Source organism: Pelodiscus sinensis, chromosome 23 (assembly GCF_052426305.1).
Source record: "Pelodiscus sinensis isolate ZL-2025 chromosome 23, ASM5242630v1, whole genome shotgun sequence".
Classification (NCBI taxonomy): Eukaryota; Metazoa; Chordata; order Testudines; family Trionychidae; genus Pelodiscus; species Pelodiscus sinensis.
Window position 1 is genome coordinate 1,866,616 of NC_143074.1, and position 67,185 is coordinate 1,933,800.

The 67,185-nt window shown below is 54.1% G+C and overlaps 5 protein-coding genes across 10 annotated transcripts in view; 4 read left to right on the plus strand and 1 right to left on the minus strand.

Annotated features, from left to right (window-relative positions):
• Window positions 1-4,009, minus strand: part of LOC149521733 (ficolin-2-like) — an 11,353-nt gene extending 7,344 nt beyond the window's left edge. The window contains exons 1-5 of the mRNA XM_089772843.1: window positions 3,816-4,009; window positions 2,142-2,255; window positions 1,224-1,277; window positions 926-961; window positions 4-48 (exon numbers count right to left, since the gene is read on the minus strand). Of these exons, the coding sequence (XP_089628969.1) occupies window positions 4-48; window positions 926-961; window positions 1,224-1,277; window positions 2,142-2,255; window positions 3,816-3,897 (331 nt within the window). The 5' untranslated portion in view covers window positions 3,898-4,009. The remainder of the gene's footprint in view (window positions 1-3; window positions 49-925; window positions 962-1,223; window positions 1,278-2,141; window positions 2,256-3,815) is intronic.
• A 9,689-nt stretch (window positions 4,010-13,698) lies between these two features.
• LOC102447803 (ficolin-2-like) lies at window positions 13,699-25,594 on the plus strand. 3 transcript variants are annotated; one of them, XM_075905976.2, is made up of 11 exons: window positions 13,877-13,985; window positions 14,717-14,876; window positions 15,414-15,527; window positions 15,751-15,804; window positions 16,188-16,223; window positions 17,367-17,393; window positions 19,388-19,423; window positions 21,453-21,580; window positions 22,609-22,738; window positions 23,181-23,315; window positions 24,757-25,594. In XM_075905976.2, the coding sequence occupies exons 2-11, from the start codon at window positions 14,741-14,743 to the stop codon at window positions 25,038-25,040; spliced, it is 1,080 nt and encodes a 359-aa protein (XP_075762091.1). In that variant the 5' UTR covers window positions 13,877-13,985; window positions 14,717-14,740; the 3' UTR covers window positions 25,041-25,594. The 3 variants fall into 3 exon arrangements, with proteins under 3 accessions (XP_075762090.1, XP_075762089.1, XP_075762091.1); XM_075905974.2 differs by lacking the exon at window positions 14,717-14,876 and having other exon boundaries at window positions 13,701-13,985; XM_075905975.2 differs by lacking the exons at window positions 14,717-14,876; window positions 17,367-17,393 and having other exon boundaries at window positions 13,699-13,985.
• Window positions 25,595-28,120: 2,526 nt separating this feature from the next.
• On the plus strand, window positions 28,121-40,991 carry LOC102447557 (ficolin-2-like). 2 transcript variants are annotated; one of them, XM_075905977.2, is made up of 10 exons: window positions 28,123-28,330; window positions 29,707-29,820; window positions 32,025-32,078; window positions 32,915-32,950; window positions 33,224-33,259; window positions 35,843-35,878; window positions 36,778-36,905; window positions 37,742-37,871; window positions 38,211-38,345; window positions 39,299-40,991. In XM_075905977.2, exons 1-10 carry the CDS (start codon window positions 28,249-28,251, stop codon window positions 39,550-39,552), a joined length of 1,005 nt encoding a protein of 334 aa, XP_075762092.2. In that variant the 5' UTR covers window positions 28,123-28,248; the 3' UTR covers window positions 39,553-40,991. The 2 variants fall into 2 exon arrangements, with proteins under 2 accessions (XP_089628970.1, XP_075762092.2); XM_089772844.1 differs by lacking the exon at window positions 29,707-29,820 and having other exon boundaries at window positions 28,121-28,330.
• A 1,394-nt stretch (window positions 40,992-42,385) lies between these two features.
• Window positions 42,386-52,850, plus strand: LOC102447312 (ficolin-2-like). Of its 3 annotated transcripts, XM_075905175.2 has the most exons (8): window positions 42,386-42,895; window positions 43,650-43,763; window positions 44,369-44,413; window positions 45,528-45,563; window positions 46,857-46,984; window positions 48,040-48,169; window positions 50,316-50,450; window positions 51,116-52,850. In XM_075905175.2, exons 1-8 carry the CDS (start codon window positions 42,781-42,783, stop codon window positions 51,361-51,363), a joined length of 951 nt encoding a protein of 316 aa, XP_075761290.2. In that variant the 5' UTR covers window positions 42,386-42,780; the 3' UTR covers window positions 51,364-52,850. The 3 variants fall into 3 exon arrangements, with proteins under 3 accessions (XP_075761290.2, XP_075761291.2, XP_075761294.2); XM_075905176.2 differs by lacking the exon at window positions 44,369-44,413; XM_075905179.2 differs by lacking the exons at window positions 43,650-43,763; window positions 44,369-44,413.
• A 377-nt stretch (window positions 52,851-53,227) lies between these two features.
• LOC102446664 (uncharacterized) lies at window positions 53,228-60,674 on the plus strand. Its single transcript, XM_014569878.4, has 3 exons — window positions 53,228-56,175; window positions 58,437-58,540; window positions 58,914-60,674. Exons 2-3 carry the CDS (start codon window positions 58,501-58,503, stop codon window positions 59,846-59,848), a joined length of 975 nt encoding a protein of 324 aa, XP_014425364.2. The 5' UTR covers window positions 53,228-56,175; window positions 58,437-58,500; the 3' UTR covers window positions 59,849-60,674.
• Window positions 60,675-67,185: the final 6,511 nt, after the last annotated feature.

A 67,185-nucleotide genomic window follows, 5' to 3' on the forward strand; every position in this document is an offset into this window, starting at 1 on the left:
CACCAAAATTTCCAGGGGGTCCCTGAGGTCCAACGGCTCCTTTACTTCCTAAAAAAAAGAACTCAGTGTAAAACCCTTGATTTGCCTAGAGGTGACTCGTTACTACAGTCACGTGGGTGTAATCATGTGGTGGGCTAATTGAAGCTTGCATTTTGTGGGACTCAAGTGTTGCATTAACAGAGCTGCCACCTCTCATGGTTTTCTCATGAGTTTAAAACTACTGCTTTCCGTAAAGCCCAAACTCCTGGGGTGCAGTGACAAATGATTTCAGCCTTCATTCTTAAAGAAAAAGGAAGTTTCTAGCTAGCCCTTGAGGTTCCGGGGAAAGCTTCTACATGTGACACCAGTACATCCTAACAACGCAAAAAGGAGAAAGCAAATTGAAAGAACACTGGATCTATTATTTTTTACAAATCTTGTAATTCTAAAACCAGTCTCTTGAATTTTTCCTGAACTGGACTCAAGCTATTCATTTAAGGTTGGCAGTACTGCATTTTTTTATTTGTCTTCTGCACTGGCTGAACTGAAATCAGCTTAGACTATGTCCACACTGCTGGTAGAACCCATTTCCTGACACTGCATGGGACCTTGTGACGTGACATAGACATCATAATTGGAGCTGGGGGAAAAATGTCCAGCAACTATTCCAGCTTTTATTCACAATTTAGAAATGTTTCAGCTTGCTATCTCAGAACACTAGGTTTTTTGTGTGGTTGGTTTTGTCACTTGACTGTTAGACAAAAACAAGGGGACACGTCTTGTTCAACTGGCACCAATTACATTTCAGCTCTTTTTTGAAGCTGGAAGGAAAAATTGTACAAGGAAACAGTGCAGGGGAATTGCTGATCCCAATCCCTCTGTCACCGTGACCAGCACCGTAACGTGCCCAGCTCCACAGTGAGAAGAACCATCGCAGGACTCTCACCTGGCAGTCCAGGGGGGCCAGCAGCACCTCTTTCTCCTGGTTGAACAAAAGATAAAACAGGAAAGGCTGGTCAGAGATTCCCCGATCTCGGCTGTGGAGCAGAACAGAAGTTGTGGTGGAATAATAAACCCTTTGATGTCAAATAGAGGGAAGGGAAGCCAGGGTGGCTTTGGAGCTCAGATATTATAGGAACCAGTGTTAGATAAAAAGCTCTACTTAAATATTTGATTCAAAACAAATTTCCTCTTTTTAAGTCACCTAATAGGAAAACAAAGCTCTTTTGCCCTTTTTACTTTACCTTTTGGCCCAACTGGTCCTGCCTTTCCAGGGATCCCCTGATGTCCTTGTTCTCCTGAAAACACAGAAAATCAACTGAATATTTTTCAAGGTATTGTAAATACTGAGTATGTGAAACTCCCTCTCCCCCCAGCCTCGAATCACAATAACCCATCTGTGTCGAAATTCACATAATGTAACTACCTCTGGCTCCTAGTCCCTGATCTCACATCAGGATGCCCTATCAAGGACTTTTGCAGGAGGCCCATTGAAATCAATGGGACAAGCACATCTTGCTATAAGATGGGAATCAAAGCTGGTAAACAACCATGTTTACATGCAACCATTAAACATGCCATGGCTTGGGATACTAATCAGGATTTACTCTTCTCTTGTCTCTGTCATCCAAAGTTTTCAGAGTCTCAGATGACCTCTGAGAAGTAAAGGGCCAAAGGCTCAAATACAGTGACTTGACAAAGGACACACGGTGAGCCAGTGACAGAGGCCTGGTCCACAGTAGGGGCACAGTTGAACTAAGGTACATAACATGAGCTACATGAATAGCGTAGCTGGAGTCAGTGTCCCATAGTCTCATTTGCGGCAGCATCCCCACTGCGGTGGAACACAGAAGTTGATAGGAGAACAATCAGCAGTTGATTTAGTGCCTTCGCCTAACTCGATCGCCAGGAGATCCATCTCTGCAACATCCATCTCCCAGTAAGTGTAGACAAAGTCAGAGATGGGGAAAGAACCAGGGGGCTTGGTTGCCAGTCAGACCCTCCGAAGGGAATGGAGAATCTTTCAGAACCTGGTTATTCTGAAACGCCGATCGCCCACCACAGCATGTGAGCGCCTTGCCATGTCTGTACACAACGCAACAATAATTCCCATTTACATCAGCACCATCCACGACTTACTCCCTTCAGTGCCGGGAACACACCTTTTACTCCTGGAGCTCCTGGGTCTCCTCTGGGCCCCACCGCGCCTGGAATTCCTCTGCAGCCTTGGAGAAAGGAGGCTTTCTCGGTACTGTTGAGACTCACTAAGCTCACCTCTGGGGAAAGAAACGAACCTGTAATCAGCGCTTGTTCGGCTCCCCAGATCAGAAACGTTCTGCAGAAACCCAGAGGGAGAAACCTAGCAAACAAAAGCCTGGATAGTTGCTGCCTTTTCTTTCCTCCACGAGCAATAAACCCACCATTCCCGCCAGTTATGCATTTGTGTCAATGCTCTGATACCGCACGTTGGCTCATTCCTGCTAATCTTGGTTTTACGTTACAGTAAAAGCCAAAGTTCAAAAGCAGTTATTCAGAACTTGTGTTTGAAAGAAATCACTTCAGAGTTAATTTTGATGTCCACAAGCCTGGGCAGTGTTTGCAACCCAGCCGATGCGGCATTGGACTAGTTCATGAGACTCTTCTAACAAAATTAACTGCAGACACACAAAAGCAGAATGAACCACAGAGAAAAACAAGGAGCTGCCGTTCAGGGAAGAAAATGTCCAAAGGTAAATTAATTTGAAAATCGCTATGAGCTCAGATAAGACATTTTTAAGAATTGAATATAATTTAATCCAACAGAGCCCTCCCTATATTATACACCTGGTGAAATATAAAATTATCTATGGAGACATCAGTGGAGAAAAACGGGGACACTGGAAATACTTGAGGTAAGAAAATGTGGAGAGGATTAATATTTTCTGTGATATAGAAACTGCCTCCTAACCTAGCGCATTCTGCCATAGATTGTACATAGCAAATGATTTTCCAAATGACCATGAGTTGCAGGAAATGAAATGAGAAAGCAGGAGCAGAGATTGCAACACCTGAATTCAACCCTAATTCAGCAGGGCTCCCTTTCCCTTCAAAGAGAGTTTGCCTGGATGAGGTCTGCACACATTCGACTAAATCCTCCATAAAGTCATAGGATTACAGAGTGAACTACATTCGACTAAATCCTCCATAAGGTCATAGGATTACAGAGTGAACTAACTTAAACCCTCCAATCCTCAAGCCCAAGAGCAGAAAAGAATGTAGCACAATAGTAGATTTATGGTGTTAAGTGTAACAGAAGCGATTTTGCAAAGGATCATCCTAATTTGGGAAAAGGGAAATGTAGAAAGCAGGTTGATCTGAAATCATAGAATCCCTCTAAGATTTAAGGACTGACATTTCATTTTCTAGCCTTTGGCTTAGCAGACTGCATGGGGCTGTCAGTCACTATGTTCAAATGATTTAGGTCCAAGATACAAAGGAGCTGGGAGCTTTAGACAGACAGCCCAGCTACAACACAGAGAGGCTAGAATTTTGGAAATGAAGATGAGGTACAGGAGGTGCAATCCAATTTTGAGGACTCTTACCGGAGAAGAAGAGATTTGCACCAAATAATCTGCAAAAACCGCGCCTGTTTTTTGCACCCCTCCAGTCTGTGCTGTGCATTTCTGCCACACAGGTTAGATTGTACCAAGTAGTTTTGTACAAAGAAGCTGTTACATGGCACCGCGAGCAGGCAAAGCACCACAGAACTGCTGCCCAGTTCCCAGTTCTGCAGGGCCCAGCTGGGCAGGGAGCAGAGGCTGAAATGCAGCTGTGAACAGGGATTGTCTGTCCCTCACCTGGGCAGGTGTCCTGAGCCTGACAGACCGTTACTGCTAGACAGAGCAGCGGGACGAGCCATTTCCGGGCAGCTCTCCCCATGGCTGGGGCTGGTCTCTGCAGTGGCCGCTGCACTCGCCTTCTTCCCACCTTCTCCTCTCCCTGCTAGCCAGGAGCCTTTTATGTGCAGGGAGGAGGGAGCCTGGGGCCAGGGAAGAGCTGCCTGGCCCATCCCAGCGCCTCCTTCCCACGCCCCACATTCCAGCCGGTCCCACTGAGCGCTTGCAGCTCCAGCGGTCACAGCGGCAGCTGACGCCGTGGCCTGGCAGGACGTGGCCGGGACGGGAGCAGCAGCCACTGCTGCCCCAGGGACGTTACTGGACGGAGCCGGGCGGAATCGTTGCTCCCAGTGTTGGTGCAGGGGACTGTGTCTGCTGACAGACTGAAAGAGGGCGCCCAGGAAGGAGCCCGGTCTGACCCACTGCGCCCAGCCCAAGCCCCCCGCTGACCTCCCGGGGAGCAGGGTTGGGCGCATTGACTAGCCACCTGCTCGATTCTTAGTGGTGGGGCAGTAGCCACGGGAGGCCTCGTGTCACACGGGCCCCGCTGTGCTCCGTGCGGTGCTCGCCCCCAGGCGCCGACAGCAGCGGGTGGATGGGCTCCAAGACCAAGGGACCACTGTGCCCCTCTGGTCTGCCCCCCTGTGCCTCACAGGCCCCAGCGCGCCCCAGAATGACCCCAGAGCAGATCTTGCCGAGGAGCAGCCAGTCGTCGCGGTACCACAGTCGGTGGCGGGGAGTCGGCCCCTCCCTTGGCCAATGGCTCCGGGGCTGACCCCGCTCACCGTTCACAACGTGCGCCTGATTTCCCATCCGCATGGGTCTGGCTCCAGCCTCCAGCCCTCGCTGCCCCCAGCCCTTACAGCCTGGCCGGCCACGAGAAATGGAGAGGGGAGGGGAGGAAGGAGCTGGTGTCCCAGTGCCGGCAGTGCTACGTGTGCCCGTGTCAGAGAAACAGTCAAGGCCAATGGCGCATGCCCAGGCTGTATCTGCCGATATTGCACAGCTGCTTTTTCCATACGCACGTGGGGCATTCAGGGACTGCAGCCTGGCGGAGGCTCCAGACGGCAGATCACTGCCGTGGTGCCTTTGCTTCGGTGCAGGCGTGTCTGCGGGATTCCAGTCTGCGCAGCGGGAGGCAGCTGCTGGTCTGATGGTTCCTCTCTTTGTGCTGGGGAAGCGCGAGGACACTTCCCAGTGGGCTGTTGTGGTTTGTACGTGGCACCAGCGCTCCAAAGCCGCCCAGGGGCTATGGGAAGACATGGCTCTCAGTCTGGCTACCGCCGTGAGACTGGGCCTGGCAGCAGAAATCACACAACCCCGTGGAAACGGTGGAAGCAAAGGGGATCCTGCCACACTGGGCGGTGGCACAAACCTGGCAAGCAGCCAGTCCGTTCTGAATGAAAAGGAGAAAGCAGCAAAATGAAAACCATGATTGGAGTTTGCAAGGAAAAGTTTCAAGGATTTCCCAGTTTGGGGACAAAACTCCAGCTCGATCATGGCCAGCTTTCGCCAAGCACTGCAGCATTTGTACGAAATGCAACCCTGCCAGGTCTGCAACCAGAATCAGCCACTGTGGGGGAGGAAGGCAAAGCTGCAGGCTTCTGCAGCTCAGGAGCTCTGTCCAGGGGCTGTATCTGAAGAGGAAGGAGCAGAGAAACAGACAAAGTCCTTCCCATGGGACTCTATTGCCTACAAACTGGACACTGGTGCTTGGGCAAATGTTGTTTCTGGTATAAGTGGAATAATAATATTGACCATGGTGAGGAAAAAGGGGAACCAGAAAGCTGAGGACGGGGGTACCCGGGGACTTGTGTACTAGCGGTGTGAGTAAAAGAAAAGAGAATTGTTGATCTGTCAGGTGATGAAAGGGAATGAAGCACCGATCTTGGATTTAAAACACGCCAAGCCCCGGGGCTGATACAAGGAGTCCAGATAGGAGAGGGGGAAAGGGCACATTGTCCAGAACATTGGAGACAACTGCAGTAGGAGCAGGGGCGGATTCAGACATTTCCCACTGATTTTAAAAAAAGAATTGTCCAGCCTCAGACAGGAAGTGGAGAGCATTTGCTGAGGCTGCAACTAACGATGAGACTTCACAGAGGAGACCCCAGAACTCTCTGTTGCTGATGGCACGTTGTTTAGGAACCAGGAGAGCCGTGCCTGAGATGCTACAAGCTGACGTGCTCCATGGGCTGCAGGAAGGGCACTCGGGCTAGCAAAATGTAAATGCAGCAGACAAGAGAGAGACTATTGACAGCAAAAGAACAACGACAGAAAGATTTGAAAATGTGTGAATTATGTCAAAAATACCAGCCTAAGGAGGGGAGAAGAACCTAGGGCGATAAACTCTGGGGGTGGTAATAGATCACACGCTAAATATGAATCAACAGTGGAACACTGTTGCAAAAAAAGCAGACATTCTGGGATGTGTTAGTAGGAGCATTGGAAGCAAGACACAAGGGCTGTGTCTAGACTGGCAAGTTTTTCCGCAAAAGCAGCTGCTTTTGCAGAAAAACTTGCCAGCTGTCTATACTGGCCGCTTGAATTTCCGCAAGATCACTGACTTCCTACTGTCTGAAATCAGTGCTTCTTGAAGAAATACTATGCTGCTCCCATTCGGGCAAAAGTCGCTTTTGCGCAAAAGTCCCAGTGTAGACAGCTCAGATTTGTTTTGTGCAAAAAAGCCCCAATCGTGAAAATGGAGATCGGGGCTTTTTTGCGGAAAAGCGTCCATGCCAATCTAGACGCTCTTTTCCACAAATGCTTTTAACGGAAAACTTTTCCGTTAAAACCATTTGCGGGAAATCATGCCAGTCTAGACGTAGCCAAAAAGTCCTCCTTCCGCTCTACTCTGTGCTGATGAGGCCTCACCCAGCATACTGTGTCCAGTTCTGGGGGTCACTTTTCAGGAAAGATGTGGACAAATTGGAGAAAGTCCAGGGAGAAACAACAAAATGATGAAAAGGCTCGAAAATATGACCAGTGAGATACGATTGAAAGAACTGGGCTTGTGTAGTCTGGAGAAGAGAAGACAGTGGGTGGGGGGCATGACAACAGTTTTCATGTATATAAAAGATTGTTCCAGGGAGAGAAATATTCTCCTTATCTTCTGAGGACAGGACAAGAAGCAATGGGCTTAAACTGCAGCAAGGGAGGTTTAGGTGGGACATTAGGAAAAACTTCCTGCCTGTCAGGGTGGTGAAGCACTGGAAATAATTGCCTAAGGGGTTGTGGAATCTCCAGCGTTGGAGATGTAAGAGCAGGGATAATCTAGTCCTGCCATATGTGCAGGGTCTGGAGTAGATGATCTCTCAATGTCCCTTCCAGTTCTGCAATGCTTTGATACTATGAAAGAACAACTCAAGGGTGGCGGTCAACAGAAATTGAATACAGGTGAGCACCCTGCTAAGGCAAAGATCTTTTAGCGAGGGAGAAAAGGGAAACCCACCTTTTTTACTTCTGATGGGGAGAGGGGAGTCAGCCGTGGCTGGGAAGAGGAAAGATGGTGAGAAACCATCTTGAACAGAGCTTGTATCATGCTAGATTCAGTTTGAGACGTTTAGATCTGTTTCATTTTGCTTTGCCTGTACCTGTTTCTAATGGGTCCGTTTTACCTGCCATCACTTAACCGATGCTCAGTGTTCCCTGGGAGATGGGCACGTGTGAGGCGGTTCAGGCGAGATTCCAGTGCCACCCAGCTGATTAGCAGAGTGCCCGCAGTGAGGCTTTTTGTTTCCTCTGCTGGTGCGCACTCTCCAGGCCTTGGTGCACATAAACATTTATTCCACACATGGATGGAAAAAATCTGCACACAGGTGGAAAAGACTAGAAGGAACTTTGTCCCTGTGTCCTCCCGTTCATGTGTTTGTCTGGCAACATGCCAATTCCACCTCCCAGGGCGGGGCATTACCCCGGGCTCCTGGCTAGGTGCTGAGCGGGAGATGTTGTTGCTCACACCTACAGAAGGTTGGCCTGCCCCTTTCGCCAGATGCCCATTTGGGGCCAGTCAAACAGCACAGAGGTCGCCTTTGGCCTCAGTGGGCGCCCCCAGGGCCTGTCCGGCCTTTGTGACGTGCCGCGCCCCTCAAATCGGTCCAGCGGCTGGCACGGCCCAGTGTGAATGGGCAGAGCGCCACCACGAGGCGGCCGCACGGAGCAGCGGGCATGTCCGGCGCCAGCGTGCTCCTGTGTGCACCACCCCGCTGTTGAGAGCCACAGCCCCGCTGGGGAAGCAGCTGTTCCCTCCCGTGTCTCCACGTAACCGGAAAATCCTGCCCCCTCCCGCAGGTGCACCTCTGTCTTCCACCCCTTCCCAGGCAGGAGGGCAGGCCCACGCACTCCCGTGGCTCCTAATGGGCTTGTGAAGGGGGCACCCCCAGCTCTGGGCTTGGTTTAGTCCCAGAGGGGCGTGTTCTCCAGGGGCGATGCTGCTCCAGTCAGTCTTCGTTGCAGGGACTCGGCACAGCTGTGGGAGGAGGGCGAGGGGGGGATTGTCTCTGACGCTGGGAGCAGAGGAGGGCAGAGCCGGGTCAGGGCTGTGGGAGGAGGGCGAGGGGGGGACTGTCTCTGACGCTGGGAGCAGAGGAGGGCAGAGCCGGGTCAGGGCGGCGGCAGGAACCAGGCAGACAACTGACATTTTCCACATTAAGAGCTTTTCAGTGCACAGCACTTCTCAGCAGCCAATGTTTGCTGTGAATCAGCAGCAATGCTGGACCATTGCCAGCAAAGAAAAATTCACCACATTTTCTCAAAAAAAAAATCACCTTTCTTATCAACAATGTTACTTCAGCCGAGCAAAATAAAAAGACTATTCTGCAAAATGTCAACACACCCTTTGCAATTACAGTCAGGTGAGGCCCCACTCTTCTGAGACGCCCCGGGATCCTCTAGTTCGACCTCCTCCGCAAAACACATGCGAGAGAATTTTACTCAGATATTCCTGCATCAAGCCACATCTCTCAAGTCTCCTTCAGCTTCTGAGGACACTTGTCCACAGAGGGTCCTGCCACGCCGTGTGAGCGCTGGCCTGCATGGTAAGTGGAGCTCAGCCCCTCACCGCCGACACCCTCTCGCCTGGGGCCTCTCCTGTCTGTTGAACAGGCCCGTCGAGTCCAGGCGCAGACTCTTACTGTGGGTTTGTACAGGGCCCAGCACAACACGGCCCTGATCTTGACAATACGATACGTTGGAAGGGTTACACGTCAGGTATATCCGGGTTCAAACACTCTGTCTCCTCCACGGCTCTCTCCGCTCAGGACTACACCTCTATGGACAGACAGATGTAGATTTAAATATCCTGCACTTCATTAGCATAAACATGGCCGCTGCTTTTTTTCAAAAGGGAGCTTTTTAAAAAAAAAAAACACAACAAAGGAAATCTAGACGCGGATCTTTCTAAAAATAAAGCCTCTAATGTCTTCCTGTTCCATCGTCGTGACAACTTGACTAGTGGCATCCAGGGTTCAGCCTCTGGCCCCATGCACAGAGCTAAAGGCGAGTGCTTAGCCGAGCGCTAGCCGGCCCTGGGGGCGCCCAGCGCGGTTAGTGGTGCAAGGAAAGGCCAAGCTGACAGACCTTTTCAGGAAGTGCAGCAGCATTTGCAGACTGGCCATCAACTGTCTATTTGAGAGAGTTTGTGCATCTGGCCGCCCCTCCCTCCGCCGGGCCCCTGCACATCCCCCGAGCCTCTGGGCTGAGTCCCGCACTCCCACCCCCAAGCCCTCCACCCCTGCCAACCCTTGCCCTGACTTCTGCACCTCACCCCCTTTCCTGACCCCCAGCCCTGCTCTGCCTCCTGAACACCCCACTCCCTGCCCTCAGACCCCCAACTCTTACTCCTGCACCCCCACATGCCCAACCCCCTGCCCTGAGTCCTCACATACTCAAGCCCCTGCCCTTACTCCTGTACCCCCACACCATCAGCCCCCTGCCCTGAGCCCCCACATACTCAAGCCCCTGCCCTTACTCCTGTACCCCCACACCTCCAGCCCCCTGCCCCAAAGGACCCTGGCAATTCCGGGTAAGTCTTCCAGTTGCTTTGGAAAAGCGAAGTGATTTCACAGCTTTCAAAGTGAAAGGAGGAGGGAGCGCCCATGCTCCGAGTTATAAGGACTCTGACAGATTGAAAAACAACCAATAGTCCTGCAGCACCTTAAAGACGAACCAAACATGTCGATGGGATCACGAGCTTTCGTGGGCGCAGCCGACTTCTTCAGATGACCGGAGTATTAGAAGTCCGGATCCAAGAATAAATAAGGGAAGGGGGAGGGGTGGAGGGAGAGGAAAAAAAAGAGAACGAGAGAAAAGGAAGGGAGGGATAAAAGAGAGAGACAGTGAGTAGATGTTTCAAGTGGTTACAAGGCAATGCGGTCAGTTCCTACTGCCAACCTCGTGCGTTAAAAGAATTATGAATCAAGCCCCCATAACCCAGGAGAATTTTTGAGTAAATCATTCAAATTGCTTTAAAACGAATACATTTGGGAGGCTTTTTCGTTGCCTTTTGTGTTCTGAGATTTTAGGGTTCACACTTTTGAGCTTTTCTCTGCAAATGTGGGGGCCAGAAGTTTACCCTTTTATACAAATTAACGCTGACATCTCATGTGGCAGGAGGACACCAGAAGCTGAGGCTGGAAGAGAAACCCCAGATACCAGAAGACTCGTGATAAAATTGAGAGAATCGGCAGCACTGCAAATTAAAAAACAACTAGATGTAGGTGGTATCAGCCCAGATGACCACGCAGGAATCCCTTTGGGATTTTGTGTAATTTGACAGTTGTTCTTAGTTTTTAAATTCTCCTTCATCTCACCCCAGTTCCTGTGTGGCAGACTCACAGACAACAAGGACATTGGTTAACATGGGAAAACAAAGACACTGTATGTCGAATGCAGTCAAATCCACACAGTAAAAAACCAGAAGATACAGGAAAGAAACATTTCTTGTCTTTTAAGCCTTGCAGCTGAAGCAGAGGATAAACATGTGAAAGACTGCGAGGTACTCAGATTTAAAACTTTATTGAAGCAAATGTTTTTATAACATTTATAATGTTGGTATATATGGTTGTGACAATTTTCTTCCACTATTTGATCTGAGCAAGTAGGTCTGGCCCACAAAAGCTCATCACCTAATAAACCATCTTGTTAGTCTTTAAAGTGCTACACAGTCCTGTTTTTTTTTTATAACAAGTACATCATACACAGCTTGAGACAGAGACCGTACATCTGGGTGCCATGCCTGGATTATCTATAAATACAAGTTTTCCTTAAGGGCCACATACTACATATAGTCTATAACCAGCAGTAACCAAGATTTAGGTGTTAAAGTTTAACAAAACTATTTGGATATAAGCAATTGAGTATTCAGGCACCTCACACATGGAAAGTTTTTCAGAGAGCTGGCATATCAATGAGTGGAGATTGTCCCCTCTGCATGTCAGAATTTAGGGTGGGCCTTCCATTGGAAATATAATCCACCAAGGAGTATCCTCGAAGATCATCAATGGAGAGGCCATGGGGGAAGATCATCAATGGAGGCCATGGAAGTATCGAAGGCAGGTAGAAGGTGGGACTGGAACTGGATCCTTTTGGAGACCTGGATTTCAAAGGGCCCTGTACTGAACTCTGTGCAGAGCTTGCCCTAACCCAGAACACCCGAGTGAGACCAGATCACCGTTGGCCCAGCACCCAACATGCCCCACGCTCATTTGGCCCAGCCCCGGCCGTGCTCCACTGCTCTGTCCATGCCCCGCTAGCACCCGGGCTACTGGAGCAGTCATGCGCGAGGGGCAGCATCAACTGGGTGTATAGGTGCACCCCCTGCACTGGGGATAGTTCAAAGGGGGTGCCTTTCGTCACCCCCAGCCCAGCCCAGCTGACAGAGGAGCTGCAGGGGAGTGATGGCGCAAGCCCTGGACCTTTGCCAACCGAACTGACGTAGAACCCTTCCAGCAACGGACAAGCTGCTAGCAAACAGGAAACAAAAGCAGCAGCTCATTAAACTGCACCTGCTTTTCCTGAATCCAACGGCCTTGGCAAAGAAACGCAGCCCTGCGCCAGCTCCCCAGCTCAGTGACGCCGCAGTGCAGCCGCCGCAAAGACAAACGCAGGGGGCTGCAGGCCAACGTTTCCACCTGCTCCCCAAGCCCCGTGCAAACAGCCCACTCCTCCAGCTCCACTCCCACGCTATGGGTCGGCAACCCCACGCCCAGGCTTGTCGGCTGCACTTGCCGGGCTCCCGCCAGTGGAGGGCAGTGGGGAGAGACGTGGAGACCAGCCCCGAGCGGAGCAGGGCAGACAGATGGGGTCGGTTCCCTGGCCATATCAGCATGAGCACCGATGTTATGCTAGATCCTTTGCGGCGCATTTGCGGGGGAGGAGACAGGGTCGAGCACCCTCATGCACTTGTTTTGTATCAGGCCAAGGCCCTGCCCTGCCCCTCAGGACTTGCACGGCCTTCTGTTCGCTTGGTTATTCATTGCTGTAGTACTTCTCAGCTCCCCTCTTCCCAAAATATACTGCCAAGCCCTCACGTGGCTCTGGGGACTTCACATTTACCAGACACCCAGCTTGCACTAAACAGGGAAAAACCACTATGACCCAACCTTTCACTAAAATGCTGCGGGGAAAGTTTCTTGCCAAAAGAAACATTAAACCACATCCTTATTCTTGCAAAACGTTCCTTTTCATTCCGACGATGGGGTGCCAAAGAGACTAATGCAGTGTCCCTCCCCTTGTAATCTTTTCTGTAGGAGCCGATCCCATGCCCGGATTTCACATCCTACTGTGATGTCTTTTGTCTTCATGAAATTCTGCTTTACACCTGCCATGATACAAAGAATTCTCTCCTACCTCCAGCTTTCTGATGCCTGTGCATTTAATGCTGCTGCTTCTAGACCCCTCGGTGACCCTGGTTTGAGAACCTCTCATTTTAGTTCCCAGCCTAATGCCTGATTCATGTTGACAGTTTGGTCAGTTTCCATGCAGCACTTGCAACTCAGTCGTCTTCCTTTCCCTCTTGTTTGGATGGAGCCCTCTGGATTGATCGAGCATCTGAGGGACCCGTGAGATCCACTTGCTTCCCGAGGTCAGCGCAGCTGCATTTCAGTGCTGCCCATTCTCCCTTTCCCAAGATCCAGCCACTTTTCCTTCTTGACGAGGCCAATTTCCCAAGGTAACTAAGTGGATCAGGGATTCAAATATACCTGGCAGTTGTACCAACGTTGTCTACATACGTTAGGAGCTTAACTCTAGATCATCCGCTGCCACGGCCTCTAACTCAGTTAACATTCTCAGTCTCCAGTTTAAGAGTGACTTCATGGCCCCTTGGTTTGTACCAGGGTGGGCAATAAAATGGCAGCAGTTCCCAGAGCTGGCCCCTGGTGGGCCACCGCTATATTACCTGCATCTCTGCAGGTACCGGTGAGTGCTGCTCCTGTTGGTGCGGACTGGGACACCACTTCCCGCAGCTCCCATTGGCCAGGAATGGTGATCCGCAACCAATGGGAGCTGCAACCCCCGTACCTGTGGAGGCCTAGGCAAGTATAGCAGCTGCGGCATGCCAGGGGCCAACCAGATCCGGCCTGTGGGCCGGGATTTGCCCATTCCTGGTTTACACCAAACTGGGCTTGAATCGTTTGCTTAATTTTCCCAGCAATTCTTGCTGGGCTGCAGGAGTCTGTGTCCGTAGCTGTTCTCATTGCCACTCTCTTATCTGGGACGCAGTACGATTTTACTACTTCCCTTTAGGCTTCCGTCCAAACCAAATCCAATGCTCTTGTGAAGCTGATGACAACAGCAAACATCTTTAATCTCCATTCATGCTGTTCATCTGACATCTGATCGGGTCACATCAGATCACTGAACGAGTTATGGGCTGGGAAATCTGCAACACGAGAATCTCAGGGGGAACTGCTGGAATGCAGCGAAGAGGAGAGTGGCAGCGAGACGTGGAGGCGGAGGCTAGGTCTGTATGTTCATTGCGTATAAAAGGCTCACGGAGCATAAACCACGAATGCAGAGGAGAGGGCAGTGAGGCAGAGAGCAGCACCACCATGGGGAGAGCCGCAAAACCAACCCTCATCACTTTCCTCTGTCTCGCAGCAGCTATTTGCTCGGCTGAGGACACCTGCCCAGGTGAGCGAGACACAAACCTGTTGGCAACAGCACTGCCCATTTCGCAGAATCACCTGGAGTGGATTTGCTGTTTAGAGCAGGGACCGTGTGCCCTACAATTCTGGAAGGTGCTTTGCTTACTGGTGCAAACACCAATAACTGCTCCTTGAAAGTATTTTTAAACTAGATTTACCGGGTGTTGCTCAGGTCCTTAACTCAGATACGTTTTTGTCTTTCTTCATTTGAACCATTGCTCTAGGGTGGGGCTGGGGAGGAGGGAGTCAGTATGCAGTGGGGAGAGGGGCCTCTCTCACCTTTGGAGCCAGGTGAGAAGCGCCTTTCCTTGGCTACTACAGTGGGCATAGCAAAGGCAGGGGTGCACATCCTCCAGCTGGAGGACAGACAGATTCACAGACAAACAGACCTAGACAATCTCTCTGACCGATACGGTAGACAGCTGTCCCTTTCTCCACCCCTGCTCCCGACGGGCCCAACGGGATTATAGTTGCCCTACTTCCCATCTCTGGCCCCTTGCTGCCCCCTGTGGTCATTTGGCAGGATAACTGTCCCCCCTGTCAGACCCCTCCCTTTCCATGCTATGAAAAACAATCAAATTCCAGGTCCATCCCAGTGTCCTGGCACAACCAAACCCTGACCTTGGTTTAAGTTAGGATAAGAGGAAGCTGCCTCCCAAATGTGGAGATCCTAGCTCTTACCGTTTAGCAAGAGTTCTTGAACTAACGGACTCGCAGGTGGATGGGCAGACAGAGAGAGAGATGCACACGTCTACACTACATAGTAAGATAAACAGAGCGAGCTGGAAGAGCAATGCAGACCGGACTTGCTTCCTAACTTCTAGCCTGGCCACAGTTCTGCTGGAATCGCTCACACACCCGTCTCCACAAGGCTGTGGTAAGAAAATATTTCACTTTGGAAAAGTACCAGACCCGCAGTCTGTGTAGGTTCAGGTATTAGCCCAGTCTGGAAAATCTAATTTTACTCTTTGAAGCTCATTGGTGCCCAATTCAGAATACTCTCTCCTTCACGTCCAAAGAGAAAAAGCCATTTCCACTTTTTAAAAAGTTTTGTGCAGAAGGCTAAGAAATCACCCTTGCAAATTGTATGCATCAGCCATGGGATGATGCCTTTTTCATTTGTAAAAGTGAAGGCACTCGCACTTTCTTTAGACTGCGAGCTCTTTGGGGCAGGGACCATCTCAGTGTTCAGTATTTGTACCTAGCACAGTACAGTGGGCTCTGGGGTCAGGACCAGGGCTCCTGGTTATTATCTCATCAGACACAACTCACTACTAAAGTCGATGCAAACAAAGCGAAGGGAATATCGAGGTTCTTATCTGGGGATTTCATTTCCCTCCTGGTTATGGCTGAATGTGTCCGAGCCTAGGGCCCTAAGTCACAGATTTGTTTATTGATTCATTTCTTTCCCCAGAGGTGAGGATCGTGGGTCTCAGCGGTTCTGATAAACTCGCCGTTCTCCAGGGCTGCCCCGGAACAGCTGGAGCTGCAGGCCCCAAAGGAGAACCCGGAGCTGCAGGAATGCCAGGTATGCCCCAAGGAACTGAGTGGGAACGTGGGAAACCTGCTGCCACCACGGATCATGCGTCAAAGCTCTCAGCTGACAGCAGCTCTGAATTTCAGGCCAGGGCCTTTGGGTAGATGCATTCTTTGGTTTAAGGCAGAGGAGAGTAATTTTATTTCCAAGATGGGGGGATTCAGAATTTGTGATCTTTTGTAAAATATTCATTCCCAGTTTCCTATGCTTCTAGGAGAACGGGGAGCTCCAGGGAGCCCTGGAAAAGCGGGACCAGCTGGGGAGAAAGGTAAAGTAACAGTGAGCAGAGAGTCTGTCCCCTCGGTAGGTGACAGCAGCAGCAGGACATACACACCAGATGACTGTTTCGTTGGGGTTGGTCCTGTTGGAGCAGGGGTTGGATGGGTGACCTCCTGAGGTCTCTTCCAACCCCCATCGTCTATGATCCTACACAGGGGTTATTATGAGTAGAGGTGACCAACCAACCTCCCAACACCAAGCACCAAAACGACCATAATTGCCCGTCATTGCATATTTGCCAATAAGAGGGTAACATTCCCCCTCGGTTTCACCAGTGCTGCCTGTTAATAGTCACAAGAGAACTTGACTGCCCCTCCCCCCGCGATTACTGCTTCTCTGATTTTCCCGTCCCTGGATTTTGTCTTTAATTAGGCGAGAAAGGAGTCGCTGGCCTGCATGGACCGAAAGGTGAGGGCTCTCTAGTGCTTTCCTCCCTGGGGACCCGGGCGCTGCTCTCTGTGGTTCTGTGGACGGGAGCAATGGGGCTTTGCTCTGCGACCTGCTGAGGGGGTGGAGGGGCATGGCGGGCTCTAATGAAACCGGCCATTTTATATTGTCTGAATTTTCACAAGCTCCCAGCCAGGAAGCAATTCCAGAAGCCGGGTCAGGCTAGACTCAACTGGCTGTTTACTGGATAGGGCCTAATTCTATGCTGATGCAGTCTGAGAACCCTTCACGCTGTCAGAATGGTGTGAACTGGCCTTAGCGCAACTGAGAGTTGGGCAAACCAGGTATTTGGGCCTGTCCATTAACAGCAGATCTAATCTGCAGAGTGTGTCTGCTTTGCCATAGCACTGCCACCTGGAATTGGGAATGTGTTGCCAATGGGGTGAGGCGTTTAATGGGAACCGGGAAATTCACCTGCCGCAGAGGGCAAGAGATGCTCAATTCATCACTGAAGCTGCACCTTTGGATTCAGTGGGTACTAGGGTTGCCAGGTGTCCGGTATTGACCCCAACCGTCCGGTATTTTCGCTTCCTGTACGGTAAAAAAAAAAATCAGAAAATACCAGACACCTAAAATGTCCGGTATTTTCTGATTGTTTTTTCCCTGCCAGGAGGTGAAAATACCAGACACCTGGCAACCCTATGACACTCAGCAACTGGGCCCAGCTCCCGGGCCCCTCCCGGACCTGCCCCCCCAGATCTCCCCTCCCCTCCACTTAGCTTCCCTGCAGAACCTGATATCTTCTGGCATGGAGGAAGAAAACAAGCTAGCTGCTGGCAAAAAAAAAGCCCCAAAGGCCTTAAAGGGGCCATGGGGGTGGGGGGGGGTTGTATTTTTTAATGTTTAATTTTTTTTTCGCTTAATAATTGTCAGGGTCTTTTTTTTTTTTTTTTTTTGCTCAACAACTTTGGTCTCTCTCTTTTTTTTCTAAAGTGTTTTTTTTGGGGGGGAGGGTGTTTGGTATTTTTGGTTAAACCATCTGGCAACCCTAGTGGGTACATGGAGCTTGTGCTGTCCCCGGCAGGGAAGGGAAAGCCACACGAGGCAGCTCATTGTGTCCTCTAAGCAATACAAGAACGTGAACCTCTGATCTCTTCTTTTCAGGTGAAACGGGAGCCCCTGGCACACTAGGTGAGAAGTTCTCTGCTCTCTTTTATCCGGGGGGGGGGGGCAGTTTCAATTTGATTGCTGACGATCTAAAACATAAATGACTCAGGGAAATCCAGTCATGCCATTGCCACTTGAAGGACTTTTCCATAGGTTCAGTGTCTGCTAATAGCGTGGGCAGGTTTGTCCACTCCTACGTTCACTAGATCCTCTCGGGAGGAAGCAGAGCCACAGAACAAGGATAGGAAGAGGCAGGTGGGTGGATGGACATTAAGACCCAGCGGTGCCCCACGTTTTCAGGTACCCCGATGCAGCTGCGTATTCTGCCTGTGAGTAAGGACGGCCTCTTACACCCGTTCCATGCACATGGCAGGGAGATCACTGGGATGCCTCTGGGTGATGTGACGCCTCAAGAGCAAAATGACCTGAGCTGCAACAACAGGGCGCAAGGGTGGCCACCTGAACATTGCAACATCTGCAGTGACTGCAGGAGATTTCCCCACCCTCGGCTGGTTCCGTTTAGCACGTCTGACTGGCCTGCGCGGATGCCAGCACAGGCAACTCTCCCACCTTTCTGCTTAGCTCCCAAATGTCGGCGCCAGAATCCAGAGCAACGGATGCTGTTTGCGCTGAATTCTGCTAGTCCTCTTTACGCAGCATTTCACCTGGCAGGTGACTGCCCTCTCCTTTTCACTCACTGTTTAATATAATGGTTCCAAACGGGGCACATTTAGCCCTGGAGCTACACAGAGTCTTCCAGAGGGCACATCATCTCAGCTAGATATTTGCCTAGTTTTACGACAGGCTACATCAGCATCACCCATGACGTCAGTCAAACAAATTTCATACAATGGCTTGTCCATACTGCTCTGTAAGCTACACGCGGAACGGTAAGTAACTATGGATATTTCAGCAATGTTTCAGTCACTGTGTGGCTGATGCTGTACTTGAGGTCTGATTTTCTAAGTGAGCAGTCTTCAAGTGAGGTGAATCTTGAGGATTACCCAAGACAAACCAGAGTCCTGAAAGGAGCGCGGTGACCTGGAAAGGTTGAGAACCACTGGGCTAATATACGGCGCCAGATTTACACCTTCTGCCCCTTAGACACGGCTTCTTCAGCATCCCTCCTCCCGGCCAACAGCTGATCTTCCTTTTGCAGTTTGAGAGACGGAAGGCACCCCTAGCATGCTGCTGCCCCGGGCATGGGCCTGCCGTACCTAACAGCAAATCTGGCCCTGCCACCCTACCAGGTCAAATTCAGAGCTGGGAGTGAGCAGCTACAAAAGCACTTACATCACCTCCAGCCCAAGAGCGACACAATCTTAGCCGGTCAGACCCAGCAGAATGGCGCAGTCCGTGATCCAGGGATTGGTCACAGTAGCCACCTGCGGTTGTTAGGTTGGCTCAGGCCAGAGCAGCCAGCAGTGGGGAGCGGGCGCCCACTTCAGAGCCAGATGCATGCTGGGAAATGGGGACCTTCATCCTGAGGTCACTCAATGCTCCTCTTACTCAAGTTTCTCCATTCTCCTCCTGCCCCCCCCCCCCCCCCCCACCTCTCAGCCAACACTTCCACACAGGCGGGTTTGTCCCCGGAGAGATGGAATGAAGGACCATCCTGGTTTTAGAACCGAGGGGATACAGCGCATTCAAGTAATCAGGCTAATTCCATCCCTTCTGCAACGGCATGAAAGCCAGGGGTTTGCACCAAGGATGAAGTTAGATCCTCTCTTCCTGATATTCCCAGTCAATACTTGCAAAGTGTTGTCCTCAAGGTGGACTAGTTACAGTGAGACAGTGCCCTGGCCTCATGCAGTACAACCTCACAAAGCTCTCACTCCCAGCAAGAATGTTACAGCCACGGCATTCAAAAACAACTGGAACCAGATTGTGACGATGGGGCCTCTTGCTGTCTGCTTACAGCTGTCAGTGGGAGCCTAGGGAGTATGTCAGAGACTAACAGCATCTTCTGGCTCCATTTCATTTCCACTGAGGTTTTTTTTTTTTTCTGTCCTGCCCAGGGGAGGAAGATCTAGACAACATGCAGTGCAAGAAAGGTGAGTGAATCCTGTGTCTACTCCACTGCCATCTCAGCCCATTCTGGGACCACAGATCTAACCCGAAGTTCCTACATAGGATGGGTTGGGAGGCTGGGAGGCTGTTCAGTTTTTAAGGAAGTTGTTTTAATATATAGTTCCCTTGAAAAAATTATTTTCAAGTTTTATATTAATTTAGTACGAGTGACGATTGCTTTGTTTTGCTAGAGGTGTGTTTTTGAAATCATGTGCTGTCCTGTGTGTGAAAGAGGTATGTGTGGCGTTTAAGTAGATGAAAGCCCCCCCCCCCCCTGCAAATTACAAAAAACAAAGGATTTTGATCAGCCTGGTGGGTGAACAGTGCAGATTAACAGCCCTAAAGTGCAAAAGGCATTCACCCTGCATCAAGAACAAAATATAAAACAAGGTGATGGAAGAGACAGCGAGCTGTGAAAACAACCAGTTTATCCAACACTAATGATGAGAGAGAACTGCAGAAACAACCAGCTGTAATTAACAACCAAGGCCTGACCCAGCAAATTCCTTACATGAGGCTCTGTTACTATACAAATGGATGAGGGGCACTTTGGGTTTGTTCTGCAACAACAACGGAGCCTCGTCACACATCCAACAGAGGCCCGGCTCCCACTCGTCTTCAGTCTAGCTGGCCACTAGGCTGGCTCAAGCAACAGTAAGGACAGGTAACTAAAACACCAGTTGCAGAACCTTTTGTGTGTGGGGGGGGAGGTGCATATATGTGCATATTCTGATCAACACTTGTTTAGCATTTGAAATAAGCGCAATCCATTGCTTTGGCCTCTGAAAAACTATTCGGTGAGCTTTTATGAGCACAACAGCCAGGCTGTGTCTACATTGGCATCCCTTTCCGGAAAAGGGATGCTAATGAGACACTTCGGAATTGCAAGTAGGAATAAGGGATCTTCCGGAAAAGGGCTTATTTTCCGGAAAATCGCGTCTACACTGGCACTTTTCTTCGGCAAAAACCCCAAGCCAGAAAAAAGCGGCAGCCATGTAAATGCAAATGCCGCGGGGGATATTTAAATTCCCCGCGGATTTGCAATTCCGAAGTGTCTCATTAGCATCCCTTTTCTGGAAAGGGATGCCAATGTAGACACAGCCCCAGAGTAGAGCTGGACAGACTGACCATTTGCAGTTCAGCAGACTTTGCCGTTTTCTCGTCATTGAATTCTCTCCAGGCAGACTGGGGGCTTCTTTGATTTCTTTAAAAAAAAAGATACAATGTGAAACTGGGGCTGATTGTTCATCAAGTCTTCTTGGGCCACAAATTTCAGCCAATAGGGTTACTCAAAAGCCATTGCTGTTGTACTCAAAATTGCTTGTAACTGATCTCCTGTCTCCTGCTCTGTCAAGGTCCACCGCACTGGCCTTCCAGCTGCCCGGATTTGAAGACGGCGGCATGAACCTGTCAGTGGGAATTGTTGTGCAAATGCCTGGCATGCTCCGAACGCAAACGCACATCCTCCCCATCCAAACTTGCTCCCGTGACTGCTTCTGACACACAAAAAAGGGGCCACAAATCATGGTGGAGCAGTTGCCGGGGTGTTATGCTCTAAGATTTCTGCTGAGGTCTTTTCCTTTGTTTTCCATATTTAGTACCAAAGAGTCTGGAAGAGTCTATCTTCTCTAAGTGCCCATTTCAAGGGGTGGCTGTGGCCCCAGCATTGTGAAGGCCGAGTTAACTTTCCAAATGTCACGATTGATCGGGGGTTGCCTGAATGCGATTGTCATTAACGCTCCAGCTGACATGGGCTGAGGTTGGCTGGCTGGGACGTGTGTGGCTGTCTGGTGTCTGTTGGAGGCGGGCATGAAAGGGCTGTATGGAGTATGTTTGAGAGCTCCAGGGACTTGTGAAAGTAACAAGAAATGCTGAAGACACGTCCCCTGCTGGATTTCCCCACATTTTGGTTTGGGGGCACAAGACGTGCCAAGATGCAGCCTCGTTATCAAGAAATGACTCTTTGATTGTGTAAGTGGTTAACTTCCATGTTAATATCCCTGTTCCGGCCAGGAGTGAAGAACTGCCAGGAGCTGCTAGCCAGAGGGAACCTCCTGAGCGGCTGGTACACCATCTACCCCCACGACTGCAACGCCCTGACCGTGCTGTGTGACATGGACACGGACGGCGGAGGGTGGATTGTAAGTAAGAACGGAACATGGTGGACAGTGGCTCTCGCCTGACATGTTCTCGCACCGTTGGCTTTTGTGCGGCAAGGGGAGGGGGCCCAAGCAGCACAGAGCTGTTTGAGAAGAAGCGTGGCAACAAAATGAAAAAAAAAAGCCATTCGCTCAGCACGGCAGCCAGAGTCAGTGAGGCAAAAGACCATTACTTTGGGATGCCCTCTGATGCTGCCCTGTGTGACCACGTACATTGGGTATAAACACAACAGGCTCTAGCTCCAGATTCCAAGCATGTCCCCCTCCCCTCTCCTCCCCTTCCCTTCCCCAGAGCCAAACCCCTCCCCTCCCTGCTGTCACCCAGTCCCCTTTCTTCCCCAACCTTATGTCCCAATCCCAACAAACACCCCCGCTTGAAACGCAACCCCCACCTTTTCCATTATTTTCAATGGGAAAATTGACCCCACATAACACGTTTTCACTTAACACGATCATTTTCTGAAACATCTCTATAGTGTCAAATGAGGAATTACTGTACACACAGGAATGTCCATTTCAGGGGCTACTTGTCACCAGCCTGGCCAGGTTTCCCTTCTCCACCGTATTCTCTCAAGCCTTCTACCCCCATCACTTCCCGGCATGCCAGCTACCAGGCACGCTCTAGCAGCCTTTGTGCTGGGCGTGATGGACAGGGATGGCACAAAGCTTTCTGGGAGGAAGCATGGAAGCTGGCTGGCCTGACAGGAACAACTCCCCAACCCTGGAACTAGAAATCCTGGAGGAAAAGAGCGGAGAGGGATTCCTAGAGGGAGGCCTGGTGGCTCTCTGGAGTTATGCGGGGCCCAGCGTGTATTTCACCTGGGAATTGGCCTCACATTCTCACTGTAAACACACCCCACTGTCACTGACGTGAACCCTACAGCAGCTGAGCTGGAATGGACCACCTCCGATCCAAGCTGCTGATTTCTAGTCTGAGTGACCTGTGTCCTAGCCTACCAAGGATCGAACCTAGTGAGGAATTTTCCCACCTTTGTCCCATTCCCCTGCAGGTTTTCCAGAGACGGGCAGACGGCTCCGTGGATTTTTTCCGTGACTGGAATTCGTACAAGAAAGGGTTTGGTAGCCGGCTCTCAGAATTCTGGCTGGGGAACGACAACATCCACCTGCTGACGTCCTTTGGTAAGAAATCACTGGAGCCGTTTTCCCTACAGTGACCTTCTCCACCAAAACTCTTCTCCCAAACCCTTCCCTTGCTCAGTCCCCTCGGTAAGGGTGACACTGCTAAAATCAGCACGGCCTGTCCTTTCTGATGCAGCCCGTGAGACACATCATGCTGTGGCGGCAGACCTAGCGCCTGTAAGGTACAAAGCTGGAACTGTCCCTGAAGTGCAAATATTCTGAGCCTTGCAGCTATAAAGTCATGGCTTCCAGGAGAACTGCACCATGAGTGGGCAATTCCAAACAGAGCAGGGAGGGCAACAGGCCTGATTCTGATCGTCTCACTGACAGCCACCATCTGGCGTATGGAAAGTGGCCAAACCTACCAACCCAAGGACTTTGGTGGGTTCCACTGGCATTTTGCACCTTCTCTGAACGTGTTATTTTCAACATGTTTCCCAAGGAACCAATGAGCTTCGCATCGACCTCACTGATTTTAACAACATAAAATACTCCGCCAAGTACACGGCCTTCAGACTTGCAGGAGAGACTGAGAAATACAAGCTGATTCTTGGAGGCTTTGTTGATGGCACTGCAGGTAGGTTCTGGGCACATCCTATAGCTTCTGTGGCAGGGTTATGCTATGGAAAGCCAAGGAGATGCAAAATACCTCATGGCAGAAAAAATCCCTGCCCGGGAACATGAGCCCTGTCACTTTCACACAGCAGGGTCTCAAGAGGAAATGCTGTAAAATATCTGTTCTAGGGCCGTGTCTCCATGCCCACAGCTATATGAATAGTTCAAAGGAGATGATATTCCCAGGAGCGCTGTCAAAGTACCAGATTTTATGGTGCACCATCATTATTGCAAGATTCTTCGATTTAAGAACACCCTAAAATACCCCAAATCAAGATTCAACATGCAAACATGTTAGAGATGTTGCATCAGAAAGGTCTTTCCACCACCGCTAGAATAGCATTGACCTCCCCTTTCTATGCCCCCCAAAACTCTAGAATCAAAACAACCATCTCCAAATAGACATTTTACCCCCAGAAGAGCCAGGGGCTGCCTGAAATGCATCACTGCTACAGATTTAACAGGGAGGAGACACAGACCAATATCTACACGGGTATTAGGTGACTACCTACCACTGAAATCAATGAGCCAGATGCTTGATTCGGATTCCCCTTTATTCGGTTCTGGTGAGGCCACATCTGGAGTATTGTGTCCAGTTCTAGGCCCCCCACTACAAAAAGGATGTGGACGCATTGGAGAGGGTCCAGTAGAGGGGGCTGGAGCATATGACCTATGAGGAGAGGCTGAGATACTTGGGTCTGTTTAGTCTGCAGAAGCGAAGAGTGAGGGGGGATTTGAGAGCAGCCTTCAACTTCCTGAAGGGAGGTTCCAAAGAGGCTGGAGAGAGGCTGTTCTCAGTGGTGACAGATGGCAGAACAAGGAGCAATGGGCTCAAGTTGTGGTGGGAGAGGTCCAGATTGGATATTAGGAAAAACTATTTCCCTAGGAGGGTGGTGAAGCACTGGGATGGGTTCCCTAGGGAAGTAGTGGAGTCTCCATCCTTAGAGGTGTTTAAGTCTCGGCTTGACAAAGCCCTGGCTGGGTTGATCTAGCTGGGATTGGTCCTGCCTAGAGCAGGGGGCTGGACTTGATGACCTTCTGAGGTCTCTTCCAGCTCGATGGTTCTATGATTCTATGAATTTGGGCCTCAGCTATGAGAGAGATGGTTGGCAGTTTAAAATCCCAAAATAGATTAGACTGTATCTCTCGGGGTTCTGTTACTCTGTATCTGATGGAATCCTGTTGGCTTCACTGGCTTCCCCCAAACTTGCACCATGACAGCTGTGCTCAGAAGCTTCCTTCCACTAGTGAAGCTGAGCACAACCATCATGTTTCCTGTTCCCCTCGGGGTTCCTGGGGCTCAGTGGAAGGGGAAGCGAGCAGCCCCACCGTAGAACGGATCTGCCGGGTGCAGGGAGCCGAATGCCAAGACTTGTACTAAGTGAAGAGCTTTGTTTTCCCAGGGGATTCGTTATCCTATCACAAGGACATGCCATTTTCAACCAGAGACCGGGACAACGACCAGCATTCCAGTAACTGTGCCGAAATGTTTAAAGGTGCCTGGTGGTACAACAGCTGCCACAATGCCAATCTGAATGGGATGTACTGGCTCGGTTCCCACACCAGCTACGCAGATGGGGTGAACTGGGAGACCGGCAAGGGGGACTATTATTCCTATAAAGTATCAGAAATGAAATTTAGGCCTGTTGAGCCGAGCACTTGGCCAACAGCAGCGAGCAGCGTGTAGGGGGATTGGTTTCTTTTTAGCTCAGACAGTTGCTTATCCCGTTCTGTTGGCCCCCTGCGACGTAAGCCCATGTTAGTGAGGGCACAACTGGCCCATCTGAGGAGGTGGGGTTGTTGTGCTAGCGCACGTTTCATAAATGGATCAGTGGCTAGATCCCTGGGCAGCATGGAGCGCAGCGAAGAACCCGGATCTGTTACCAAAGCACAAGCATCTCCCTTTCCCTGCATAGAATTGGTTGGGGACCGGGGCGTGGGCTAGGACATGGCAAAGTTTGACATTCGTTGGCCAAAACCCTAGAGGATTCCCAGTTTCCCGGGGCAAGCAGGGATGACGGGTACCCACGGGGACGCATCACCCCTGGGACACCATGGCGAGATTTGTACCATCCACAGCAGTGGCTCTACCCCCTCTGTCAATGCCCCTTCCCAGCGTGGGGGGCGAGGAGGCAGCATGACAGTGCAGGGAGCTATCGGACCTGGGTTCGCCCACCCCGATCATTCAGCCACCCCCAATCTCATGAAATGGGCTTTAAAAATAAACTACAGTCAGCCTGATGGTTGTTTGCATTCCTGAACCTTTCTGGTGCTCACAGGCGCAGGCGGGGGCCAAGCACGTCTCTGCAACAAGGGCTGGCTCCCCCACTGGCGAAGATTAGAGCTACCCCCAGCTCTTTCACTCACTGCGAGGTTGGGCCTGGCTCAGCACAGCCCACAGGATCAGAGCTGGAACGGACGGGCTCCGGGAGGGTCTGTGCCCTGGAGGCAGCTCCTTGTGTGACTGACAGGGGCGTTCGGGGTAGTCTGCTGGCTTTAGCTCTGTGTGGGGCTCTACAGGGCCTACTGGGCACTGCTGCCCCACGGAGGGATCGCGGCGCATTAGGGATGATTCACTCTTGTGTTAGTTCTTTATGATCATGATGTAACAGGCGCCTTCCCCGGAGGATGGCCATTGTTGACCCCCCCACTTATCACCTTGCTACACACTTGCCTCCCAGCTCAGCAGAGAGGATGCAGCTGCCCATGCAGGGAGCGCAGCCAGTGCTGCTGCCTTCCTAGCCAATGCGCAGAACCCAGTTTAATGCACAGGCCCGTGTGTACCGGGAACACCCCTCCGACTGCGCTGCGCTTTCCCAACACTTCTCCGCATGGCCGAGCCGCCGGGGGCCCGGGAGCGCAACGCTGAGCGTATAAACACGCCTCTGTCCAACCAGCCAGGCGTCACAAGAGCAGGGCTAGAACTCGCTGGCCAGCCTCAGCACTTGTGGTATTTTAACCTGAGCAGTCAGATCTGAGCCAGGACTGTGTGCGTCTTTCAGTGGTTTCCATTTACATGAAAAGGCAGCGATGGATTAGCCTGCCTGGAGGCTGCCTGGCCTAAGGTATTCAGTGACTTCACTCTCACAAGTGTCATGTGTATGGAGGTGGTCCAGCAACCCCGTGAGACAGGACTGAGCAGACACAGAACAAAGGCATCTCTGCCCGGAAGAGCTGACTACGGTCCCACGCCCAACGGCCTGGGACATGCCAGCACTGGTGAAACACTGCCCAAGGCTCCGAGCCTCACCTTGCTCGAGAGTGGGATTGCTCCCCTTCTTGTCCTGAGCAGCTGGGCTCCCTGTAAGCCGCACACCTGCACGGCCACCCCGCTGCGATTCCAATGCCACTCAGCTGATTGCTGGCGGCCTATGTTTGGACAGAGAGCGGAGGGAAAGAGGCAGGCATGGCCTGTGAGAGCCACTTACGTAAACCCAAAGCAGCTCGAAGCTTGGAAATAAAACACCCACCACAAATGATAGGAAATCACAAGTTACTCACCAACCTTCAGTTTCAACAACAAGGAGTTTGCCAAGTACAAATAACTCAGCACTTCCCAGAGTGAGAAATTCAAGCTGATTCCTGGAGATTCTGCTCAGGGGTGTTAGGTACGTCCTGGGCACATTCCGATCCTAGCACAAGGGAGGGAAAAGCCATCAGTGATGCAAGTCATCCTGCTAAGGGGGAAAGTTCTTCCTCTTCTAAGAACCGTGACTAGCTCAGCACAAACATGAGAATTAGGCAACTGGATAAAGTTCCTTTCCCGTAACCATCTGGGGCAGAGTTTCCAGGGAACTGGGCAAAAAGCAATCAAGAATTTTTGACAATGAAGCAAATGTTTCCCCTTTGTACCCAGCGTGATCCCACTGGCGGGGCTGTGGCAGAAATTAGCCCTCTGCTTTATCGATTCCCCATCTCGTTCCACCAAATCCCCACGAGACGGACCCCCGGGTCCGTGCTACAGCCCCGCTTTGGAGCAGGCCCTGAGAAGCCCCTTCAGGGTGCCAGAGCCACAAGGGATCCCGTTCCCCTGCCAGACCGACCCTCCGGAGCGCAGAACTCCTGCTTCCCACCACGAGCACCGCCCAAAGAGCCCAGTGGAGACAGGCCCCGGTGAGAGGGCGATCGCCCTGCCCAGAGTCTTTCTAAACAGGAAGGAGGGACGCCCCCAGCACAGAGGACGGAGGGAAACTCTGCCCAAGGGCAAAGAGACTAAGAAGCCTGCACATCCCAAGGGGCTTGGGACCAGGAGTAGGGGAGGGTCTCCAGGCACTGGTGGAGCCCAAGGGAGGGGGTGGCACCCTGATACACCTCGCCAGGAGAAGCATGGGACTCCCCACAACTGTGGTGACCAGGGATGTAGTGTGGTGTAAACTAATCCCCCCCAAATTCACACCTGGAGTTCATTCAGAGTGCGTTCTGTGACAAGCCCCGAGCAGACAAGCCCTCGCGGACATTCTGTCTTTTTAATCTCAAGAGCCATGGGGAGGGTGCGTGGTCTGAAGCAGAGGCTCCAGATTGAGCTTTGGGGTGTTTACTCACAACCCAGTTCACCAAGTGCAGCACATCCCGTCAGACCAGACAAGCCCCGAGGAATCTCCAGGCTTAACATCAGACACCTCCGACCCAGCACGCCCAGAGCCGGGGACAGGAACATCAGCGGGGCTGAGTTTTCAAATTACGTCATCACGGCTATTGAGTGTCTACATCTGCATCCTTTTCCCCTCAACAATCTCACGGGCAGCTGAGTGTGGCGAGTGGGAAGGGTGAGGAGCAGGGGGTGGAGTCTGCTATTTTATGTATTGCCTTCATAAGGCTTGCACTGCCCTGGAGCACTGAGGCAGAGCCACTAGGACAAGGACACAACTGGAGCTGCCATTGCAGAAGCCCCTGCCATGGGGACAACTACACCCCGAACCCTCATCACTTTACTCTCCATAGCAGCAGCGATTGCCGTGGCAGAAGACACCTGCCCAGGTGAGACACACAAATCTGCTACTTTTAGATACAGTGTAATCTGCTACTTCTTCCTTTGCACTCGTAAGAGCAGAGTGGATTCTTTAGAAACTCATTTTACCTCTAAATGATTCTTAACCTCTCTCCTTTTTGACCGGCCTCTCCTTATGTGAGAGACACCCCTGAATACGCAGAATTAATAATGATCTGATTTTCTAGGGCAAAAATAAATTCAGAAGAGAATAGAGTTTGTGGTTGTAATATAACTGCAGGATTCTGTTGTCTAACCCTCTCTAATCAACAATGCAGCTTGACACATATTGCTGGCACGCTGTGCTGGAGAACAGATCCGCGGTACCCTACACAAGATTTTGATGTCTTTCTGGAACATACTATCCACAGAAGAGTGCTGGAATTTAGATAAGTTTAGTCTCACAAGAGTATTACAAATTGCACATGGCCCTTCCATTTAAATCTCATGACAATATCTGAATTGTTACCACAGAGAAACACAGAATGAAATTTCATCCTTTGTAAGCACTCTTGTTGCAAGTTAGGGAAAGTCAACATAGGCTGGGATAAATGAGTCAGCCTGACCTTCTCTCTCTCTCTCTCTCTCTCTCTCTCTCTCTCACACACACACACACACACACACACACACACACACACACACACACTGCATGCCTTCAACCAATCTAGCTTCTCTAAGGTTTGAAGTGTTCACTTAACTGATTTTGTGTCAATTTCCTGGTTTCATTGAGGACCAGACGCTACACTAATAACACATCACAAGAAAACCTATTTCATGTAAGATTCTGACTTAGTCTACATCAGTGAGAACAAGAAATCTCAGCAGCTCTTGCTTAATTTCAGGACCTAGGAGACTGGTACGTTCCAGAGAACCACCCATAGCTCTGTAGTTCTCCCGCTGCTAGCTTAGGATCAGCCCATCTTTGAAGCTGATACCTGTAGATACAGTAACAATAGATCTTTGTAACCTTGGTTCTTTTATCAGTTTCCCAGCAAGTCAGATGGCGCATTGTGTGTTTCATTGCTGAAAGTGAGATGCCTGGTTTTGCATGAATAGCTAACAAAGGGGTAGCTGTAGCTTGTGAGGGGGATTTGATCAGAAGAATGGGTGGTCCCAGGGTTTGGTCACTTACCTGGAGACCCTGGTTAAGTCCCTGCCGTGCCACAGACATCCTGAGACCTTAAGCAGGAGCCACCTCAGAGGGGTATCGAGGGGGCTGATATATTAGATGAAGTGCTTGGATGCCGTGGCAATAGGGCCCCCCAAGTACCCAGGTGAGCTCCTCCCCCCCCCCCCCATGCTTTGAAGATGTTCCCGCTCCTGAGACTCCTGTAAGAGTCAGTCACTGATTTGTTTGCTACCCCAGAGGTGAGGATCGTGGGTCTCAGTGGCTCCGATAGACTCGCCGTTCTCCAAGGCTGCCCGGGCCTGGCTGGAGCCGCAGGGCCCAAAGGAGACCCCGGAGCTGCAGGAATGAGAGGTACGTCTGAAGTGCTGAATGAGGATCTGTCTGAGCGGTGGTGACAGAAGTGGGGCCCATTCCCCTGTTCTTTTCTTCATTTTAATGTCCTGTTGACGTGAACCAGTGGAGAAGGCTGGAATCGGATTGTTCATGTCAGCTTTGTGATTTAGACGTTCGGGTCACTAAGGGACCTAGTATGTGTCATGACTTCTCTTGGTCAGCATTCAGCAACGCTAAGGGCATGTCTACACTGCGGCGCTATTTTGGGATACCGGGGGTATCCCGAAATAGCTATTCCGCGTCTACTGAAGCAGCCCGTTATTAAATAGATTCCGTATTGCAAATTGCGTAGCTTATTTCGAGCTAAGGGTGCTGTGTAGACTCAGCTCTATTTTGGACACTGGCTTGTTGCAAAGAGGAGCCGCACTACGATGTTTATAACAACAGCAGCCAAGCTCTGTAGAAAACGGTTCGACACAGTAAAGATTCCCCCACGTCTCCACTTTCTAAACCTGGGGTAACCATGAACAAACTACAGTCAGTAACCTGGCAGGAAAAGCCCAGAAGCACCATCTGAACCGCATCAGCTTCCTGATGTAACAGCCCGTTGGGAGAACCGGGTTCCAAAGGCAGGAGCCAGACACAGAGGACTGGTCCTGTTCCCCCTAGAGTTAGTAGCAGCTAATTGGTAATTAGCACAACAGAGGCACTAGTCTAAATGCTCCAGAGATGGCTGTGGCTCTGCCCAGGGTGAATGACAAATATCTGTGCCCAGTAAACAGGTGATCATGTCCAGCGTCGTTGGGGCCTCCTCCACGCTGAAGAGTGACGACATTGAACACCCGCACAGACGCCTGTCAGCCCCTGCTCTGGCAGGGCCTCTGGAGCTGCCTCCCAATGCGCTTGCTATAGGTGATTTCCATAGGTGGAGAAGCCTCTTCTGTCCCGGGGGAAGCATTCTGGATTTGCCCATCCGCTCTGGACAGTCCTGCTGGCTGAGTCTCCTGGGTGCAGTAATCGAGGAGGAGTGAGTCTCTTCGCTAGTGCTGTGGGCGAGGCTGAGAAACGCACAAGGGATCATGGGTCTAGCATTACAGGCCTCTCATCGCCTCCCCGCGCTGCCCCATGTGACTCGTGAGGCTCTCTGGGCAACAGAGCGATTGTCATTCCGCACGAAGCCTCCAGCAGAGCTGAGCCCTAGTTGACGGACAAAGCAGGACTCCACGTTATTCAGCTCCCGACCTCAGGCCACACCCAGAGGTGCACGTCCACACGCGGCCTGGGAGCAGCCCCCTCACCGCCACACTGGAGATGGGATTTATGAGCCTGATAATGGGGTCAGCCACCGTTTCCAACACCATCCCCAAGCCAGCATGCAAAGCATCTCTGTAAAGATGAGCTCAGCCCCAGTTCTCCTGGAGTAATACCCCACGTCATGGGGCCCTTGGGATCCTGAGCCGACATCCTGGAGGTAGCGTGGACCTGGACACGGAGGCCACCAAAACAATAACGAATGTCCAGGCCTTGGAGATGCCCCAGCACAGGAATAACTGCCCTAAATAGCCTGTTACAGGGTAACGCCCTCGCTCACTCTTGTGCCGGTTGGGAGGGCACCTTGGGTCCACGAATGGAGAAATGGGCTGTTAGTCGTTCAGGTCCCACAGGCTGGTGAGAACACGCTAGGTGTGAATCTTAGTTGATGTCCCCCAAAACGATCTAGGCAACAACGATTGGAGCTGCTGGCTGCTAAGTCTTGGAGCGCTATCACTACCGCAGAGGGGCGGAGTGGCCGCCCACTGACCCAGAGGCAGACGCACCCCTCTGGCCTACCCGGCAACACTACAGTAGCGAACTAAGTGGCTGGTAGGTGGGTTTGCCTTTGAGAAACCCAGCATGCTGGGTGTGAGTTACTTTGAAATTTAGCCTCTAGGACTATGCAAGCTTCCCGCTGCCTGGGAACGTTGCTGCGAAATCAAACGTTTGATGCCAAGGCAGTTTTTCAGACATTTTGACATAAAACCCAGCGACTCTGTTCATTTTGTTAAGGAGCCCATCACCATGGCATCTGGGAAGAGTTCACTTGGCTTAACTAGGGCATTAACTCTCCCAGGAAGAGTCCCTGCACCCCCTGGCCATAAGGCAGAGGGCAAAGAGCAAAGTCCCAAATGGGACCTGTCAACATGTGTCATGCAATGTACTTCATCTCTTTCTGCACCGTGTAGGTGAAAAGGGGGCGCAGGGAATCCCGGGGAAGGCAGGACCACTGGGGCCAAACGGTAAGTAACCAGTGGGAAACCTGCTCTTGGTGGGTGGTTGAGGTAACAGCCTCGGTTAGAAAAGACACAAGTGGTTTGAAAAGAACATAAGAACGGCCACAGTGGGTCAGACCAAGGTACCGCAGCCCAGTGGCCTGTCTTCTGCCAGGACCAAGGCCAGGTGTCCCAGCGGGAGTGAACAGAACAGGGAACCACCAAGTGATCCACCCCATCACCCATTCCCTGCTTCTGGCAAACAGAGACTAGGGACACCTCCCCATCCTGGCTAATAGCCATTGATGAACCTATCCTCCATGAACGTATCCATTTTGTTTTTGGACCTGTTAAAAATCTGGTCTTCACAACCTCCTTTGGCAAGGAGTTCCACAGGTTGACTGTGTGCTGCATGACTGTGTGTTCTCCAAGGAATATTTGCTCCTTTGAATGTACAAGGTGGCTAAATCCCAGCCCTTCTTCTGAAGCCATGCCCTGTGTCTCACGGAACCCTGCTCCAGAGGGTCTCCTGTTCGGGGCAGAGAAGAGGGGCAGGACAGGGAGGGTGTGGGCAAGGGCAGGACTGAGGGTAGGTCTAGCAGATGAATGCAGTGGCAGAACCACTGGCCTTTGCCTATGCAGGGAGAAGGAGCAGCATGGGCTTGGAGGCTGCCCCTGGGTTGAGGATGCAGCAGTGATCAGAGCACGCCATGACCTAGTGAGGATGCAGCGAGCTCCTAAGGCAAACCTTTGGTTAGGAGAACAGGATCTGCCTTCAGACGTTTATCCTAAAAGAAACGTGGCTCTGAGCCCACAGCACTGAGACAACTGCAGCTCTGCTAACCCTTTCCGTTCTCCCCCAGGTGGCAAAGGGGCGAATGGTTCCCCTGGTCCAAAAGGTGAGAACTCAAATTATTCTTCTTGCCTGATTTTTATGAAGGAAGCCAAGTGAAGGGCTATGGCTTGATGCCAAGGGGAGGGAGTGTGTGGCTAGTAGAGTCCAGGATGGGACCAAAAGATGCTTCAGCAGGATTTGGCTCAGGAACTCCATTCATAGCACATCCCTGCTGTACCCTGGGGCCATGTTTCCAAGCCTGCATGCCTTGAACCCTGCATGGATCAGGGCAGAACCTGCAAGGACCCAGGGATTTGACCCTGTGTTCTATTTTTAGGTGATAAAGGATCTCCTGGAGCACCTGGAACCATCGGTGAGAGCCTCTGACTCCTTCCTACCAAAGTGTATCCTCTCCGCAGTGCTACCAAGGAATTCCTTTGCAGTCACCCCTGGGGTCCCGTCTCTCAAGGGTTCCTCTGCAAATACAGTTAATTTACAAATAAAAGTTCTCACACACACACACACACACACACACTTAGTCACACACACACACAGTCTCTCACACACACACAGTCTCTCACACTTAATAGCCACATGAACTAAACCTGAGGGTACGTCTAGACTTGCTTTCACTTTCGAAAGATATGCAAATTCTGTGCATATTTGTGTATCTTCTTCCGATTGCATTTTCAAAAGGGGTTCTTTCAAAAAGGAAAGTAGTCTAGACATGGTTCTTTCGAGAAAAAAACCCTTTTTCGAAAGAACCATTCTTCCTAAAAAAATGAGGTTTACACGGTTGGGTTTTTCCTTTTTTATTCCTCACCCCCATGAACAAGGGCCTTCATTTATACCTGGGAACACTCTAGTGTTCAATTATGCCTTTACTAAAGACTGCACAATCCTATTGTGGACTGCACATCCCATTTGACCTGGATGAGGGGATGGATTGCACCCTCAGCAAGTTTGCGGATGACACTAAGCTAGCGGGAGAGGTAGATACGCTGGAGGGCAGAGATAGGGTCCAGAGTGACTTAGACAAATTGGAGGATTGGGCCACAAGAAATCTGATGAGGTTCAACAAGGACAAGTGCAGAGTCCTGCCCTTGGGACGGAAGAATCCCAAGCATTGTTACAGGCTGGGGACCAACCGGTTAAGTAGCAGTTCTGCAGAAAAGGACCTGGGGGTTACAGTGGATGAGAAGCTGGATATGAGTCAACAGTGTGTCCTTGTAGCCAAGAAGGCTAACGGCATATTGAGGTGCATTAGGAGGAGCATTGCCAGCAGATCCAGAGAAGTGATTATTCCCCTTTATTCAGCTCTGGTGAGGCCACATCTGGAGTATTGTGTCCAGTTCTGGGCCCCCCACTACAAAAAGGATGTGGACGCATTGGAGAGGGTCCAGCAGAGGTCAACCAAAATGATTAGGGAGTTGGAGCATTTGACCTATGAGGAGAGGCCGAGGGACTTGGGTCTGTTTAGTCTGCAGAAGCGAAGAGTGAGGGGGGATTTGATAGCAGCCTTCAACTTCCTGAAGGGAGGTTCCAAAGAGGCTGGAGAGAGGCTGTTCTCAGTAGTGACAGATGGCAGAACAAGGAGCAATGGGCTCAAGTTGTGGTGGGAGAGGTCCAGGTTGGATATTAGGAAAAACTATTTCACTAGGAGGCTGATGAAGCACTGGAATGGGTTCCCTAGGGAAGTAGTGGAGTCTCCATCCCTAGAGGTGTTTAAGTCTCGGCTTGACAAAGCCCTGGCCAGGTTGATTTAGTTGGGATTGGTCCTGTCTAGAGCAGGGGGCTGGACTTGATGACCTTCTGAGGTCTCTTCCAGCTCTGTGGTTCTATGATTCTATGATGATTCTATGATATTGATTTGTATGTGACTACTAAACGCTGGTCACTTAGATCTGTGTAAATAGTACTGTTGATAACACTTGCCCAGGAAGATGTCAACATGAACGGCCATTTTCAGACGTTTGTGTATTCAGAAAAATGTCTATTGAGTGGCGAGCGAGTCAGGAAAGGCCATTTGTACAGAGTCGCTTTTTGGAGGCGAACGGGGTGGTAAAGCACAGGACACAAACACCAAAGCAACTGATTTCTCCTCTCTAGCATTCCGAACTGAAGTGGCGCCTGCAGAGTGAAATATTGGTAGCATAACAAACATGTTGAACGTGGGGCCATCCAAGTGTTGCAACAGCTCCCTTAATTACACGCAGATGACATCTTGGCTGCGCCAGAACTCAAGGACTAGGGATATTTCTAAAGTGCAAACTCGTTGGGTTTGAGCCAGCGCCATTCAGCGTTAAGATGACCCAGCTGCCCCATAATTCCCATCCCTGGGTGGATCCCTGGAGAAAGGCCACTTTCCTGCTTAAAGAAGCATCCTTCTCTGAGAGATGGGAGGGCAAATCCCCCTTTGCTCTCCTTTCTTCCAAGGATTTCAAAGCCCACGTTCTAGATCCAAGTTCACTCTTGCCACATTCTGCCCATGTTCCCTACTACATGGGGGTGCTACAGTCTCAGGGTGCCAGGTGGAGGAGAGTCGATGCAACCCACTTCCCCACTTTCCCCTGCTCCAGGATCCAGCAAAAACCAAAAGAAACGGCCTTCTGCCTGCCTTTCACCCGCTGCATTGGGAGCGATTTACACCCCCAAGAGGCTCCAGTGTGTGTGGGGAATTCCCACAAAAGTACAGACTAAAACTGCCCCTGGCGTTGCTGTTGTTGTTCCCTCTGGAGGGAAAGCATCTTGCAGCCTCCTCTCCACTGGTAAAAATGAATCACCCAGTTAGCAATGAAAGTAACACCAAGGAGACTACAACCCCAGCACACTTACCACGGGACGTAGGGTGTTGCTTGTGCATCTCCAACCAAGAGGAATCTAGTTGTAATTGACAGTATTTTTATGATAGACACCATGAGCAGTATTTAGATCCTGATTTAATTTTTCTGCACAGGAGAGGGGGAGCTGGACAGCCTGCAGTGTAAGAGAGGTGAGTGTTTCATGGTACTGCTGGCTAGTCGGCTCGTTTTGCTTCAGGGTTGCAGAACCTCCCTTCAGCATGCAGAGGCACATTTGATTCCCTTCCCCCCGGTGTTGCAGGGGTCCTGGTGTTTATTACAACAGTCCCCAACCACGACAAACGCACCTGCACAACAGCGCTGCCCGTTTTAAGTGGATATTCTCTTTAAAATGCCGGCTCAGTTTCAGAGCCAAACCCACCGAGTGGAGTTTTCAGCTACTGCACTCGCCCAAGCTGTGAGAAAACGCAGGAAGCAGGTGCCACTGAGAGGGCTACAGGACTCAGACATGCTGCTCAACAAGATGATGGCATAGAGCCATGCCCTGGCACCCAGACAGTGAAGAGCTGAGGTTCACCCGGTTTTGTTGCTAAGGCATTGGACTGGCCCTTAGACTTAGAGAATCACAGAATCCTAGAACCGGAAGGGACCTCGAGAGTCATCAAGCCCAGTCCCCTGCCCTCACGGCAGGACCAAGCAACATCAGATCATTCCTGACAGGTGTCTGTCCAACCTGCTCATAAATATCTCCAGTGATGGAGATTCCACAACGTCCTTAGGGAACGTATCCCAATATTTAACCACCCTGACAGGAAGTCTTTCCTAATGTCCAACCTGAATCTTCCTTGCTGCAATTTAAGCCCATTGCTGCTTGTCCTGTCACCAGAGATCAAGCAGAACAATTTTTCTCCCTCCTCCTTGTAACTCCGTTTTAGATACCAGAGGAGATCCATGTTCAGTACCTGGCTGTCCCAGAGGTCTAGTTTCAGTAAAGCAGGCTTGGCGATGTCCCTTTGTCCTTAGCTTTGTTCTAGGCAGCTTGTCACAATGTTGAAGTTTAATAACCATTTGAAATTCTGGTTCTGGCCAGGAGCGAAGAACTGCAAGGAGCTGCTAACCAGAGGGAACCTCCTGAGCGGCTGGTACACCATCTACCCCCACGACTGTAACGCCCTGACCGTGCTGTGTGACATGGACACGGACGGCGGGGGATGGATTGTAAGTGTGAATAAAATGCACACAAATATCCGAGCGCCTCATGCAGAACAAGCTGCTGCCCCAGGAGGGGAGGCCGTGGGGCCGTTGCATGTGAATCAATCGTCCATGGTGCTGAACTCCATTCCCGCCGCTGTTTGTTGAGACTCTTTGGACGAGACTTGTTCAATTCGCGCTCTCTAAGAACGGACTGTAAAGTTCTTGAACACGGCCACTAAGCTATTGCCCACAGAGGCCTGGCGCTAGAGGAAACTGACCAGCTGTTCTGTAAGAAGGTGATGGGTCAGTATCGAATCTATCATCATCTACCCTGCAAATCTTTAGTCCCATATCCCAGAAGCTCTCTCAGGCAAGTCCAAAGATCCCTAGGGAAGCAGCCCCCAGTCTGGACCCCGCTCTCACCAGCCTCCAAAGGCAAATGCCTCTCCTGCTGCTCCTTTCAGAGTCTGCATCCCCTCCAGCGTTCCTCTCCCCTGCACACTACCCTCCCCCTCTGAGACTGGCTGGGTCGGATAGGCCCAGATCCCTCCACTTCCCGGCAGCCTCTGAGGGGGTCGGTTAATTGGAATCAGCTGCTTGGGTTTCCCCTCCCCGCGGGCAGTTCACTGGGTCCCAGACAGACTTTCAGAGCTTTGGACAGCAGGGCAGCGAGAGGCACCGTGCATGAGACTTTTGACCCACTGAACGTTTGCCCCTGCGGGGCTGAGCTGTTACCGGAGCGGACTGGAGCCGTTTACACACGAGTACCTGATGCAGGCAGGTCGGGGGTGTCTTTTTTCCCTCCTTTCCCCAGCTCCTCGCACGGCAGGTTCCTCCCTGAGCCCTTCCTTCCCCTGCAGGTGTTCCAGAGACGGGCGGACGGCTCTGTGGAGTTTTTCCGCGACTGGGCTTCGTACAAGAGGGGATTCGGCAGCCTGCTCTCAGAATTCTGGCTGGGGAACGACAACATCCACCTGCTGACGTCCCAAGGTAAGACACCACCGTGGCAGCGTTTCAGTCTGGTCCCCCCTCTGGATACTCTGGGCCACATTCTTCCTTGCTCTGCACTGCAAAAGAGCGTGAAAGGCTCCTGCCCAGCCTTGCTCTAGGTATGTGGTTACAGGAGGGGCAAAGTGAGGGGAAAATGAGGCAGGCTCTTCTCAGCAGGGGGCCGGGTGCTGTTGCCCCATTTGGCATTGCATGGTGGAAAGAGGCTGGTAACATCAGCCCTACAGCAACCACCAGGCTGACTCAGGCGCAGAAAGGGCCCCAACGACAGTGCAAAAGCCGGATGTGTTCAGTGCTTCATGATCCCATTATTTTTAATAGGAAACCATGAACTCCACATTGACCTCAAAGACTTCGAAAACAACAAGCAGTTTGCCAAGTACAAGTCATTCAAGATTGCAGGAGAGACGGAGAAATACAAACTGATTCTCGGAGACTTTCTTGGCGGCACTGCAGGTACCGTCTGGGCGTGTCATATACCGTGGGGAGCACGCCAGGCCCCGCCAGCAGAGCCAGGGGCCACCTTGTGGCAAAAGCAAAATAAATCCCTCCCTGGTTGTTAGAACTGTTTTATCGCTGGGGGAAGGGTGCATCTCTAAGACACAGGGTCACATTTATTTACAGCCTCTGGAAACTGTTCCAGGCAGCGCGTTGGCAAGAAAACCCCGATGGGCGGAATGGGACAGGAATCTTGCCTGTACGCACTGGAACAAAGGCTGCATTGAGTAACACTGGGCGATCTGAGGGGGCCACTGGTTGCAAATCAGCACAGAATGGGGCCCGTTGTTTTTGTATTTAGTCTCCAAGTCGAATTTGATTTCTCTAGCAACACGTGAAGCGTTAGGACTCCAAACCCGAATGAATACCATTGAACTGAAACTCCATCAGGGCTCTATTGACCACTTCCTTCCTTAGAGACCTGTGTCCTTAACCGAGCACCAGAAAAGAAACCCTCGGGGTGCGGTGTGAAGCCAGCGTGATCTCTGCTGTAAGACACAGTGTTCACCGCCCCCCCCCCCCCACTACAGCCACTGCCGCACTACAGGGTGCGACGTAAGAGCATCCCCCAGGCCCGGAGTTCTAGCGCCTTGGTAACCGCATTCCCCAAGCCCTGCGTGTAACCATGAGGAACCGGGGGGCAGTCTGCCAAGACCCAGATGAGCAGGGGATATTTGTAAGAGCTGTTATCAGCACAGCCTCCCCCATCCGCCACAAAGCCCTTCTCTCCTGCCAGGGTTTCCTGGCGCCTGGGAGTGAAATCCGCCAGCGTGCAGCAGGGGCTGGCAGAAGGGAGTTTGGAGACCTGAGCCAGTGCAGCACGTGGGGCTATAATGCTGAGCACTGAAAGCCCCGCAAAGACCAGACACGCTCACGTCTTTGTAACCAAGTAACACGATTCTCTTGCACAGGTGATTCACTATCCCCGCACAAGGACATGCGGTTTTCAACCAGAGACAACGACAACGACCTGAGTTCCAACGCCCGAAACTGTGCTGAGATCTACAAGGGGGGCTGGTGGTACAAGGACTGTCACTGGTCCAACCTGAACGGGCTGTACCTGGCTGGTACCCACGCCAGCTTTGCTGACGGGGTGAACTGGAAGACGGGCAAAGGTTACAACTATTCCTACAAGCAGTCGGAGATGAAGTTTAGGCCCGTGTAGCTCAGCAGACGACAGGACAGAACCGCTCCGTGTCCTGCCAAGAACACGTGCTTTTCGCTAGCCACACGTCTCCTCTCTCCCTCCGCCTGCGGGCGCCACGTGTGGGGAATGCCCCCATCTTCCTTTTGGTGCCACTTCCACCTGTGACAGTGCCTTGGCTGCCCAGCTAACAGCTGCTTCCCACACTGTAGGGCTCCTGGCTGGAGAGATGAGTGCGAGTGGCCCCCTCTTTCTGGCCAAGCAGCACTGAGTTCTACTGAGTCGGGCTTAGCTGCCTGCTCCATGGTTAAGGTAGTGGACTGGGACTCCAGCGACGGGGGCTCATGTACTGCTTCTGCCATCCAGTCCCTGGGCTATCTTGGGCTTCCACGAGGAGTCCAGGTAGTTCGGAATAGGAAGCCTAATCCGAACTATCTAGTGCGTGCCATGTGTAGCTGCGGGCACGGAGTCTGAGCTAGCGGACATTTCAAAATGGCGATGCCCAGCAACATGCAAATGAAGCCCGGGAAATTCAAATCCCGGGCATCATTTGCAACTCCGGTTGCCTACATTAACCACCCTAGTTCGAACTAGGGTGGTAGTGTAGACATACCCTAAGAGATTAACTTACCTGTTACAGTAAGACTCAGAAAACCTTTTAAATAAAACTAACACACAACACAAGAATCACCCTCACTTTCTTGAAGGCACTTGAAGCAATAAGTAGCAAGGCTGAGGTTACACTGCGAACGTGGCTTTCTGTCTGCCACGAGGACTTTTTCCTTCAGGCTGCCAGGAGAGTCTACCCTTACGTGAAGGAGAGAGGTGTCTCTGAGTTGCTCTTCCAAATTTCACACAAGCCATTCAACTGAAGCCGTAGATGTCAAGATTCAAGGCCAACCTTGCCTTGGGCAGACTGCCTCGCCAGCTGTTCACACTCACAATAGCTGAACCCGTTACAAGACTTTTAGTTGAGAAAGCCATGTTAATCCCAAGTCTCTGCTAGGACTGGGAGATGTGGGTGACCGATAGAAACCACCAGCATTTTCTTTGGAAAATCCAGAACAAAACATGGAGGGAATCCATCACCTCGGTAATGCCAATTCCTTTAGAGCTGAGGCCTGGATTATCCAGCACCAGCTGAGTAGAGCAGGCACCGTGTGCTCATGGCTGATAGCAGTTTTGGTAAAAATGTGCCTGCCCAACTTGCCAAAGGAGAAAGGAAACGGAGGCCGAAAGGAATGGTTTAGAGCAGTGTTTCCCAACCTGATTTTTATAAAGCACACCTTTAAAAAAAATGTAGAAGTACCCCCAGTACTTACAGTTTTCAGACACGCAACTTTTTTTCTACCATTGCAACACATTTGCTTAAACAACTTAATTGTAGCCGGGTGGGTGATGAAATTTTTGGGTGTAAAAAATGCAAAAATAATAAAGTGCTGTAAAACTTAAAACAAAAATTCAGTTTTCTCCAAATTTCTGTTGTGTTGATGCACCCCCAGACTTCTCTCAAGTACCCCAATTCTCGTACCACTGGTTGAGAAACACTGGTTTAGAGAAGTATTTCCCAACTTTTTTTTAAAAAAGCACCCCTTTTAAAAAAATTTTAAGTACTCTTAATGCACCCACCCCTCTTCCAGAACCAGGCATACCCAGCCTCCCTGCACCAACGTAAGGGCCCACCTCCCCGCTTTAACCCAATGCTCCTCCCCCAGATCCAGGCACCCCCATCCCCCATCTCTAACCCCCTCCCCCTCCCACAGAGCCAGGCACTGGAGGGTCACCCTACCTGTAAAGTGGCTGCTCGCGCTGCCTGGCCCTGCCTCGGGGGCTTGATTGCACAGGGAGCACGTGGCCGACAGCGCCAGGTAACGTAGAAAGCGGCTACCTCATAGGAACGTGCTACCAGAAGCATTTTCTTATTTGTAGGATCGTAAGGAAATGCTTCTATAGGAAACTGCTACCAGAAGCAGCACAATCCTACAGGGAGCAGTTCCACACGGGATTACATTACCCCAGGTTCTCCGTGACGTGGGGGGCTGTGCGCTCTGCTCCCACCCCAGCCGGGCACCCCCTTAGCATGGCACCTGAGGATAACTGCCCCCCGACCCCTCGCTATGCCTCTGCCCTGCAGCCTTCCTCCCCCGCTCCCTGCCACCCAGGACTCACTGCAACCCTGCCCTCCCCAGGCCAGAGGCTCTGTGCCCCCCCCCACACTCAGACCATCGTCCCCTCCCATTGTTAGAGAGCTGGTCTGTGCAAGGAATTTGGGTCCTCATGTCACCCTTTCCCCTGCCCCATCTGTCCCTCACAGTGGTTCCAGGTGCCTCCCATTTCCCCATAGCCATGTCCCCCCCCCCCGCCCAGCCGGGGCTCAATGCACACCTCATTCACCCTCCTCATCCGTCCCCCCTTCCCTCTCCCACCAGCCTTATGTCTGTGCCTTCGGCCTAGGCTGAGAGTCGTTCAGGGTGCCAACAATTTGGCAGAGCGCAGATGGGGGTACTCTTAGGACATGGTGCAAATCGCTGCCAGCAACAGGTTTTTCCATCTGTAGACATTTTCAGGGGTGGGTGAGGCTGGAACATCTGCTAACCAGACGCCAGGGACTCTCTGGGCCCCCGATTTTCTCCTTTTCCCATTTCCCACTGAAAATCAACAGGGTTCTGTGTTCCCTGAAATGTTGGCGTGGAGTGGCTGCGGCATTCAGAAGTGATTGCATCCCTGCCAAAAAGAACAAAGCCACTGAGCGGAGCATGAGACGTCGCTTTGCTCTGCAGAACAGCAACCATGTCGAGGCTAAACGCAGGCGAGGGGCCCTGCTACAGCCACATTCAGTTCGGCAGGAGCCCTGCAGCCCTTTTTCTCTCCCCGCACCCGTAGAAGGCACAGCCAATGTGAACTGCAAGAGACGGGCCCTGGTGGCTCTTGTCCAGACCCTGTCCCACAAGCGGAGACCCATCTCCCCAGTCCTGATGGAAGATGAACTGCTTTGGGAAAGACTGGGCTAAAGTTAGCCTCCCTGGAACGCGCTGCATAGGAAACCTAGCCAGGCTACGTAAGAAGATTGATGTTGAATGTGCATCTGAGCAGCTCTCCTGAGACGTCGCATCTGTTTGATTTTTCCACAGCACAGTCCATGGGCAGAGCTCACTAGGGGTGAGCGGGAATAGACAGTCTCCTCGGCTCTATAAAGCTGAGGTTCACAGGAGCACTCAACTGCCAGAGACAAAAGCAAGGTGAAGACAAATGGGGCTGCTGTTGCCGGGACCAGCACCAGCCATGGGGAGAGCTGGACACCAAGTCCTTATCCCTTTCCTCTGGCTAGCGGCAGCACTCTCTGAGGATCAGAACACCTGCCCAGGTGAGTGAGAGACTAACCTGCCACCCTTCAAAACAGCACACACCTTTCCACTCCTCTTAGAGACGCAGGACGAGTTCATCAGAGCTGCAGTGAATAGCACTTTATTTGGTCAGAAAGAACCTCTCATCGAGGAAACTGTAGCTCTCGAAGATGCACTTTGTAGCCTGGCTACTGGCCCTTTTGGAACCTCTTGTAATTTGTGAATTTCTAGCTGGCAGAGGTGTAAGAAAACCCGTTGTGCCAACGTGGTCACTGGTAAGATGAGTCTTTCGATTTTCTTTTTAATGCTGCATTTTCAAACAGTTTTATCCTGTCGAACATATGCCAGAGGTGTGACTCCTTAGTCAGCTGGTCTGTCAGACTCTACAAAACGGGCTAATTGCTGAGGGAAAATGGTTTTGTATCAAAAATCTGAAAATTAGCTTTGAGTGTTTGTAAGGGACAAGGAGCCAGGACGTAAAACACATCAGCTGGGGATGGAAGCTGGGGGCTGTGAAATGACAGAAAATGAAAGGGTGAAAAAGGGCATGAACTTTTTATGAATTTTGCCCACCTAGCGACGTATCAGCCCCTTGACATCTGTAAGGTTAGTTCTACAGGTGGTATAAAGCCATTTCTCCAGTATCACGTTTTGAAAAGCCAGCTGCTTTTAGATGGGGAGAAAGATCCATGAAGCCCTGTGGTCTCTGGTTGGAATTTGCAGAATATTTCAGACCCCGCGGTCCTTGCAAACGGGTTTCATTTCTTTCCCCAGAGGTGAAACTAGTTGGACTCAGTGGTTCTGATAAACTCACCATTCTCCAAGGCTGCCCAGGAAGTGCCGGACCACCTGGCCCCAAAGGCGAACCTGGAGGTGTGGGAATGAAAGGTACATCTCTGGCCCTGCATGGGACCTAGTACAGGCTGCCCCCTTACAGACTCCTCCTGACAACTGTGTGCCCAGTTCGACACTTCACAAGTCCTAGGAGTTGGGCACCCAGTCCCCACGTCCTCTGTAGAGACTGCAAGTCACTCGCCGGTTCGCAGCCGCCTGGCAGTGACAGACCATCAGAACACCGGAGGGGGCTCTGAACCAGGGGTTACAACCCCCTACCCCTCCCGCACTGCTAAATGGAAAGACAGCCCAGACGGGGGGAGTGATCTGGTCACCTGGCATGGAAACAGTTGAGGAACCCGAGCCAAACCACCCAGAGCGTAACAGCCAATTACAAACATCAGATAAACTGATGCTGAGTGAGACACGTAGGGTCCAGTCCCGCAGGCCTACCCGAGCCCTTGCTTGTGAACAATTCTGCTTGGAAGCAGAGTCAGGTCAAAGCAAAATAAAAGGAGGAGTTTAGATACCGGGACTAGCTGGAGGGGCCGTTTGGAGACAGATGACTGGACAGGACCAGCTGGGCAGTCTGGTGCATGCTGTGTGTCTGAAGCCATCTTTCCTTCTGCTCATAAAACGTCCGTGTTCTCTGTGTGCAGGGGAAAGGGGGGCACAAGGGAAGGCAGGACCAGCAGGAGCAAAAGGTAAAGCACTAAAGAGCAGAGAACTGCTGGGGATTGAAACAGAAAGGAGGTTTCACAGGCTGATACTGTTTAAAGCCAGACAGGACCATCCGATCTCCTGCCCGAACACAGGGCGGGAACAGATCTTCCATCTTCAAGTGATGGAGAACGCCCCCGTCCTTAGTAAGCTGTTCCAATGCTCTACCCTCCATCTTTTCTCCCTCATCTCAAGTGGTCTGCCTCCCTGTGGCTTGCAAGGGATGGATCCCATTTTCCTTTCAAGATTCAAGAGCTGCCAGTAGTAGATCCAAAAATCTCTTGCTCATCTAGATAATTTCCAGACCTCAAGTCATTCTTGTTCCAACAAGAACAGTTCAGAAAAGAATATTCAGTCATAACAGTCCCTGTTTTTAACAACAGGGTTTGGGACGGTAGATAGCCCCTGCTCCGGGGTTTAAACTGTTCTGTAATGCTTGGAGATTAGGAGGAGACGTCCTCAGAAGGCAAAACATACCACTGCCTACAGGGACTACCAAGCTGGTCCACCGTGGGGCTGCCTGTGTTCGTACACACGTCATACTGGGGTAGCAGACTGATTTAGACCCCAGTCACTGCTACTGACAAACTGGAGTCGTACAATAGACTTTACTGGGAGTTGGATCGTTCTCTCCAGGTGAAATTCTCCTGTGCAGACAGACAGTGACGTCTATACACCATTTACACCCTGGGTTCGCTTTCTTTGGTGGGCTTAAACCAGGGGCGGGGAACCTTTTTGGGTCAGGGGGCTACTGACCCACAGAAAAATCAGGGGCCAAGGGCTGTGGGGAGGCAACAGGGGGGAGGGCCTGGAGTGTCAGCGTGGGGTCCCCAATGCTGGGGGAAGCCAAAGTTTGGGGGCTGGATCCAGGCCACCCAGGAACCACATCTGGCCACTGGGTCTTGGGTTCTCCACCCCAGGTTTAAACTGTGCCCAGAGGGGTGAACTGACCTCTGCTGAGCACGTTATTGGCGGTTCCAGCCTTTTTAGGAAACGTGCTCTGCGCTGGGGTCACTTCCCCCCAGGGGTGTGGAGGGGCAACGAGCAAAGTGACACGCATGCATCAAACAAGGACGTCAGGTTGTTTTCTTTCTGTAGGAGAAAGCGGAGTCCCTGGCACTACAGGCGCTATAGGTAAGAACCGCGACCCTCTCCCGCACGCCTAGAGAACGATTTAAGGTCCATTTTTAAAGCCCTAGAGTAACGTGGAGACAGGATGTGCTCTTTGTACCCGATTCGCTCTGCTAAGAGGTTACCCGCCTGTGGCTGTCCAGAGGGAGCCCTGTCTACAGTAACTGCTTGTGGGTTTTATTTGTTCCATGCACAGTATCTAAAGCCTGAGCTATACAGGGTATCCAGCACAATAGGGGTGCAAGGATGTTGCAACCCCATCAGGGCTAAGCCCCCCCTCCCATGCAGCACAGAGGCTATGGGACAGCTAGCGCGAGCACACAGTGGAGAGAAAGTTTGCTCCCCTATCCTGATGCCCTCCTCTGCCCCAGCCCTGGATCCCCCACCTGGGGCACTCCCGCAGGCACAGACAGGTTAATCCGGGGCCCCTAACCCTCGCCAGAGGACAGAAGAGCTCTGTGCCGCAACTCATCTCCTCTAGGCAGAGCTGCAATTGGGACCCTGAGCCCAAATAGCCAGGCTTAAAAGCCGTGTCTACAGAGCAGAAGAAAGATGCCGAGTGAATCTTTTTGGGCTACCAGGCGCCTTTGCTTCCCTCCTTGAGCGGAGGGTTGAGCTGCCCAGATTAACCCTTGCAAGAGCAGCAGGAAGGGGAGCTCCAGGCAGGACATAAGATTGTGCCACCCCTTTACTTCCTCTGGTCCTGGTGCTGGCTCAGCTCCATTCTCCAGTGAGCCAGGGGAGTAAAAGCGCCTTGGTCCATTCCCCTCTTCCGCCGGGGGCAGGAATCCTGGGGGTGCCACTGCTGCTCCCCGCAGAACCCAGGGTTGGAGGAGTCCGAGCGGGGGGTGTTTCACGCACCCGTGTCCCAGATCCACCATGTTAGGCTCAGCTACAACATGGACCTCCAGAAGCACCACAGCCACATGGAAACCCGACTTCATTCCACGCAGCCGAACCCGAGGCTCAGACTAGAACGCCGGCCGGCCGGCACGACACCCTTGGGTAACACTGCACTGCTGCTAGGTAGGCGGTTGGGTTGTGTCCAGTCCTTTTCATTGTGTTTCCTTTTATCCTCAGGAGAGGCGGAGCTGGATAATATACTGTGCAAAAAAGGTGGTTGCCCATTCTTCGCCTGTTGGCTCATTTCCTGTTCCGACAGCACAGCCTCACTTCGCCGGGCCTTAATGCTGTTCCAGTCGTTTTCTAATGAGCGCACGGCTGATCCAGCTCCTCCTCTCCTCTTAACACCTTCATGCATTCACACCCCCAACTCTCCACCCTTGTCCTTCCCAGGAGCAAAGAACTGCCAGGAGCTGTTGAGCAAGGGGCACACCCTGACTGGCTGGTACACCATTTACCCCCGCGACTGTCATGCCATGGCCGTGCTGTGTGACATGGACACAGACGGCGGAGGGTGGATTGTAAGTACAACTCATGAGTAAAACAACACGTCCAAGCACCTTACTGCAGGCCAGGCTGCCGCTCCTGCTGTATGTTGGGATTGGGGCCCTTATCTGGTAGGTTTGATACAATTAAAATACCGTATGCCAGCCAATTAATATGCCATAGTAGGATTATTTATCTAATTAGTTTTAAATATCTACAGCTCACTGTGCATAGGCCACAATGAATTAAAACGGTTCACATTAGGACCAGAGTCTAAACTAAATCTCTCCTGAGTTTACCCAACTCCTCCTCTGATTAAAACTCTCTCAATGTAAAGCCAATGGCCCAAATTCTCAGCTCGGTGGAAGTTAGCACCGGGGTGGATCTGGGCAGACACGTTCCATTGCAGCTAGAGCGGAGACCAGCCTGCATGTCACGGAGCCGCAGGCCAAGTGTGCGTAGCAGGGAAGGAGTCACCGTCTGTGAAAGCACCTTCTTCGCTTCGCTCCCAGGGTAGGACAGGGAGCCTGACTCTTCTGTCCAAACGGCACAATAGTGGATGTAACGGGGTGAGATGTTTTCAAACCTTATCACAAGTATCATCCACGCCACAGCCTCTCGTCCTTCCCGACTGGGCTCGATGGGGAGCGGAGAACTGGTGCAGGGCTAACGGGGCAGTTCCACCTTTCTGAAAGTTGTGTTTTCGTTTGACAGCTCTATTGCATCTGTAGTTTGAGAAAACCTCGATGTTCTGCTAAGCCAAGGGGTCCCCCCCGCCCACCTTCCACTCACATTCCAAGTTAGCAGAGACTTTCCCCTTCGAGCTGCCTTCGGTGCTACTTTAGGTCAGACGTCAGTTCCAAATCCGTGACATTCCCTCCTCTCAGAGCTCTGCATCCAGGCGGACAGTCCAATTCCAGCAGCTTCCAGCGCTGGGTTCGGGAGCAGACAGTCCTGGGTTACGCTAACACTCCCCGTGCGGACCTCAGCCCAGGGGAATGAGACACAAATGGCGCTGAACAGCGGGGAACGTTCTTATTCCCGGTCCGGGTCCAAACCACGGTGCTGAGCCCTGCCCGTTCCCCTGCAGGTGTTCCAGAGACGGGCGGACGGCTCCGTGGACTTTTTCCGTTCCTGGAACTCGTACAAAAGAGGGTTTGGGAACCAGCTGACAGAATTCTGGCTGGGGAACGACAACATCCACCTGCTGACGTCGCTCGGTAACTAAATTGTGACTTCTTCTTTCTGGTGCTCTCCATGCGGACTGGGAGGGACTAACCCTAGCCCTGGCAAGGAGACTGCAGAACAGCCCTACAGCCCCCTGGGAGAAGACACTCAATGGGGAAAGCCTTCAGGCCTGGCAGACAGCCAGCTCTTGGCCCCTAGTGCATGGGGAAGATTGGAACAGGCCAGACGTGGGTGGAGCCTGTTGCAGGAATGGGAAGGCGGGTGGCCCATGGTCTTGCATCCTGGATAATCCTGCTGCAGAGTCCAGTCTTGAGACACTAACTACAGGCTGGGCCATCTTTGGGGCATCCCTGACCAGAGGTGGAGGCTGAATTGCCCCCTGGCCTTTCCAGGGCTGGGGAGGGGAGCGCCCTCCAGCTCCTCTCTCTGTGCCGGGCTCTGCATTGGCAGAGGGATGAATTGGGCCAGGCAGCGGTGGGTAAATCACGCAATGACTTGGGAGCGGGATGGAGCATAAGTGTTGCCACAGGCTGGCGGCAGCAGCTTGCTCGGACAGCTGGCTAGGCTGGGCAGTGGCCTGGCGCCTTTCCCTGTCCCCTGGGGAACAACCTGCCTTCCCGAAGGCACAGAGGACAGGGTGCGGCAAAGCTCTGGCCGTACCCCGTGGGTCTCGCGCTACTGGCGGATCATGTTAGCCTCAGAGGCGCGCTGTGGTCCTCCACACAGCCTCTCCCCTTGCTAGAGGCGGGGACCACAGCTCACCGAGCCATACTCCTCGCAGGCTAGTTCATGGTTTCAGGGTGAAAACTCCTCTAGTCTTGGTCTCCCCTCTTGGGGAAGTCTGCACTGGCAGGGGAGGCTTAGGGGGGAACCAGGCCCTCGCACTACTCCGGGCTCCAGCCCAGGGACCCTAAGGCAGCAGCAACACACAGAGCTGTTTTCACTTCCAGCCTGGCAGCTTTATCCACTTCCCTAAACGATCCCTCCCAGGGCCTCTCCTCTGGTACCTGCTAGTCAGTCTCCAGCTCTTCTGTGCAGCACTTCCTCCTTCCGCTCCGTCACTCTGTCCTCCCCTCCGTACCCGGGGGAACCTTTTAAAGCAGCCCCACAGGCTTCTGTTGGCTGCAGGTGTGTGTTTAGCCGGCCCCTCCCGACAAGTGCTTAACCAGCCCCAGGTGTCTGCCTGCCTTCGTGTCCTGGCAGCAGGCTCTGGGACTTTATTCGGGGAACAGAAAGCTCTCTGTGCAGCGCCCTGCATGCCTGCCCTCCATTAGGGAGCGTCTACACAAGTCTCCTAGATCGATCTAGGGAGGCTAATGAGGGCGACCGGAATTGAAAATCGAGCCCGGGATTTAAATATCCCACGCTTGATTTGCATGTTCCCGGCCGGTCGCCATTTTAGAAATTGACTAACCCGAAGTAACTGCCCACGTCTACACGCAGCAGTGAAACGGGATTCTGGAATAAAGCCCCGAAATCGAATTAGGTGGTAAACCTCCTTCCACGAGGAATACCAGCTAATTCGAGTTAGGGCTTTATTCCGGAATCCTGTTTCACTGCCGCGTGTAGACGTGGGCAGTTACTTCGGGCTAGTCAATTTCTAAAATGGCGACCGGCTGGGAACATGAAAATCAAGCATGGGATATTTAAATCCCGGGCTCGATTTGCAATTCCAGTTGTCCTCCTTAGCCTCCCTAGATCGATCTAGGGGGCTAGTGTAGACGTGCCCTTAGAGTGCAGCAGCCTGCTGGTCTGGGTCTGTCACAGGGGACAGTGCTTGTGACAGGCCTTTGTCTGTCCCCACTGGGGGTCTGCACAGGAGACAGCCACGATCTTGCCTCGATGCTGCAAGCCAGTTGGGGCAGGCCCATCCATCAGGGCCCGTGCTGTGCAGAGCCATGTGCACGGATGGCAGCAGCCGAGCGATAGTGATCCTGTGCGCCATCTTGGAGCCAGCCCAGGACTTAGTCTAGAGTCTCCCTCAGCTCGAGGGGGAAGAGGGGGATAAAGCTGCTCGCTGCTTCATAAGAAACAGTGCTTTGTGGGGGGCCGTGGCCACTGGCGGGTGGGAGCTGTTGTAACAGGCACCTGCCTGGGAAGCTGCCTGCCCTGGCTCAGCTCTCGGAGAGCCCGCACCAAAGACCCCCATGTGCGCTGCAGCCAGACGTTTCCTTACAGGGAACAACGAACTGCGCATCGACCTCTGGGACTCTGAAAACAACCACGTGTTTGCCAAGTACCAGTCATTCAGGATTGCAGGGGAGACGGAGAAATACACACTCCAGCTTGGAGGCTTTGCCGGAGGCCAGGCAGGTAGGTGCTGGACAGCGTCTGGACCCTCTAGCGCGGAGGAGAAACCAGGCGAGCCCAACAGGCCAGTGCAATCCCTGCCACCCGCAGTCGAGGTGCTTAAACTTGTGAGACGGTTACAGCTTCCGGTCAGGTCATCACGTCTGGAACCTCGGTCCTCCGCAGAGCAGCGGGTACCATCTGCATGCGACACGGCCCCGGGCGGGTGGGCGGGAGTGAGTAGAAGAGAGGTCTCGGCAGTTCAAGGGTTAGCTCCAAGTGTGGAGAGAGCAGCAGCAGCATCGCAAACCCGTGTACAAGACGCAGCCCGTAGTGGGGGGCCAAACCTCCCTCCTGGGGTAACAAAGGGACACACGTAGGTTTGACTCGTCGGCAGCACGGTCCCAAGAAGAGCAGGGCTCCTGCGGATGTAATCGCGGGACTGATCTTCCTCATTGGGAGATCCAGAGTTAATCTTCTGGGCTCTTGGATTTCCAAGCACAGCCCCCAGTACTGAGAGGGACGCACATGCCCCGCATGGTGCGCTCAGGGTCTATCCCCCTTCCCAAAGGCAGACAGGCAAACCGCAGCCACCCGGCACTCCTGCGAGGGACTCCTGGAGCCCAGTGGCGTGGGAGAGGGAGGGAACTGGCCACTTGGACTAGACAAGTGACGTTGTTTTGCTGCAGGAGATTCCTTTAGCTACCACAACAACATGCCGTTTACAACCAGAGACCAGGACAACGATCGCAGCTCCGGTAACTGCGCCGTGAGCTGCAAGGGAGCCTGGTGGTACAGCAATTGTCATTTCTCCAACCTGAACGGGAAGTACTGGCTGGGCGCCCACAAGACCAGTGCGGACGGTGTGAACTGGAAAACCGGCAAAGGCTACAAGTATTCCTACCAGCTCTCGGAGATGAAGTTCCGGCCCGTGTAGCCCAGCAGGAAAGCCGGGCTCGGCGTCCTTGGATCCTGCTACTTTCCATGCTGCATCTAAGGGCTCTTTCCCATCTGCTCTGTGGGGATGGTGGCGGTAGAGCCCAGACCCGCAGCCAGTCCCTGTGTTCATTTTCTTTGGTAAGGTCACCCCCGCCCTGCTCCTCCTTCCGCCCACTCTTCTGTGACCCTAAAACATTGGCAGACCTCCACTCACAGGTTCTGCCTGGGCACTCAGCCCTGGATCTCAAAGCAGCTATTCTTCTACCAAGGCTTTTGTCAGCCAGGTACAGAGAGTGGGGAACTGACATTCATCTGCAAATGTGACACCATTACCCTGGGCTTGTACCAAGATGTGAACTGGATGTCGCATTATAAAGCCAGCCTGCCCTGCCGTTAACACAGGCCACTTCCAGCCCACTCAACCAGCCTCAATAGCACTAGCCCTACATTTGACAGGTACCGTCCCCCCTTCTTTATCTGTTATCATAGAATCATAGAACCATAGAGCTGGAAGAGACCTCAGAAGGTCATCAAGTCCAGCCCCCTGCTCTAGGCAGGACCAATCCCAACTAAATCAACCTGGCCAGGGCTTTGTCAAGCCGACACTTAAACACCTCTAGGGATGGAGACTCCACTACTTCCCTAGGGAACCCATCCCAGTGCTTCCCCACCCGCCTAGTGAAATAGTTGTGACGGCGCGTTGGGGGTTCCCCGTCTCCTGCACCCCGAAATGGCACAAACAGGCTGCACCAGCCGGTGGAATAGAGGAAGTTTATTGCCTCTCCAGGATACCGCATAGCACAGATGTAGTCTGGTCACAGAGCTGGGCTAGGATGCCTCAGGCCCCCTTGAGTTGGGGGGAGACTGGGCCCCTAAACTCCAGCTCCTCTCCCTAGGCTGTCTCCTCCATCCTCACAGACAGCCAGCAACCAACTCACTTCCAGCCCTGCCCCCCAGCCAGGGCAGCATTCACCTTCCTTTGTTCCTCTCCATGGGGGGTGTCTGGCCACTGGTTCAACAAGTTTGGCATTACCTTGGCCTAGTGAGGTTTTCCCTGCTGGGTCTTGCTCCAGACAGCAGGGGTCACCACATCCCAGCAAGTACCCCCACTACGTCACAATAGTTTTTTCTAATATCCAACCTGGACCTCTCCCACCACAACTTGAGACCATTGCTCCTTGTTCTGCCATCTGTCACTACTGAGTACAGCCTCTCTCCATCCTCTTTGGAACCTCCCTTCAGGGAGTTGAAGGCTGCTCTCAAATCCCCCCTCACTCTTCGCTTCTGCAGATTAAACAGACCCAAGTCCCTCAGCCTCTCCTCATAAGTCATATGCTCCAGCCCCCTAATCATTTTGGTTGCCCTCCTCTGGACCATCTCCAATGCGTCCACATCCTTTTTGTAGTGGGGGGCCCAGAACTGGACACAACACTCCAGATGTGGCCTCACCAGAGCTGAATAAAGGGGAATAATGACATCTCTGGATCTGCTGGCCATGCTCCTCTTAATGCGCCCTAATATGCCATTAACCTTCTTGGCTACAAAGGCACACTGTTGACTCATCTCCAGTTATAACACACTGGCTGTGTCTAGACTGGCCAGTTTTTCCGGAAAATCAGCCGCTTTTCCGGAAAAACTTGCCAGCTGTCTACACTGGCCACTTGAATTTCTGCAAAAGCACTGACATCCTACTGTAAGAAATCAGTGCTTTTGCGGAAATACTATGCTGCTCCCGTTCGGGCAAAAGTCCCTTTTGCGCAAAACTTTTGTGCAAAAGGGCCAGTGTAGACAGCTCAGATTTGTTTTGCACAAAAAAGCCCCGATCGCAAAAATGGCGATTGGGGCTTTTTTGCACAAAAGCTCGTCTAGATTGGCCATGGACACTTTTCCGCAAAAAGTGCTTTTGCGGAAAAGCGTCCGTGCCAATCTAAACACTCTTTTCCGAAAATGCTTTTAACGGAAAACTTTTCCGTTAAAAGCATTTCTGGAAATTCATGCCAGTCTAGACGTAGCCGCTGGGTTTCTGTTGCTCCTCTGCAGCTCATCAGCTGAGGAAGTGGGCGGTGCCCATGAAAGCTCATGATTCTAGATCGATCTTTGTTAGTCTCTAAGGTGCCACAGGACCACTCGTCGTGTGATGGGCAGTTACAGTGAAACTTCCTGTCCCCTGAGCAACAAAGCCCAGCGCCCTTGGCAATAAACAATCCACCCTGAGTCACGAGGGAGCAGCCCCAGGCAGCTTTAATGTTGTCCACCCTCCATGCCGCTGCCGTCCCTGCAGACCCTGCCGCCTGCATTCGCGCTTGCTGGGTGTAGGCTGGGCACAGCAACGGCTCCGGGCTGCCCATTATTTCCCCTGCTTTAAAAACATGGTTGATGCTTCCTGGTCCTGATCCACTCCTGACAAACCTGGGCAGATTTTCTGCCGAGCCTGCTCCCTGTTGGCGTTAGTGTCTCAGGCCCACAAGCCTGGGGGCATTCAAGAGTCATTTCGGAGCCTTTATCTGCCTGTTAGTCCCTTGTCCGAGATGCAAGAAGCAAATAGCCACAGGACAGAAGGGAGTGAAAGCAGCTGGCGTTCTGCACTGACCACCCTTGGCACTACTGTCAATAGAGAGACCATCGCGTCGGCGTGTTGTATCCCTGGGAGACGTGGGTGTAAGTGGCGTGGGCTCTGCCTGCACTTGCTGGGCAATGCAAGGCACAGGCTCCCGGGAATGGCAGCTGCCACCGCACGTGTCCCGGACTCCCGGCAGAGCGAAGCAACATATCACAGTGAAAGGTTCTGGCTGGGGTGCGGGCGTTGCCAGAGCCAGATGCTTCTCCGCTGCTGGAGCCTGTCCCCAACTGCTAAAAATAGCAGTAATGAGGCTATTAAAGTTTTTCTTCTCTATTTCAGTTATAAGCATGAAGGGCCGTGACTGTGTGATTGGTGGGTATGATGTACACGGCCTCGCACAATGGTACCCTACAGCAGTGTCTGATTTTCTTTATAAAGTACGGTCTTTTAGTCGGGGAGGTCTAGGATGACCTAGGAGGGATGACTGAAAGAACTGGGTTTGTTTAGTTCGGAAAAGAGAAGACTGAGAGGGGATGCGAGAGCAGTTTTCACGTACCTAAAAGGATGTTACAAAGAGAAGAGAGAAAAATTGTTCTCCTTAGCCTCTGAGAACAGGACAAGAAGCAATGGGCTTAAACTGCAGCTAGGGAGGTGTAGGTTGGACATTAGGAAAAACTTGCTACCTGTCAACACTGGAATCAATTGCCTAGGGGGGTTGTGGAATCTCCATCCCTGGAGATATTGAAGAGCAGGTTAGACAGACACCTGTCAGGGATGGTCTAGACAGTGCTCAGTCCTGCCATAAGGACTGGACTTTACAACCTCTTGAGGGCCCTTCCAGTTCTAGGATTCAAGATGAGGATAATTGAAATAAACTCCACCCACTCCAGTCCTCAGCCCACTCCTCTCCGAGGAGGAGGAGGAGGAGGAAAGAGCATGCCTGAGAACGTGACCAATCTAAGATGGGATGAAGCCCGTAGCTGAGGGACAGCCCGGTAGCCTCCCCTGGGAAGGGGACTGAACTCTGCTGTGGCACTGGGTCCAGGGCAGGGCGAGTCTCTCAGGAGACCAGGTTCCAGCCACTCCAGTTTCACACACAAACATCCGTCCAGAAGCCAGGACGGATCCGGGAATGCAGATGCCAAGGGCTCCTGACAGGGGACTCCGTTTAACACGAGTATCCAGCCCAGAGGGAGCCTCGCCAGGACCCTGGAAATAAGATAAAAGCAGGAAATGCTACAAAACATCCCGGTGGCAGTGCAAGGTCACAATCCGCACACTGCCCCTCTCGGAAATGCCGTCCGCATCCGTTCCCTTATCGTGGCGGAGAACAATAGGCATCTGAGGGGTTGCCGGGGTGATGCCAGGACCCTGTGGCGTGCTTTTTCAGAGGAACCTGGGGACTCTGAAGATTTCTGGCTACATGTTCTCAGGCGGCGGAGTAGGGAAAACAGGAAGCCAGTTGTGCAAACGCGATAACAGCTGTGCCCTTTGAGGAGAACATTCCCTACTTGGGTGAAGTATTTCCCACTTTCCAGCCTGCGCCTTTGGAAGAGGCTCTTCCCCCTAGTCTATTGTATTCCAGGCTTTGGACGTACATCCCTGCTCATCCCTTCCTCTGCCTTTATTCCTAGTCCTGGCATGGACTGAGGGTCATGGGCCTGTTAGTCTGTCGGACGCCCAGCCTGAGTGGATGGAGTGAGTGGGGGCCGGGCTCCGAGGAAGGGGCAGGCCCGGGTCCCAAGGGTAGGGGCAGAGACAGGCAGGGCAAAGGTCAGAAGTGTGGCCCCCTTCCTGCCAGATGCTTTTGAACAGACTCAGACTCTTTGTACTGACCCTACTCCCCTTGGCTCCTGGTTTGTGCTTTCTTCTCTGGCCTCTGGATCTTGCCTCCCCTGCCAAGAAACAGGGACCGTGGCCCCTGCGAACTGGGCAGTGGAAGGGTCCCGCAAGCTCCCAGGTATTCCCCTGGCTGCTGCCACTAGAGGGTGATGGCTGCTGGGAAAAGCCAGGAGGCTGCTTCTCTTTCTGCAGCTGCACGGCCCATCCTCGGGATTTCAGGAATGAGCTTCCTGGGCCAGGAGATTCCTTCCCAGCTCCCCTCTGCAGGGGCCGAGCAAGGAGCTGCAGGTCTCCCCTCTCCAGGGGCCCCGGCAGGATGTAAGGGGCCCAGGTGGGCCTGCCTCCGGCTCCAGCTCCTCTCAGGGAAACTCACCGATGCTACGGACACTTCCGCGCCAGGGACTCCAGGTGACTGAGGAAGGCAGGGAAGGATCTGCAAGAGCCTTCTCCTTGCCCCCGGCCCCGTTCCTGCGCCTGAGCCCCAGAGTCCAGCAGGCAGACCACAAGGGCTCCCACTCCCCTAGCCCGGGCAGTGTTTCCACTGGAGAGGGGACAGCTGGTGGGGGGCGGGGGGGACTGGGAGAGCAGAGGCAGAAAGGGGCAGGGGGGGAAAAAGGGCCGAGCTAAACTCTGAGCTCCCAGGTCTAGCAACTGCATCCTCCTTGGGCCAGTTTGCTTCCCTTTCAAATGGAGATGGGGGTCCAAAGCCAGTTCCCTTCCTGCCCTCGAGGGCCGATGCTGCCCTGGGCGGCTCCGTTCTCTCTCTGGCCTTGTGGCCCCAGAATCACTATGTATGAAACCTGCCCAGTGGCTGCAGGAATCCCCCTGGTTGACCTGCCTTGGCCGCGGTTGGGGAGGGACGCCTGGCCAGCAGCCCCTTTGCTCTGACTCGATGGCCCTGTTCTGCAGTCACCTCGTTAGCTTCCCCTTCCCCTGTCCGCGGAGCTTGGGCGTGTTTCTCCGCAGTCATCGGGGCCTGGCCACACTGGGCCTCTCCACGGTCTCTGCAGATGGGCAGAGGAGCAAGCAACAGGCTTCCTAGTGGATTTCTGCCCAAGGGATCTGTCGGGGGGCATCTCCTATCAGGCAGCACAAGGCACCTGCCAGCAGAAGCGATGGTCCCAGACCACCTCACTGCGCAGCCCTGCAGCCAGGGGCCTCAGGGGCCCCGTGATTCGCCACTTCCCAGGGGTGCGGCCAGCTCTGAAATAACATGGATGCTCTCAGGACCTTCCAGCCCCAAGCCATTCCTTCCAGCCCAGCTCCAGAGTCTCCGGAGACCTTCGAGGGGCTGCGTGTGAATCCTCAGCCACCCCACGCCCTGACGCGCTCCAGCAGCCTCTCCCGAAAGGGGCTGCACCTTGCACATGGCTGGCTCTCAGCTCTGCCCTGGTACAGTCTGTGGCGCTCCCCATAGCGCCCCGCCTACCCAAATCTGAGCATCACACCAGCACCCCAGTACCCTCCAGCAGCTCTGAGAGACCCAGCTTGGCAGGGCCAGGGAGCAGGGAGGCCCCACCTGCATGCGGACCATGTGACACTGCGGCTGGCTGCTCCATCTGCAAGCAGCAAGTGCCAAGCCCAGGCCCATGGGACAGCAGCTGCCTCTGCCGGGGGAGTGCTGGGCAGGCTCGCTCTCCAGCCCCCTCCCTTGAGGTCTCCCCTCCACAGCGGGGCAGGGCAGAGACCGGGCAGTGACACGCACAGACGAATGCGGCCTGACGCCCCCCTGGGAATGGCTCCTCCCATCACCGCACAAGGGTGGGGGCTTGCTGGGCCTGCCGACGGGAGGGCAAAGGGGGCAGCTGCCCCAGAGCCCAGCAATTCAAAAGGGCCTAGGGCTCCCGGCTCTGCTACTGCAGCACTCGGAGCCCCTGGCCCTTTAAATCTCCGCCAGGCCGCTCTGAGGGCTGGTTGTCCCTGGCCCCGCCCCTTTCTCCCAAACTCCTGACCCTCCCCCCACAGACTTTGCCCAGAGACCCGTGAGGTTGTTGACGCCCTGGGACTTGCTCTGCCCATGCCTGGGCACTCCCCCTGCACTGACAGAGAGCCCCCCCCCCCCCAGAAGCAGAGCTCCTGCTCCCTGTGCAGGGTCAGAGCAGCTTGCCAGGAGTGGGTGCTTGTGCAGCTGCTTAGGAGAGGTTCAGATGCCACCCAGCTGATTAGCAGAGCGCCCACTTCTAGGTGTTTTGGCTCTGCTGGTGGTGCACATCCGCACATTCCCCAGTGCACCTAAAAATTTATTCTGCACCGATGGAAAAGATTAGAGGGAACGTTGCTCGTCAGCTTCCAGAGAGCCAAGCTGCATCTGACCCATTTCATCCCCGGCACAGTGTGTTTATGGGGCAGACACTTCCTTCAGCCAGCTTAGTTTCTCTTCCTTCTTCGCTAACTCAGCCCCCAAGGGTCAGGCAGGCTGAGACGTCCCAACGTCCCCTCTGCACTGTCCATGCAATGAGCTGCACTAGCCCATGTCAGTCATTGCCTGCCCACCATAGGTTGGGGCCCATCCACATTTCCACTCCTCCAAGAGCATCTTCCCTCCTGTCGAGCCGAGATCTCCCCGCTGTCGGAAGGGATCCGTTAAAAACCATGCGCCATTTTTGTAACAAATGCCCTGCAAAGACGTGACAAACCTTGATCTCACCCACTTCCTTTCCCCTGAGCAGGACTGCCCCTTCCGAAACCTGCAGCGGTCCCAGGCCGCTAGGGGAGGAGCCGTGGGTGCCGGCGATGCAAGGCCATGAGAAGCTCGTGAACGGCGCACATGCAGGTGAGGAATAAGCTTGCACTGATCCCAAACCTCAGCGATCGGAGAAGAGCTGTGGATGGAATTCCAGCAGAGCGGAGGCAAGACCTCCCCATTCTGAGCCCGGGCTTCCTTCACTACAGTAACCAGCAGAGCTCGTGTCCTAGTGCACTCGCCATTCAGGGCCCCCGTCCGTGCAAACCGTGTGGAACAGGGTCCTTCCCCTCGCCCGCCCCCCACCTCTGGCTCAGGTGGTGCGTGCAGGCAGCGCGAGTCCCCATCCCCTGGCCGTTCGGTTCTGGTGACTTTCAACGTGCCTGACGGGCCCCGCCGCCCTTCCCGCTCTGCGGCTCCCAGCGCAGGGAGCACTCATGGTGGCACTCCTTTCTCGTTCCAGCCGGCGAGGGGATGCCGAGAGAACCCCAGGAGCAGAAGCCCCTGCAGGAAGCCGCTGAGGTGGCAGAGCCTCCTGTGACTTTGCCCCCTGGGCCCCAGAGCCCCGAGACTCGGCAGAGGAACCCGCTGGCGCGGAGCCAGGGTAAATCTGCTCCGGTGGGCGATGGCCTTGCCCGCCAGGAGAGACCAAACACATGCTGGGACTGCGGGAAGAGCTTCAGCAAGAGCTCGTCTCTGACGATCCACCAGAGAACCCACACAGGGGAGCGGCCCTACGCCTGCCCTGAGTGCGGGAAACGCTTCGCCCAGAGCTCCACCTTCCTGCGGCACCAGCGGATCCACTCGGGGGAGCGGCCCTACGACTGCGCCCAGTGCGGGAAGAGCTTCCGGGTGAGCTCCCACCTGGCCCGGCACCAGCGGATCCACACGGGGGAGCGGCCGTACTCCTGTGCCGCATGTGGGCGGAGCTTCAGCGTGAGTTCCCACCTGGCACAGCACCAGCGGACCCACACCGGGGAGCGGCCCTACCACTGCGCCTGCGGCAAGAGTTTCAGCCTGAGCTCCCACCTGGTGCAGCACTGGACCATCCACACGGGCGAGCGGCCCTACCAGTGCGCCCAGTGTGGGCGGAGCTTCTCCATGAGCTCTGCCCTCATCCGGCACCAGAGGCTCCACGAGGCGGGCGCGCCCTGCCAGTGCACCCAGTGTGGGAAAAGCTTCGGCCGTGGCTCAGAGCTGAGTGAGCACCAGAAGATCCACACGGGGGAGCGGCAGCACGAGTGCGCCCAGTGTGGGCGGAGCTTCGGCGTACGGTCCAATCTCCTCCAGCATCAGCGGACCCACGCGGGCGAGAGGCCCTACACCTGTGCCCACTGTGGGCGGAGCTTCAGTCGGAGCTCAAACCTTATTACACACCAGAGGATCCACACAGGCTAGGTGCCCCGCAAATGGGAAAACCATGGGCCAAGAGCTATCGGCTACATCCCATCCAAGACGCAGTATGGCGCAGAAGCCAGATCCTCCCTCTTGGGCACGTGGAGTTCTTCCCCACTTGTGTGCTGTTCTTGGGATGAGGCAGGGTGAGGCTCAGGCATGGGAAGGGATCTTTTGGGTGCCAAGTGAAAGGAGGCAGGGGTGGGTGTCAGAGTTGTGAGTAGCTAGAGTTGGATGAGAGAAGCAGAACAGAGCAGGGTCCCTAGTAACTCTGGGCCTGTTTGAGTCTCCGTGAGTTCACATGCTCGCGCTCGCTTTCTCTTTTCTATAAGTAGCAAACGTTTGCTTTTGTTTGGGTTGCCTGGGGAATCCGCGTGTGTCTGGGCCTGGGGCAGGGAACGAGATGGCGAAAGGAGGGCGTTTGGAGATGCCCACCAATTAAGGAATGAGTGTTAAAAGGAGGTCTTTCTTGGGACAAGCAAGCACATCAGAGGTGACATGCCTGTGCACCTGGGTCATTTAAATAGCTGGTGTAAACAGCAGAGTTGGTTGCAAAACAACAAACTGGTTTTGCCAAACAGTCAAAACAAACAACAGGGCAGCTACTGCTACTGATGTTCATTTTCATGCCAAAATTATTTTTTTAAAGTCTTAATTTAAATGAACCTGCCACCAAATTCCTACTCTGCTGCACCAGAGCTCTGCAGAATCCAGAGATTTTGCTGTAAGATTTTGAATCAGATGACATATTCCTAGCAGCGTCTTCAACCAGAGTTTGGCTGTATAGTGATGTCAACACGGCCAAATTAAATAAAAACTCTCCTCTCTCTCTTGGGGTCACTGCTGCACACAGTTAATTCCCTGCAGGCTGCTTACTAACATACATAGTCCCATTGATTTCAGTGTGGCTGCATGCTCTAGGTACTATGCCTGAGAAGCATGGCCGTGCCTGAGCCCCTAGCGGCTGTGAGTTTCTCTTGTGCTCGTACAGAATGTGTGTTCTCCAGCTGGTCTCATGTCCCAGCAGTTGCTCTGATTTCTGACAATAATATGTTTGCCCATCGAAAATGCAACATAAACCGACTGTACCGAACAGCAGTGGTGATGCGGCAAAGCGGGAGTGAGCGGATGGGTGGTTCAGAGCCCGGCTTTATAAATGCTGCTCCTAAAACAGACTTCAAACAGCCCCACCCACGGAAGAGGGACATCTGTGCACTGTGCCCCTCTGCTCAAGAGGAGCTGAACCAGCCCACAGCACGGTGCAGCTGTGGAAGGCCAGGCCTTCCCTTCGCTTGCTGAAGGAAACAGCAGGCTGGCTGCCCTGTGTTCTGCCAAAGGAGTAGCCAGGGGTTCCTGGGCCTGTTCCAGGGCCGAGCGAGGCTCCACACTGACCCTGCCTGGAACCAATGACAAGGCGGTAAGAGAAGCCAGGGGAGAGATCGGGGGTGAAAAGACACACGACAAAGGGGGAACAAGCTTTCCACGCTGTTGACTGTAGGACCCAGGCTGCCCTTTTGGGCTGTGTCTGGACAATGCCCCTAGCAAGCAGGCCTGTGCGTGGCTGGAGCTACAGATACTAAATGGCCACATCTTTACACACACCTCTAGGCCAGACAGGTAAAGGTATTTAGGTGCCTGACGCAGGACGTGGGTGCTTTTAAAACTCCTGCACGGTCACAGGTGCCCAACTTCACAGGGTCTATAAGAATCCCGCTAGGTGCCCACCTACATCCCTAGGCATCTGCACAGCATTTAAACCTGGGCCGTGCTCCTTAGGTCATTACCCACAGCCTCCACAATATGGAGGCGCCAGCAGCCTGCCTGGGTAGCATCTGTCCTTCTCCAGCTGGTTCTCATGCACAGCCTGCATGCTGACGATGTCCAGAGAATGCAGAACTCCCATCCCCCATCTGCACTGGGTCCCAGCCGCAGGCAAAGCGTGTCTCGACCCGGGGTCCAGCCGCAGGCAAAGCGTGTCTCGTCCCGGGGTCCCAGCCGCAGGCAAAGCGTGTCTCGTCCCGGGGTCCCAGCCGCAGGCAAAGCGTGTCTCGTCCCGGGGTCCCAGCCGCAGGCAAAGCGTGTCTCGACCCGGGGTCCAGCCACAGGCAAAGCGTGTCTCGACCCGGGGTCCAGCCGCAGGCAAAGCGTGTCTCGTCCCGGGGTCCAGCCGCAGGCAAAGCGTGTCTCCTCCCGGGGTCCAGCCGCAGGCAAAGCGTGTCTCGTCCCGGGGTCCCAGCCGCAGGCAAAGCGTGTCTCGTCCCGGGGTCCAGCCGCAGGCAAAGCGTGTCTCGACCCGGGGTCCAGCCGCAGGCAAAGCGTGTCTCCTCCCGGGGTCCAGCCGCAGGCAAAGCGTGTCTCGACCCGGGGTCCCAGCCGCAGGCAAAGCGTGTCTCGTCCCGGGGTCCAGCCGCAGGCAAAGCGTGTCTCGTCCCGGGGTCCCAGCCACAGGCAAAGCGTGTCTCCTCCCGGGGTCCCAGCCGCAGGCAAAGCGTGTCTCCTCCCGGGGTCCAGCCGCAGGCAAAGCGTGTCTCCTCCCGGGGTCCAGCCGCAGGCAAAGCGTGTCTAGTCCCGGGGTCCAGCCACAGGCAAAGCGTGTCTCGACCCGGGGTCCCAGCCGCAGGCAAAGCGTGTCTCCTCCCGGGGTCCCAGCCACAGGCAAAGCGTGTCTCAACCCGGGGTCCCAGCCGCAGGCAAAGCGTGTCTCGTCCCGGGGTCCCAGCCGCAGGCAAAGCGTGTCTCGACCCGGGGTCCCAACCGCAGGCAAAGCGTGTCTCGACCCGGGGTCCAGCCGCAGGCAAAGCGTGTCTCCTCCCGGGGTCCCAGCCGCAGGCAAAGCGTGTCTCGACCCGGGGTCCAGCCGCAGGCAAAGCGTGTCTCGTCCCAGGGTCCAGCCACAGGCAAAGCGTGTCTCGTCCCGGGGTCCAATCGCAGGCAAAGCGTGTCTCGTCCCGGGGTCCCAGCCGCAGGCAAAACGTGTCTCGACCCGGGGTCCAGCCGCAGGCAAAGCGTGTCTCGACCCGGGGTCCAGCCGCAGGCAAAGCGTGTCTCGTCCTGGGGTCCCAGCCACAGGCAAAGCGTGTCTCGTCCCGGGGTCCCAGCCACAGGCAAAGCGTGTCTCGTCCCGGGGTCCCAGCCGCAGGCAAAGCGTGTCTCGTCCCGGGGTCCAATCGCAGGCAAAGCGTGTCTCCTCCCGGGGTCCCAGCCGCAGGCAAAGCGTGTCTCGTCCCGGGGTCCCAATCGCAGGCAAAACGTGTCTCGACCCGGGGTCCAGCCGCAGGCAAAGCGTGTCTCGTCCCGGGGTCCCAGCCGCAGGCAAAGCGTGTCTCCTCCCGGGGTCCCAGCCGCAGGCAAAGCGTGTCTCGACCCGGGGTCCAGCCGCAGGCAAAGCGTGTCTCCTCCCGGGGTCCAGCCGCAGGCAAAGCGTGTCTCCTCCCGGGGTCCAGCCACAGGCAAAGCGTGTCTCGTCCCGGGCTCCCAGCCGCAGGCAAAGCGTGTCTCGTCCCGGGGTCCCAGCCGCAGGCAAAGCGTGTCTCCTCCCGGGGTCCAGCCGAAGGCAAAGCGTGTCTCGTCCCGGGGTCCAGCCGCAGGCAAAGCGTGTCTCGTCCCGGGGTCCCAGCCGCAGGCAAAGCGTGTCTCGACCCGGGGTCCAGCCGCAGGCAAAGCGTGTCTCCTCCCGGGGTCCCAGCCGCAGGCAAAGCGTGTCTCCTCCCGGGGTCCAGCCACAGGCAAAGCGTGTCTCGTCCCGGGGTCCAGCCGCAGGCAAAGCGTGTCTCGTCCCGGGGTCCAGCCGCAGGCAAAGCGTGTCTCGTCCCGGGGTCCAGCCGCAGGCAAAGCGTGTCTCGTCCCGGGGTCCAGCCGCAGGCAAAGCGTGTCTCGTCCCGGGGTCCCAGCCGCAGGCAAAGCGTGTCTCGTCCCGGGGTCCAGCCGCAGGCAAAGCGTGTCTCCTCCCGGGGTCCCAGCCGCAGGCAAAGCGTGTCTCCTCCCGGGGTCCAGCCACAGGCAAAGCGTGTCTCGTCCCGGGGTCCAGCCGCAGGCAAAGCGTGTCTCGTCCCGGGGTCCAGCCGCAGGCAAAGCGTGTCTCGTCCCGGGGTCCAGCTGCAGGCAAAGCGTGTCTCCTCCCGGGGTCCCAGCCGCAGGCAAAGCGTGTCTCGTCCCGAGGTCCAGCCGCAGGCAAAGCGTGTCTCGTCCCGGGGTCCAGCCGCAGGCAAAGCGTGTCTCGTCCCGGGGTCCAGCCGCAGGCAAAGCGTGTCTCGTCCCGGGGTCCAGCCGCAGGCAAAGCGTGTCTCCTCCCGGGGTCCCAGCCGCAGGCAAAGCGTGTCTCGTCCCGGGGTCCCAGCCGCAGGCAAAGCGTGTCTCGACCCGGGGTCCAATCGCAGGCAAAGCGTGTCTCGTCCCGGGGTCCAGCCACAGGCAAAGCGTGTCTCGTCCCGGGGTCCAGCCGCAGGCAAAGCGTGTCTCGTCCCGGGGTCCAGCCGCAGGCAAAGCGTGTCTCGTCCCGGGGTCCAGCCGCAGGCAAAGCGTGTCTCGTCCCGGGGTCCAGCCGCAGGCAAAGCGTGTCTCGTCCCGGGGTCCAGCCGCAGGCAAAGCGTGTCTCGACCCGGGGTCCCAGCCGCAGGCAAAGCGTGTCTCCTCCCGGGGTCCCAGCCGCAGGCAAAGCGTGTCTCGTCCCGGGGTCCAGCCGCAGGCAAAGCGTGTCTCGTCCCGGGGTCCAGCCGCAGGCAAAGCGTGTCTCGTCCCGGGGTCCCAGCCGCAGGCAAAGCGTGTCTCCTCCCGGGGTCCCAGCCACAGGCAAAGCGTGTCTCGTCCCGGGGTCCAGCCGCAGGCAAAGCGTGTCTCCTCCCGGGGTCCAGCCGCAGGCAAAGCGTGTCTCCTCCCGGGGTCCAGCCGCAGGCAAAGCGTGTCTCGTCCCGGGGTCCCAGCCGCAGGCAAAGCGTGTCTCGTCCCGGGGTCCAGCCGCAGGCAAAGCGTGTCTCGTCCCGGGGTCCAGCCGCAGGCAAAGCGTGTCTCATCCCGGGGTCCAGCCGCAGGCAAAGCGTGTCTCCACCCGGGGTCCAGCCGCAGGCAAAGCGTGTCTCCTCCCGGGGTCCCAATCGCAGGCAAAGCGTGTCTCGACCCGGGGTCCCAGCCGCAGGCAAAGCGTGTCTCGACCCGGGGTCCCAGCCGCAGGCAAAGCGTGTCTCGTCCCGGGGTCCCAGCCGCAGGCAAAGCGTGTCTCATCCCGGGGTCCAGCCGCAGGCAAAGCGTGTCTCGTCCCGGGGTCCAGCCGCAGGCAAAGCGTGTCTCGTCCCGGGGTCCAGCCGCAGGCAAAGCGTGTCTCGTCCTGGGGTCCAGCCACAGGCAAAGCGTGTCTCGTCCCGGGGTCCAGCCGCAGGCAAAGCGTGTCTCGTCCCGGGGTCCAGCCGCAGGAAAAGCGTGTCTCCTCCCGGGGTCCCAGCCACAGGCAAAGCGTGTCTCGTCCTGGGGTCCAGCCACAGGCAAAGCGTGTCTCGTCCCGGGGTCCCAGCCACAGGCAAAGCGTGTCTCGACCCGGGGTCCCAGCCGCAGGCAAAGCGTGTCTCGACCCGGGGTCCCAGCCGCAGGCAAAGCGTGTCTCCTCCCAGGGTCCAGCCGCAGGCGAAGCGTGTCTCCACCCGGGGTCCCAGCCACAGGCAAAGCGTGTCTCCACCCGGGGTCCAGCCACAGACAAAGCGTGTCTCCACCCGGGGTCCAGCCACAGACAAAGCGTGTCTCCTCCCGGGGTCCCAGCCACAGGCAAAGCGTGTCTCCACCCGGGGTCCAGCCACAGGCAAAGCGTGTCTCGTCCCGGGGTCCAGCCGCAGGCAAAGCGTGTCTCGTCCCGGGGTCCAGCCGCAGGCAAAGCGTGTCTCGTCCCAGGGTCCAGCCGCAGGCAAAGCGTGTCTCGTCCCGGGGTCCAGCTGCAGGCAAAGCGTGTCTCGTCCCGGGGTCCAGCCGCAGGCAAAGCGTGTCTCGTCCTGGGTCCCAGCCGCAGGCAAAGCGTGTCTCGTCCTGGGGTCCAGCCACAGGCAAAGCGTGTCTCGTCCCGGGGTCCAATCGCAGGCAAAGCGTGTCTCCTCCCGGGGTCCAGCCGCAGGCAAAGCGTGTCTCCTCCCGGGGTCCCAGCCACAGGCAAAGCGTGTCTCCTCCCGGGGTCCCAGCCACAGGCAAAGCGTGTCTCGTCCCGGGGTCCAATCGCAGGCAAAGCGTGTCTCCTCCCGGGGTCCCAGCCACAGGCAAAGCGTGTCTCGTCCCGGGGTCCAATCGCAGGCAAAGCGTGTCTCTTCCCGGGGTCCAGCCGCAGGCAAAGCGTGTCTCCTCCCGGGGTCCCAGCCACAGGCAAAGCGTGTCTCGTCCCGGGGTCCAATCGCAGGCAAAGCGTGTCTCCTCCCGGGGTCCAGCCGCAGGCAAAGCGTGTCTCCTCCCGGGGTCCAATCGCAGGCAAAGCGTGTCTCCTCCCGGGGTCCCAGCCACAGGCAAAGCGTGTCTCCTCCCGGGGTCCCAGCCACAGGCAAAGCGTGTCTCCTCCCGGGGTCCAGCCACAGGCAAAGCGTGTCTCCTCCCGGGGTCCAGCCGCAGGCAAAGCGTGTCTCCTCCCGGGGTCCAATCGCAGGCAAAGCGTGTCTCCTCCCGGGGTCCCAGCCACAGGCAAAGCGTGTCTCCTCCCGGGGTCCCAGCCACAGGCAAAGCGTGTCTCGTCCCGGGGTCCAGCCGCAGGCAAAGCGTGTCTCGTCCCGGGGTCCAGCCGCAGGCAAAGCGTGTCTCCACCCGGGGTCCAGCCGCAGGCAAAGCGTGTCTCCTCCCGGGGTCCCAGCCACAGGCAAAGCGTGTCTCGTCCTGGGGTCCAGCCACAGGCAAAGCGTGTCTCGTCCCGGGGTCCCAGCCACAGGCAAAGCGTGTCTCGACCCGGGGTCCCAGCCGCAGGCAAAGCGTGTCTCGACCCGGGGTCCCAGCCGCAGGCAAAGCGTGTCTCGTCCCGGGGTCCCAGCCGCAGGCAAAGCGTGTCTCCTCCCGGGGTCCAGCCGCAGGCAAAGCGTGTCTCCACCCGGGGTCCCAGCCACAGGCAAAGCGTGTCTCCACCCGGGGTCCAGCCACAGACAAAGCGTGTCTCCTCCCGGGGTCCCAGCCACAGGCAAAGCGTGTCTCGTCCCGGGGTCCAGCCGCAGGCAAAGCGTGTCTCGTCCCAGGGTCCAGCCGCAGGCAAAGCGTGTCTCGTCCCGGGGTCCAGCCGCAGGCAAAGCGTGTCTCGTCCCGGGGTCCAGCCGCAGGCAAAGCGTGTCTCGTCCTGGGTCCCAGCCGCAGGCAAAGCGTGTCTCGTCCTGGGGTCCAGCCACAGGCAAAGCGTG

Bases quoted from the DNA above. Each gene is read 5' to 3' on its own strand.
- LOC102447312 (XM_075905175.2), top strand. From the start codon at position 42,781: ATGGGGCTGCTGTTGCCGGGACCAGCACCAGCCATGGGGAGAGCTGGA. The intron at 45,564-46,856 runs GTAAGAACCGCG...TGTCCTTCCCAG, and splicing joins TGGCACTACAGGCGCTATAG to GAGCAAAGAACTGCCAGGAG. The intron at 46,985-48,039 runs GTAAGTACAACT...GTTCCCCTGCAG, and splicing joins CAGACGGCGGAGGGTGGATT to GTGTTCCAGAGACGGGCGGA.
- LOC102447803 (XM_075905974.2), top strand. From the start codon at position 13,721: ATGGGCTGGGAAATCTGCAACACGAGAATCTCAGGGGGAACTGCTGGA. The intron at 15,528-15,750 runs GTATGCCCCAAG...CTATGCTTCTAG, and splicing joins CGGAGCTGCAGGAATGCCAG to GAGAACGGGGAGCTCCAGGG. The intron at 16,224-17,366 runs GTGAGGGCTCTC...TCTTCTTTTCAG, and splicing joins TGGCCTGCATGGACCGAAAG to GTGAAACGGGAGCCCCTGGC.
- LOC102447557 (XM_075905977.2), top strand. From the start codon at position 28,249: ATGGGGACAACTACACCCCGAACCCTCATCACTTTACTCTCCATAGCA. The intron at 32,079-32,914 runs GTAAGTAACCAG...GTTCTCCCCCAG, and splicing joins AGGACCACTGGGGCCAAACG to GTGGCAAAGGGGCGAATGGT. The intron at 35,879-36,777 runs GTGAGTGTTTCA...GGTTCTGGCCAG, and splicing joins CAGCCTGCAGTGTAAGAGAG to GAGCGAAGAACTGCAAGGAG.
- LOC102446664 (XM_014569878.4), top strand. From the start codon at position 58,501: ATGCAAGGCCATGAGAAGCTCGTGAACGGCGCACATGCAG. The intron at 58,541-58,913 runs GTGAGGAATAAG...TTCTCGTTCCAG, and splicing joins CGTGAACGGCGCACATGCAG to CCGGCGAGGGGATGCCGAGA.